Below are 72,089 nucleotides of genomic sequence, written 5' to 3' on the forward strand. Positions count from 1 at the left end.
GGATGGCGCAAGGTAATGCAGGTACAGTAACATTTTGGTAATATTCATAAATACGTGAGTCATGCAAAAAAATTATAATTGCATATTACCTTGTTTATTAATTTACGTAAGAAAATATTGAAACCTCTCTGAGGCGGACACCTCTCTATAGCGGACATTTTTTGATTCCCCACGGCTGTCCGCTTTAGGGAGGTTTCACTGTATTAATTTCAGAACCGCAATTTAGAACCGCAAGAACCCTATGTTTGTTTTCTGAATACAACATGAAAAAATTGTTTCCATGATAATTCTTTTATTTACTTTTTAATATCAGTTCTACAAGGGGTACAACCTTCGACTATGACACTTTCTCGCAAGTTAACTTATAAGCATTTAAACAATACAATGAACATTAAAAATCAAAGGGAGAAAAAGAGGTGCAAAGGTGCACGTGCACCCCCTTCCTTGTAAATATACACTACCTAAAGTGAGAAGCTAGGAGTTAAAATAGCAACACTTTCCGAAATTTTCCTCTGTCATGTTTCGATTTGGGCTTAAATCAAAGGGAAGTTTTGCAAAATCGATAGTTTAAGTCAATTTTCTAAAAGTTCAACAAAAGGATTCACCGAGAACAGATACTTAGGATATCCAGGGCATTTCCTCATTCACACCACAGGTGCCTAACGGCATTTAAAAAAATCCAATTCAATTCAAATGTAGGCCTACTGGTAGTTATTGGTGCACCCCTCAGAAGATCCTTTCTACCAAATCTTGTGTGTTGGTCCTCCTTGATGAGTTTCTCGCTACGCCACTGATGTCTGATATGTATTTGATTTATAAACTAAATTGCTTGCAAGCAAATGAAATGTCCTTCCTGCTTCCCTGGGGGCCAGTATATGTGTAACTTTGGTGAATGTAGCTCCGGGTTCGATCCTTGTTGGGAAGTGAGCTCGAGCTTCAACCACATTGGTCAGTGCAAGACTGTTGTAAAATAAACATATATGGTGACTACCGGCAGTGAACTCCTTCATGCCTAAACGCTTAGCGTACGCGCCTTTCGCCTGGAAGACCCGGGTTCGATTCCCGGCGTGAGCACATGTGGTTTCGATTCCATGTTAATCAGTAGGTCCCGTCTCATAAAGCCTCGCTGCCGAAAAGGACGTTAAACTCCAAATCAACTCAACTATCGGCAGTGTCATCACAAGAAGTAAAAATCTTATCAATAAGCTTACATTAAAAACTTCACTCTTTGATTATTTCTCTTTTTCCTCTTTTTAAATACAGAGCAATCAAAGTAATGCTATTCTCAAAGGACATGTACCTGAGGGCTTAAGGCAACGTTTCCCAACCTTTTTCAACTTGCGACACACTACAGGTGTAACTTGAATTCTCGCGGCACACCCATATATATATATATATATATATAATTACCGTGGTATTTTAATGTGATTACTAATTTCCTTCTTACAGAGAAGAAAGCTCGATCACTGATTTTCCCCCGTGCTAAATCATTATACTTATTTTTCATTCTAATTTTAAAATAGAAAACAATAGCAATGAAATATAGGACTCGGGTTTTTAAAAATCCACTTTCTCTTTCGAAAACTGTATCTAACCTCTAACTAAAAGGGAAGATCACTAAATAACGAACAAATAAACGAATCTCCTATACTTTTAAAACACAAATGTAGGTAATTTGTATGCATGCTTGCTTTGTTGAATTTATTGAATGATATGTTAAAATTTCAAGTTACGAAATAGTCTGCAACAATAAAGAAGTAATAATGGTCATGACAATGATAAATACGTTTTTCAACATTAAAAATGTACAGAAAAGTAACACAGTATGAAATTTAAAATTGTAGATTTATAGTAGAGGTTCATAGTAATGTGAAATATAAATATACATTTTCCCCTGTCTTGCAATTTGGTTCGTATAGAATTAATAATTTGTTTCGATTTTCTCGCGGCACACCAGCGGCCCATTCGCGGCACACCAGTGTGCCGCGGCACACCGGTTGGGAAACGCTGGCCTAAGGTGTTTACTGAATCTTAAGTATGAGGAAAAAGAAAACAGACTGAAAAACGTGGAATTTATTTACTAGTATAATGGAGATTCTTTTAAAGCCAACCTTAGACACCCTGTCGCCAAGGATGTTTAAACGTTACTCAAGCGTAACTCCAAGACCATCAGAATTGAAGAAGATGAAATACAGGTACAAAAGGTAACCGATAAAGAAAAGAGAAACATAGAAATGGTACTCATCATAACAAAAATATGTCTACTTACACAAAAATGTTCTGCAGAATTTCAATACGTTTCATATCGCTAAAATCAAGGAACAAAACCCTTTGGGTTCGAGAGAGAACTGGTATTCAGTGGAACCAGTTTTATCTTAACAATCTCAAGCAGGTACGACATACGTGGGTATTTCGAGTAACGCTAATCCCTTGGTGACCGTAACTACAATACCAAAATGCAGAATGTTCCATTGAGTAGCGTTACTCAGCGTAACATAATTCAGAGCGTACCATTTTAAAAGTTACACTGACCAATAACGTTATTAAGTAGGTGCAGAAATGGGTTACAAAATAGTAACCGTAACAGATAACAAATTGTAAATATTGCACATTTCGTTAAGTTATCCACCCTTGGTCAAGAGGTCAGCCACCTTCCACCCCAAAAGAGAAGACGCCTTCCTCCCCCTCTTCACCTCGTTGAGAAAGGACACCTCCTCAGTAGGTAATAGTTTGTGACGTCACTAAGCATTTATTCCGGGGTTGAAAACAATTTCTTTGTGTCTGACTAGGCCAGAAAAGGAGCTTTCTGTCACTATTTGTTGAGTGCTGTATATTGAGCAAAGCCTTAGCTAAAACTTTTACTGGAGTGAGGCTGTTTTTATTTGCGTAAAAACCAGCCGAACACTTGTTTCTCCATATCAATGAAATGTTTATACCTATATTATTATTGACTTGTCTCTAATGGACCTCACATGGATTCATTGCTATTAAAAGAATTAGGAAAGAAACGAAAACTAGTCCGAAACTGGTATGCAATAAAAGTCATATAATTCTTAACTTTGCAACTTACAGCAGCATGGCGAATATATTTGGTATTATGGTTCCATATTACAGCTCTAATGAGCACAGAGAAAGAAATTATGGTTCTTGTTACATATATACTGTACCATAGTATGGTGGGAACAATAATAATTCTTATAATATACCAGTATGCTATTACAAGAATTTTCGCACTAGAAGATGATAGTACCGTATATTTGTAGCACGAATCATAATTTCTTTCTTCGTAAAAGGACACCTCCTATTTCGCAATATTCGTACATTTAAACTTTTCCGATATCTCTTCTCGTTCTCGCTATATTCCACATAATCTCATTTTGACCCTATTTTATGCCCCTATTTGACACTTTCAATGTGCTTGTTGGCCGATATATATATATATATATATATATATATATATATATATATATATATATATATATATATATATATATATATATATATATATATATATATATATATATATAAAAATACGTGTCGCTTCTTTTTCAATGTTCTTTATGTCTGTGCAATCTTATCACAACCGGTGTGTTACACCTGGGTACTAGGGATGCGCACGAGACAAGATGTGATGCTGCCTCGTCTCGAAAATGTGCTGTAAAAGTGATGTCTCGACTCGAAAAATGTATTCTTCTCTATTGGAAGAGCTGTGTCTCGACTCGAATTTTGTCAGGAAAATGCTGTCTCGACTCGTCTCGTGCGCATCCCTACTGGGTACCCTGCCTTGTAAGTTAACGGTAGAACAACTTACCACTCCAGAAGCTGCATTATGTCCATGACCATAACTCCTTTTACTCCAGCCACCATCAACGTACACTGTTATATATGGAACACCATCGGGGTCAACATGTCCCTTCTCGATTGCGATTTGTCTTTCTTTTTTTCCATTTTGTTTCATTTGAGACCAAAGACTATCAGCCCAAACCTGCAGACAATTAGAAATAGAAAAATAAGGATGACTTCCTAGCACAAACTTAGTCGAAAGGTTTGTGACATAAATCCAAAATGTGTTGAAGCAATTTTGGTGTCTTTACTGAAAATGTAAAGTCAAATATATATAAATAAATACAAATAAATAAATAAATAAATAGAACAATAGTTTAAACTTTGGAACTACAATTCCAGTTTACCATTATAAGTTAAGAAATGTAAGTAATACAGATCTAAAAAGACAATTGCAAACGTAGTAATTATAATAAACTTTGAATGTTCAAATTTACAATGTTGTAGGCCCAAAGTAAAGTTTAAGGAAGTATTCTAGTTTTCTCCAGAATGAGCAGTGGCGTATTTAGGGGGAGGGCTCCCGGGCTTAAGCCCCCCCGAAATCTTACTTACTATAGTAAAGTATATGAAATATCTTGCAGAATTGTCACATTTTCAGGCAAAGGCCCCCCCCGAAAGTTAGCAAAGCCCACTCCGAAACAAAATCGTAAATACGCCACTGAGAATGAGTTATTGTTAGAGGGAAATTGTAAGCCTATTCTTATTGCATATCAAACAAATGTATTACTTACCGGTTCTAGGTGCTGTTCAGTTTTACTAAACAGATCATTACTCATACAAGGAATGTTCATTACACTGAGTAGCTCCTGAAGATGGGAATAACCAGTTCCAATTGTTAAAGTACCCCAAACTGCACTTTCATTTATTGTCATAACTTTTGACCTGGGAGTTTCTTCAGTTGAGTGGACTATTTCTCTGTTGCATACCCTGCACTTGAAATGGATAAAGCTACGGAGACCAACACGTCTTTCTTTGTGATACTGCAATTTCCCTAAAGTGCAGACTTCACGGTGTTTGTCTTGTAATGTCATCGACCACCGAAGGACGTGTCCCAAATCAACAATTCTGCGGCCACTTAATTCAGATTTCTTGGTGACTTCCGTTTCAGGCTCGATAACATAGAATGGTTCGGTTTCGGTACTGTGGGGAAAAAAGAACTCAATATGAGAATAAGAAACTTTTACAATTTTATCATAAAGACACAAAGTGAAATGTCTATAAGTTAATAATAACAATCCGAAATTTAAATTTTAAAATTATTTATTTTGATTACTTAATCTGCTCTTATACCTCCCCTCTATGGGCGCCCTAAGGGGGGACAGTCTTCCCCTGACTCACGAAAATGTATAATGTATAGATCCAGCATTGGGACCCGGGATTGCATTTTCCCCATTTCACCAGCTTCAACTATACCCCCCCCCCCAGAAAATTTTCTTCTGGAGTCGTTGCTCCCCTCCCCTTGTAACAAAAAATAATCATATCGCAGACCCGCCCTCTCCCCTAACCTGACTACGTAATAACTCCTTTGTACGTACAAAACTATTCTGTGACAGTCCTTGTTCTTATACAAAGTTATTTTCTTGACAGGATATAGTTCTCAAACAGATATCCGAGTCCGGTGTGAACACCCCACTGTCTGCATATGATATGTAAAACGCAGTGTTGTAAATTTATTACATAGCTGTTCTCAGTAATATAATAAGCATATAATAATAATAATAATAATAATAATAATAATAATAATAATAATAATAATAATAATAATAATAATAATTATTATTATTATTATTATTATTATTATTATTATTATTATTATTATTATTATTATTATTATTATTAATTTTAATTATTATTATTATTATTAGTTTCTGAAAGAAACAATTCTACTCTGCTTTTTTGTGTAGAAGATATATAAACTATTAAGTAAACATTCTTACCTCATATTAAAACTATCTTCCTGTTGAAAACTTCTAGAAGAGCTCGTAGGTTCTTCACCGATGTCTTGGTCAGTCCGAAGGCTATTGTCTCCCTGTAGTGGAGTATCTTCCAAATTCTCTGTAACGGCATTTACCGGTACATTATCGGTTGTACCGGTAAGTTTTCGTTGTTTCCACGCTAGACGACGTGCTTTAGATTGCTTATTTCTTTTTCTTGTCTTTGACAGTGGTCGTTTCTTACTAGCCATTATGACGGATAGAAAATCACGCACCACCTTCACAATAGAAAAGAGCAGCAAGTGGTTAGTAACACTGATGCTTTCTACGCTTATGGATGAAGTATGGCTACAGTTCACATGGCGGCGCCACCGTACAACGGGAAATTCAAAATTATCGAATGTTGTAATAAATTCCTACTTTTCTCGAAATACGTACAAGTTTAAAAGTAAATAATTATTGCAAAAGAAAGGACAACAATCAGGCTATAGAACTATATATATTAATTCATAAACATGTTCACTATCTTAGTGTAACGGAAAGTGAAAATAGATGTTACTTTGCAGCGCGTTGTTTTGCCGAGAATTGTTGTAATTGAATTGCACACTTCTTCAAAGAAAGTCACATAAAAGTTAAGTAAACAATAACAAAACTTTGTAAAGTTACTAGATCTCTTAGAGAAAATGTAGGGAGTAATATGTTTTAGTTTCACTGTTCTTGCTTTATTAATTTGGTGGAAAAGTAGGAATAGCTTATCGTTAATTAATTGTTAATTATGTCATAATTAATTAATTAATCTTCGGAAAAAATATTTAGGAACGATATAAATATCATCATTGTCAGTCTTCCAATAAAAATCAGAAATATTTTCCCATTATTTTACGAAAAGCTTGAACGTCGTGTATGCCCTTAAGGTTCGAGTGGAAAGTTTCTCAATGAGAAGGTCGACATTAGTATGGATCATAAAGTGGCGACCTTCTTGAGCCCCAATTACCGACATCTGCGAGCAATGTCTGTAGATGAGAGATAATCTGTCTACACAGAAGTACGTCGCCTTATTTCGTCAGAGTCATCTACTGCAGTTGGCTTCTTTGATTCCCGTGCTATGGATAATAACTCAAGCAGACAAGATTTGGAGTCACCTACCAAGAAGAATAAACTAATGGATTGGGAAGATAGACATTCAGTCTCTGGTGAATTTGATGATGAAGTAGACATCTACCTCTACATGTCATCATGTGTAAAAGAACTAGATATACTGCAATGGTGGAAGCAACAAGAGCAAACATTACCAAAATTGTGTAAATTATCTCGTCATCTCTGCTTCTAGTGCGTCTACTGAAAGAGCTTTTAGTACTGCAGGCTATATAGTTCAGGAATGGAATGTGCCCGGCTCGGTTCTGCCCGGCTCGACCCGGAATGTGCCCGGCCCGGTTAGAGCCCAGCTCGAAATTCGGGCCGGGCCGGGTCGAGCCGGGCACAGAATTCAGATCCACCCGGGCCGGGCCTGGGTTTGCAGGGCTCTACTTTAGACTCCTTAATATTAAAAGTATTCACTTTTGGCAATTTTCGTGTGGGTTTGTCCCGAAAACTTACAATCATGTTAAATTTAAACATTGTAACCCTACAGGAAGTGCTCAATAATTTCTGGGTGTAAAAGGTGTCCCATATAAATAACATGGAAAAGATTTTTCAGTTCCCTATAAAACCACTTTAAGGTTGGAGCTTTTTTGAGTTAGTTTACTAAAAACAACAAAGAAACACACTTATTTTCTTCCGTATCTTTATTCAATCTGTGCCGTTCTATAATACGTCTATCTATCTCAATGATACTCCACAATTACACTCATCTTGTTACACATCAATCTCATAATCTATCTATGTCTTCATAAACAATATATCATAATCACTACAATTATAATCTGACTTCTATTATAATCTGACTCCTATCATATTCTAACTTCCCATCATAATCTTTCTTTTCACATGCTATATCACTTAACTATCGTAACAGCCTGTGTTTTATTTTTAAACACTTTGTGTCCTGTTCCCATATCCTACACTTCTCCCCCCTTTACATAAATCAAAACCTACACTAACCAAACCCAAAACGTAACAACGAATATCCTACTCCGATCTAGGATCCAAATTCGATTCATTTTCTTGCAATCTCTCTAATTTTTTTCTTTTCTTTTCGCTTAAAAGGCTTGGCCCTCATAAAATCCATCTGTGCCTGGTTTTCCATGAGTCGTGCTATAATTTGTTCTTGCTCCAACACATGATCTGTCAATACTGTAGTTTTTTCCACTGAAGGATATCTGTTTTCCTCGGACTGTTGCAGAGTCGTATCACTCAGTATTCCTTCTTCTTTCTCTTCTTCTGCTGTTAGCAACCCACTTAGCGACTACTTGTTTCAATTTCTTCGTTGAGGGTACTGTAGAAGTTTCCGTGTCTACCAGGTAGGGGTAGCAAGCTTGGTTTGCTTCTATGCAATCCGGCGTAATTACGTGAGTTGATTCTGAGTCATTTGTCTCCTCCTTGCACCTGCTCTCTTTCTTGTTTACCTGAAGGATAGTGTCTGTCTCATCCTGATTTTCAATTAGCATGCGTTGATTAGTCAGCTGATCGTGCGATGCCTTTGGCACATGCGTGTCAGTGTTCTTGATATCGCGTTTCAATTTGAACTTGGGATTTAATCGTTTTGCAAAACATGCCTTAGCAATGTGTCCTAAAAACAGGCATCGATAACATCTCTTGGTTTTAGCAGAGCAAATCTTACCATTGTGAAATCGCAGACATCTTTTACAAACCTTGGAAGGTCCACCTATGCTTGCTGGCGTTGTTGATTGCCAATTATTTTTCAGTGGCACCGAAGATTCAGAATGCTTGTATTGAAGTTCCCGTTTTAAAAAAGAAATTTCTTCCTTTAACTGAGCCAGCTGTTGATCTCTCTGGTTTAATTCATATGCAATCCATCTTTTAACATCTATGTGTAGGCAATTCTTGAGTTTTTCCCATGAGAATGATAGTGTAAACTCCTTTAAATTAAACTCTGCCATTGTAGGAACGTAGCTTTCTTCTAATTCGACTGCGCCAATGTTAGTTTACTAAAATCCAGATGAAGAACCGAGTCCTTGTTTGGAAGAATCAATTGGGAAAACCAAAGAAGTTGAAATCATAAAACAAACTGGAATCTAAGAATTTGATCCTGAGGAACAAATCATTGTTTGAAATTGATTGAAACGAATCAATTCTGGAAGAAAGAACCAAACTATCCATCAGTAAAGTTCATTAAAGCAATATTTCATTCATTCCCTGTTTTCACTTTTTCTATATCCGAAATGCTACAATTTCTTCTCAAATAATCTTTTCTTCTTCCTTTTTTATATTTTTTCTGCTCTTCTTAATAGAATAAAATAAGACGAAACTAAATATAATATATTTTCATGAGCGAACAAAACTGTATAAGGTGTTGAAGTGAAGTTCTTATTCCACTTTCATCAAGAAGGGTAATTCAAAAGTTGTTAGCCACATAAAAATGTAAAAAAAAATGTAGGCAGTGATACTGACAATATAAAGGAAAACACTGACTCTTTAAACACGTTAATATTGGCAGTTAGAATAACTTTCATTGTTTTCTTTTCCAACGGAAGTTAAGAACTGGAAACGGCCAAATTGTTGGTTGGTTGTTCAAGTTCATTGTTCCTCTTCAACACCGAAGCTACGTGGGTCCACAATTTAAGGAGAAATCGTAATGTGTTCGAATTTCAATGTTCTTACACTTGAAATCAAAACCGCCTGTATTAAAGATACCCGCGCCAGCCACAAGACCAGTTAGGAGAGCGACTGATAGACATATGTTAAGGTGATCTCTACCCTTTAATACATACTTTAAGTCCCATTTTTAAAAGATTAAAGTGGCATCAAATTCGACCCGATATTCATAGAGAAAAATAAAAATTAACATACATATTTGAACATGTTTCAGGAAGTATCCTAGTAGCTTCATATTTAAATGAAAAAAAAATTAAGCCTTTAAGAACTCATACAGTACTACCCAAACACATCTGCACATACAAGAACTTGGAATGTTGAACAATTAAGCAGCCATCGAAATCTACAAATGAAACTCCTTAACTGTATTACTTAGCTCAATCTCTTCAATTAAAGTTATTTCCCAAAAACTTATGCAAAATGAAAAATAAACAGATAACAGGAGTTTTCTCGTTGTTAAATAGTCCGCGGTTTAACTTTTACTATGAGTACCTTGAGTTTCATCCCCAGTGGGGCTAAGTCTAGTTGTTCAGATCCTAGGAAAACTGTAGATGTTAAATCACCTCGGTGTTGAGGGGAATTTAAACTACAAACAACAAAATCAAAAGACAAAATATTGCTTTATTTGAGAACCTGTTGAAAGGAATTATAACAGGTCTCCCGAATAAGTCTTACAGATGTTTAATAAACGTCTATACTATACAGTGAAGTATCATTCCATGTTGTAGATTTTGGTATACCCAATTAACAAGGCTCTTTAGTATAATATGTGTGGTACAATCCATTAATTTATAATTTTCATACACAAAACTCACACAGCAGTATGCAGAAATATTTTCTATTATTATTAGCGTCATATTATGAGTTTGACAACGCGCGACTCTAACTTCTGTATGTAGAAAGATGTTGGTTATATTATTCTTCTATCCACGATTTATATCGAAAAAGGCTGGCCACAACTTTTCTGCATGGTTGTGATAAAATACATTAGGATAACCAATCAATAAATATAAATCTAAAAATTAATATTTCAATTGAACTTTAGTAAATAAATGGGAAGAAGACTTTGATTGATTTCCACACAAACACTAATTCCTATCGCTATATATAATTAATATCTTATCTGACCTTGTTTGCTCCTAATATGTTCGGACAATCCGTGGAAAAGTAGTGGCCTTTCTCGATATAAATCGTGGCTCACACAGCTTATATGTTTTTAAATAGGGAACTTAGAATCATGTGTTAGTAAAACTCTTAGCACTACGCTAATCACATTTTAAAATGTCTCTGAATGTGGCTGATAAATTATAAATTGGGGGTCTTCCATTCTCCATAACTACTTTTTTCTTCGATGCTATATTAAGCCTTTTGTTCACGAATTTTATTGAGAATGTTCCATACAACCTTGTGTTCATTAGTGCTAAAATGGAAAGCCGTAATTTGCGCTTGGTCTCGGATTCGAACCCCATCAGGTAGTAGGGGATTGTTGTTTGAATGAAACTTTAAGCAGTATTCGCAGGTAAAATGTCACATAGTTTCTCTGTTGAAAATGGCCATTTAAAACTAATCGATCAATTCAAACTACCTAAAAAATATTATTACTGTATTTAAAAAGTCTGGATCTAAATTACTTATTGATCACCCTATTTAGAAGTACATTTTTGTTACTACGAGGCAATAGTCTAGATAAAGAACTTTCCAATGATGTACTATTACATATTCCTCTTCAGATAGAATTTACGTTATAAAGACATTTCCATGCATAACGTTGAATATTTCTTCATAATAAATATGTAATTAATATTTTCTTTCTTTTTTGTTTTGATTGCACGTGTAGTTCCGTGTATTACTGCCAATATATTCATGAAAACAAGTTATGTTTATTATGGAACTGAATATTTAGAAAGAAAGTTATTACTCTCATGGAGTATATAAAGACTTGAAAATCGAAACCTATTAACATCACAGGTAGCAACAACAACCACTAGAAGCTCCAACATGAACACTTTTGCAGTATGTATAGCAACGAAATGAATTTTAATCTTTTTTTAAATTAAAATTTTAGTTTAATATAATATAGGAGGTATACAGTAAAGTCTTGACTACACTACAATAAGCCTTGACTAGAAAGTAAAGTTTTAGGAAAGTAAAAACTAAATGAAATTATAATGCTATGTTAGATTAATTTTGATGTAATGTATGTAACCTTTTCAGTTTAAAATTTCTGTTTTCAGGTTTCCTTTGTCTTAGCTGCCGCCGTGGCAGTGACTGCTGGTGGTGCTGTTGGAGGTCTTGCAGGATATGCAGGTTTAGCAGCTCCTCTCGCTGGAATTGCACCTGCAGCTGCTGTTGCTCCTGTTGCCGCTTTAGCTGCACCTGCTGTAGACTATTACGTAATTATATTAGACATTAAACTCTTAAAAGTACTGTAAATTACCAGTTCAAAAAAAAAACCTTTGACAGAAACGAAATATTGACGAAAACGGTCCTTTCAAAGTTTTATGAACATTTTTAATTATTGTTTCACTACAATAATTGAATGTCCTTGGATGCTCAATACCTTAAAATTATTGACAGCCGTATATTAGAAAACTCTATTTACTTCCATAGCTTGGATAAGGATTTTAATAAGTAATAATTCAGAAGTTGGTAATAATATTTTGGAATTCTTCAGTACAAAGGGGATTCTATCTTGTTGATTTTTAACGTAATATATCACAGGACAAAAATTTAATCAAAGCAAGTATATTATTAGATAAAGCCATTTAAATTAAAGTAACAAGTACTCTAACAGAAAAGTTTGTGTTTTACCTTATTGATTTGACTGCTAACGTATTTCAACATTGCAGAAACGCATTTTGAAAAATAAATTTGTAATTGTTAAAGTGCATCGCATTTTAACGGAATTTAAAAACCTTTATAACTGATGTTTCATGTATTCACATTAAAACTCAAAAAAGTAACCTATTTAAAAAAAATTTAAAAACTTACCAAGTAGTGGGTCACTGGAAGTAGACAAATTCATGATTCTTGAGTAATATATGTCCGAAGGATAGTGGGAACATAAAGAGAGAATTTTATTTGTCTTTTTGTTTAGAATAACACGCTTTATTTAGTTCCGAGGAAATGTGAGACGTTTATAAGAGTTTAATAAGATATCTGGTTCGCATGAGCTTATGCCGGAAATAAATCTCGGGTTTATCATACTAGCGTTTGAAACTTCTATCACTTAGTGCCCAGTTGATCCTAATCGTCATTATACAGTATATTTCCACATAATTCAAAAATCAAATAAATATGACTGCCACGAATAAAGAATATAATATAAATTATTTATTTGCTATTATATATATTCTCAAAGTAGTTCATTTTAAAACATTCATTTAGTCTCATTGCTTTAGGTGTGAAACAAAGTTTTGAAACCACATTAGTAACTTTCCCAAAACATATCCCAATGATTTATAAGATAAATATATTTCATGAGCAGCAAGCTTGTTAATTTGATGTAATGTAGAATTTAACTTTCACAGGCTTACCCAAGATATGCCTTCGGCTACGGAGTGAGTGATGCTTTGACTGGAGATAACAAAAACCAAGTAGAAGTCCGTGATGGACCTGTAACCAGAGGACAATACAGCCTTGCTGAACCTGATGGCACTATCCGAGTTGTGAACTACGCTGCTGATAGCATCAATGGATTTAATGCTGTTGTGAGTAGGATTGGAGCCAGCGCGCATCCAGCTCCTGCCATCAGAGCTGTGGCAGCTCCCGTTGCAGCTTTGGGAGTTCCTGTAGGAGCTTTGGCAGCTCCCGTTGCAGCTTTGCGAGCTCCTATAGCCACCAAAATTCTTGGGTAAATGTTTACGGGAAAATAATAGAAAAAGATTTCTTTTATTAAAAAATATCCAAAATTAAAGAAAAATTTAAACTCAATTACTTGTTTTTATTTCTTTTCTTAAAATATCATAAAATTTTGAATCATAGTTATTATACATGTGCCCAAAAGAACGAATCTTCCAGTGAAATCAATAGATCGCGTCTCTGAAAAGAACCGGGTTGACTTCGGCGAAATCAAAAGATCGATTGACTCAGAAGAACAAAAAGATGGATTCACTCAATATAGTTGACGGATTAAATCAGTGGATTCCGCTGATGGAATCTGATGACGGAACCAAACAATAGACGAGTCGCCTCAATTGATGGATTGACATGTATAAACGCAGAATCAAGCAATACTTCATTGGAACAGGGAAACATTGTATGACGAAGAAGTGCATAATAAACTTGCCGTACATGTCTGAAAAGGAAGTTTTATTGTGTCCCTTGTTTGTATATAACTAATAAGAGCAGGAAATCCCGAAGAAATGGAATTCTCTTTGCATTTCTTGAAACATGGCACGAATTATTCTTTCAAAACCAACTTTGCAATAGTTTATCCGTTGTTAAAAATTGTTTCACTAGTTTGACCGAAAGGATTACTATATGGGAACACGAAATCATTCAATTTATCAAGGCAACTGGATTCGATCTAGACGAAGAACTGAGTGCTTGTTTGGAGGAGGAAACAAAATTTTGTTGCAACACTTTGCGAATATTCCATATTAGTTCATTCTGCCCAATTGAAATTATTTCCCAAAAGATCATGCAAAATGAACATTGATGGATGACACCAGTTTTCTCGTTGTTAAATGATCAGTAATGTCCCCTTTAGAATGAGTAACTTAAGTTTCATCCCCAGTGGAGCTACTTCTAATAGAAGTCCGAGGAATAACTGTAGATGTCATATAAACTCGGTATTGAGAGGGGTTTACACTAGGAATAAACCAGGGGTTACATGCACAGGACCGACACGGCGTAGGATCGAAACGGCATAGGACCGAAACGGCGTACGAGCGAAACGGCTTAGGATCGACAAGGCACAGAACCGAATTGTCGGTCGTATGCCGTGTCGGTCCTATGCCGCATCTGCCAAACCAGATCAAAAGGTGGAACATTGCTTTATTTAAAGAACTCTTGAAATAAATTATGAAAGGTCTCCCAAAGAAGCTATATAAATCTTCAATAAACGTCTATACCATACAGTAAAGTATATCCCGTCTTGCAGACTTTGATTTACTCCAATTAACAAGGTTCTTTCGTATAACATGTGCAGTACAGTCCATTAGTTATTCTTTTCATACACAAAACAAATACAACCGTATTCAGAGACATTTAACATGATTAGTGTCGTACAACGGTTTTGACAACGTGCCACTCTAACTAACGAGTGGAGACATGTCTCGAATCTCGATTCGACTCGACTCGAATTCGAGTCGAGACACACTTTGTAAAATTCGAAACAAGTCGAGACGAATGTATTTCTCGACTCGAATTTCCGAGTCGAGACTTCTTGTAAAAATCTCGACTCGACTCTAATGTGCCGACAATCTTTCTATAATTTTTAATATTATTTTGAAGAAAGTATTCACTCAGAAACAGCCTTCAAACCAATTCCAGCATTTATTAATTTAGAAAGGTACAGAACGCATAAACTTAATAGTAAATTTTTCGAGACCAAGATTTAATTTTCAGCTCAATTCAGTTAATTAAAACTAATAAATTAATGTCGTGATATTTGATTGTACTTCAAATATAATAATAATAATAATAATAATAATAATAATAATAATAATAATAATAATAATAATAGATTATCTAGTTTGTATAAACTATTGATGGTAATAATAATAATAATAGATTATCTAGTTTGTATAAAACTATTGATGGAGTGGTGTGATGGAGTGGTTCGAGGAACACAGGAGCGAGTTCCAAGTGATGTACTGGCTCCCAACTCACCGGATCTGAACCAAATCGAATATATCTGGGATGTGATTGAACGTGACGTCAGAGCGCATCGCCCCCTCCCGGAAATTACGGGAATTAGGTGAACTGTGTGTGCACATGTGGCAGGGTTGATATGTTTGAAACAAAATGTTTAAAACAAGTGTTTAAAACATGTTTAAAACGAGGGCTGTTGTTTTATTCAGTTTGTTTTAAACGTTTTAAACAAATTGTTTTAAACGTATTTTTTTCGATGCTGGTTGGACCTGTTTAACAACTAAACTATAAGATTGAAGAAGCTAATTTAATTTTCTAACAAACAACCCATCCTCCGCAGGATTTGTGCATGGACTAAATTACAAGCAGAGTTATATTCTTATTATAACAGCAATTACTGAACGAAATTCTGCACATCAGTGTGCGTATAACTAAACTAACAGAAATTCAAGTGAAGTATTTGAACATTTCTTAATTTCCAACAATAACGGAGGTTAAACACACTATACAGATACTATTCTAAGATCCAAATTCACAAATTCAAAACTTGGGTATTTTTTGATCACTATCATTTCCATAATAATGAACAGTTCTCAGATCATAAGCTAGAAGAAATGCTCTGACAAATACAACTCATAGAAAAGAGCAGTGACTAGCCTACAAGGAGCAAATGACATATTTTAACTAAACAGTTTTCAAGATACATCTCTATCTGCAACGTGGGTAGCTAATAATGATTATTGTCTACGGCATAACAACACAATTAACTCTAGACACCCGCCAGGGATTTTAACAAAATGGTAGACTCTCACTTTTGGGGCTCTGGCGACCCCCTAATTATCACAGAGTAATGATTTATACACCATTGGAAAGCTTATAGACCACGAATTCCAACGAGATAACATTCGTGAAATTTCCGCCGTATTCATAGAAAAAGAACAGACATAAAAAATCATTAAAAATATGAAAATATTGACTTTGCGGGCCCTGGCAACCCTTGCAGTTACCCTACGCTGACAAAATGATGCTAATGTGTAGGCCACATACTTGTGACAATAATATAAGAAATGGTAGCCATTGCTACCATTGCGTAATAAATTCGTTTTATGTAGGAATAGGAAATATTTAAACAAAATATGCGCAGAAAAACATGCATTGAATTAGACATTCTCTCCCCTCCCCCACTATAGTACCACGTCCATATGCAAATCATTTTTGCTGCATACATTATGTATACGAACAAGAGTTATGCTTCTAGACCACTTCAGTGAAATATATCTTGTATTATATGGGACCGTCCCGAAAATAAATGTAAATTAACCAAATTTGACCCCCTTTTCCTCTATAAACAACAAGTACATATACAGGTTACTATCATGTAGCGGACTACTTCATTGCTTCACATACCAATTTTTATGGATGTACCACAAAGGGGGGAGGAATACCCTCCAAAACCTGATGAAAAATTTTTAAAAAAACAACTTCATCCTCCCTCTCTCGGCCCTACCATAAGTACCCTCTACATACATAAAATGCAACTGACGGAAAAGCTTCATCCCTCAAAAATACTTTGGTACCAAATCATCTTTCTAACTTAATTAAGGACTGAGCTATTGGTGTTTGTTGTAAAAATAAATGTAATTTAGGTCCAAAAACTTAAACTACAAAAATTGGCTAACTTTGCCCCCTCCCTGCTTCCCCATATAAGCAAGAAGTACAAATAGACGATATTACCATGTAGTGGTCTACTTCATTGCTTCACGTAACAATTTTTATGAATCTATCCCCCAAGAGGGGGAATGGCCCCCCAAAAAACTGTTGAAAAAACAAAAAAAAACACGAAATTTACCCCCCCTCCCAATACATAAAATGCACACCAGCAAAGCTGCCTCTTTCAGGAATAAATTGGTGCCAAAACCACCTTCCAGCCTTAATTTGAGATTTAAGACAGAGCCATTGAAGTTTAAAGCCCTGACATAGCAGTTGCGTCAATGGGCGTTTAAAGATTAAGAAAGAATACAGACGCCCAGTAGAAAGTAAAACAATGAAACTAAACTACATATTCTGTGAACGGAGATCGGGAAAATCCCTATTTCTTTCTCCGGAATTGACCATTTGGACGGATCGAGATTGGGGAAGTTCCCGAAATTTGATCTAACGGTTGAATATAGATGGCAAGTAATACCTAAGAGTGTAAGAATGTAATATATATGCCTATTTAGATTATTGTTTTAAACAAAAAAATGTTTTAAACATAAAAAATGTTCTTTTCTGTTTTTTTTAAACATGTGTTTTTTCAACCCTGACATGTGGTGGCAACTCTCTCCAGCGACCTACCAAAGGATCATTGCGTCCATGCCAAGACGTTTCGACGTTGTTATGCGTGCCAAAGGTAGACATATTGACAATTAGGTAGGTAGTCATAATGTTCTGACTGATATGTGGGAATATTTTAACTCGTATATTTTGTCTCGACTCGAATTTCGAAACGTCTCAGAAACATATTTTCGAGTCGAGACAACATTTTCTCGAGACGAGTCGAGACAGGCTTAAATCTCGAGTTGACTCGACTCCTGCGCATCCCTAACTCTAACTTCTGTGTTAAAATAGATTTTGGTTACATTATTCTGATATCCACGATTTATATCGAAAAAGGCCAGCCACAACTTTTCTGCAGGGCTGTCCAAGCACATTAGGAAAACCAATAAATAAACAAAATAAATAAATATAAGTCTCGAGATTATTATTTCAGTGGAAAATTTGTAAATAAATGAAGAAGAATTTGATTGATTCCAGTCACACACTAATGTATATTGCTATACATATTTAATATCTTCTCTTAGCTTGTTTCCTTCTAATGTACATGGACAATCCGGCGGAAAAATAATGGCCTTTCCCGATGTGACTAACATACCCTACCCACATGCTTTTAAATAAGGAGTTTAGAATCATGTGTTAGTTGAACTCTTAGCTCGACGCTAATCAATCTTTAAATTGGAAAATGAACAAAATGTAATTAGGGAATATCTGCATAACTACGTTACTCTTTAGTGTTAGATTTAGTGTCTTTCTCACGATTATTATTTTCACGTATTATCTCATACAACCTCTTGTTCATTAGTGGTAATATGGCTAGCCATAATTTGCGTGTGATCTTAAATTCGAACATAGTGAGGATTGTTACTAGAATGAAACTTTAAGCAGTAGGTCAAATATATAATCTCTGCGCTGAAAATGGTCATTTAAAACTAACGATTGATTTAAACTACCTACAAATAATATTATTGTATTTAAAGTTCTATATCATTAATATTGTTGTATTTATATTTTTATTATTATTATTGTATTGTATTATATAATATTACTGTACCTCTAACTAAATCACTTCTTGATCACCCTACTCGGAAGTACATTTTATTGCTACGAGGCAATATCCTTTTCAGATAGAATTCAAGTTACAAAGACACTTCCGTGTATAACGTTGAACATTTCTTGATAATAAATATGTAATTAATATTTTCATTTTTTGTTCCCACTGTATGTGTAGTTCCGTCTATTACTGCTAATATACTCATGAAAAGCATATATTTATTATGGAACTGAATATTCAGAAGGAAAGTTATTACTCTCATTGAGTATATAAAGACTTGAAAATCAAAAGCTTTTAACATCACAGGTAGCAACAGCAACTACTAGAAGCTCCAACATGAACACTTTTGCAGTATGTATAACAATGCAACGAATGTTAAGGTTGTTAAAATTATAAATTCAATTGAATATATCTAATATAGATGGTATACAATGCATAAGCCTTGACTAAGATTTTAAATTAGTGAAAACAAAGTAAATTTATAATGCTGTGGTAGATTAATGTTGATATAATATACGTAATTCTTCAGTTTAAAATTTCCATTTGCAGGTTTCCTTTGTCTTAGCTGCCGCTGTGGCAGTGACTGCTGGTGGTGCTGTTGGAGGTCTTGCAGGATATGCAGGTTTAGCAGCTCCTCTCGCTGGAATTGCGCCTGCAGCTGCTGTTGCTCCTGTTGCCGCTGTAGCTGCACCTGCAGTAGACTATTACGTAATTATATTAGACATTAAACTCTTAAAATTACTGCAAATTACCAGTATTTCAAAGATTTTTTTGTTAATGAAGACTAACTAAAAAACTAAATACTATGAAAAACGCTCTTTTCGACTTTTTTGAGCACTTTTAATAATTATTTCACTACAATAATTGAATGTTCTTAACTACATGCTCAATACCTTAAACATCTTGATACTAATATACTTAGATATTTAAAAGATATCCTATATCAAAGTACTCCTTATACTTAGATAGTTTGGAAAAGTGTTTTAATTAGCAATCATTCCGAAGTTTGTAATAGCGTTTTGGCATTCTTTACTACAAAAGCAATTTTGCCTTTTTTTAACATATTGAAGTATATTGCAGAACAAAATTTGATTAAAGCAATTATGCAGTTTGATAAAGTCATATAAATTAAAATAACCTAACAGAAAAAGTGATGTTTTACCTTGTTGATTTGACCGCTAACATATTTCATTATTACAGAAAAGTATTTTTTAAAAAATAAATTCTAATTCGTATTGTAAACATTTAAAACTGCATCACATTTTAAGGGAACTTAAAAAGTTTTTTTTTAATTGCTATTTCATGTATTCACATTAAAATTCAGAAACGTAAGTTTAAACACTTACAAAATAGTGAGGCACTGGAAGCAGACAAATTCATGATTCTTGATTATAGTATCCGAAGGAGAGTGGTAGCATAATGCGAGAATTTGATTTGTCTTCTTGTTTAGAGTTACACTCTTTCTTTAGTTCCGAGGAAAATGAGATGGGTACCTGAGTTTAACCCTTATCCGGGCAACCGGGGCCTCCCAGGCCCAGTAGCTTCATTTTTCTAAAATTTCTCAATAACCATACATATTTCGAAGACATAAAATACTGAATTCTTCTATCTTTCGTCGAAGTTAAAATCATGAACATATCGAGTTGGTAAAGCTTTTTTTTAATTTGAAAGTCTTTTCCTGACGTAACCGGGCAACCGGGTATAACTTTAGTGAAATTCCTGTCAAATATTAGATCAAATTGTCACATAATTATATATTGAACACGTGACTATTGTAACCTTTAGTCGGAACAGTATGCGGAAACAGACATTGAATTTTGAGTGTTCTGCACTTAAAATATATACTGGGCCTGACAGGCCCCGTTTGCCCGTTTACGTTACAAAAATGTCTAAACCAGATTTGATATTCTGCTTGGTCGGCTTACAAAAGCGTGACACGGAGTTTCGCTACTTGACAAAAATATATACCGGTACATTCTAGACTAGTCTGAACAGTAAGTGACAATAGGCATTGATTTTGTGTATTCTGCACTTAAAATATATACTGGGCCTCACAGGCCCCGGTTGCCCGTTTACGCTACAAAAATGTGTTGCCCGGATAAGGGTTAATAAGGTATCCGGATCGCATGAGCTCCTGCCAGAGACAAAGTTCGGGTTTATCGCACTAGGCGTATGAAATTGCTCTCACTTAGCAACGAGTCGACCCTGATCGTGATTATATAGTATATTTCTACAAAATTCAAAAATCAAATAGATATAATTGCTAGGAATAAAATATGCAATATAAATAACACGTTTTGTATTATATAAGTGTTCACTCTCAAAATATGTATGTTTTAAAACATACTATTCAGCTTCATATGTCTTAACAAGTCTGTAAGTGTGAACAGAGTTTTGAAATCATATTAAGAACGTTGCCAGAGTATGTACCAATGATTTGTAAGATATTTGATATATTTCATAAACAGTAAACTTTCTAATTTGAAATAATGTAGAATTTTACTTTCACAGGCCTATCCTAGATACGCTTTCGGCTACGGAGTGAGTGATGCTTTGACTGGAGATAACAAGAACCAAGTAGAAGTCCGTGATGGACCTGTAACCAGAGGACAATACAGCCTTGCTGAACCTGATGGCACTATCCGAGTTGTGAACTACGCTGCTGATAGCATCAATGGATTCAACGCTGTTGTGAGTAGGATTGGAGCCAGTGCACATCCAGCTCCTGCTATTAGAGCTGTGGCAGCTCCCGTAGCAGCTTTGGGAGCTCCTGTAGGTGCTTTGGCAGCTCCCATTGCAGCTTTGCGAGCTCCTCTAGCCACCAAAATTCTGGGATAAATGCTTATAAAAAAGTAATAGAAAACTAAATATTTCTTTTTAAAAAAATATCCAAAAATAAAGAAACATTGGAATACAATTGCTTGCTTTTATTTAGTTCTTTTTAAATACCCTAAATTTTTATTACAGTAATTATACATTGATATTATTATTGTTGAAGTTATTAAAATTAGTGAGTTTCCTTAAATTGAGAAACTAGGGGAACGTTCAAACTAGATAAATTCATTATTGAAAATGGAAGTAATTAAATCTCTTGCTTTCAGTTTTAATACAGGGATAAGTATGGATATGTAGCTGTTTCTTGGAACACTAAATTAGTATAGAAGAAAGAAACTATTTTTACTACTTTGCTCTATGGTGAACCAAAATTAAAACTGAAAATGATAGAGAAATTTAGTTTAAATGGAGAAAGAAAGACGCACATAGTACCTATTCTCGGAACGCTGAGTCCATATAAACAGCATTTCTGTCTGTCTGTTATCGTTTTTACACTCATATATCTTCCGGTAAACTGACAAACAGATAGTAGTCCTATAATTCTCCATGTAGTCGAAGTTGTTCATCCCAGGGACAGGACTATAAAGAGTCATGAAACCTACAGCCCTCCTGAATATTCTAGGCAATTCTTTCTTCCTTAGGGAAAAGTCTTTTTGTCCAAGAGTGATTTGAATCAGGGGCGTCATTTAGGGAGGGCAGGAGGGGGCAATTGCCCCCCCCCAAGAGTTTGAGGATTACATATACTTTAATCGAGTGTCTACTAACATACTAGTACAAAACGTGAAAGTCTTATGTCGGTGGTACTCTTGCCCCCCCCCAAGTGAAATCTGAAATGACGCCCCTGATTTGAATACCAAAAAAACATTGCAAATGGCAATGAAGCAAGAACATTTATGGTTCTCGTGCATAAAAGTAATTTTTCGTTTCGACATTTTGATCTCTTTTTCTTGCTGTATATAAATGTAGTGGCGAAAAACTAATGCAGTACATTTTTTTAAGAATTGAGTTTTGTTTATGAATAAAGCGATCGATGTTCCTTGGGACACGAAATTTTATCCTTATTGCATGCTCTTTCAGTGAATAATCTGATAAAACTGTTATATTATTTGTTTTATGCCCACACTGTGTTTCATGTTTCTAAAAGTTACTTTATGAAGCAAAAAATCCAGTTCTTCTGTCAAACAGGAAGTAGGCTATGGTTTCTGTATTGTATTTTTCATCGTTTGTTTTATAACAATTAAATTGGTTGCTGAAATCAATCAGATACCATTATATTTAATTTTGTCCCTAGGAACAACAACATCTGTCTCTTGGTACATTCAGTATGTTCCAAGGGACGAAACGAATTGTTCGGAAAATATTGCTCTGAAATTGTTCAAGTTGATGCAATATCCTTGTAAGTTTTACAGTATCAAGCCAAAATAACAAGTTAACAAGAACTTTTTTTTTCCTTTAGCCTAGCATAAATACATTCACTTCTGTAAAGAAAATATAAAAAGCATTCCTAGAGTGAGCAATTTCCCATACTTGTGCATTGCATACAGAATGGATGTATTACACTCGTATTTACATTGATCTATATTATGTACGTGTTGCTTATCGGACGCAATATAAACTTTAGTACTCTGTTTCTAAAATTTAAATTATATATAAAGCATAATATTTCATATATAATAACTGTGAAACAATGCCAAAAAATTAAAATTGCAACTTTCGTAGTAAAAAAAAAATGTTCTTGCTAAGATATCGATTGAAACATTTATGACTGAAAAATTATGTATCTCGGAAAAAGTCTCTCATTTCGAGTCCTAGCTCACTCTCTCGTAGAAAACATAAATCTTGCGAGACTGTAAATCAATATGTGCGAGATAATGTGGAAAACACAAGTATTGTGATTAATATAGTTGTATATCATGTAATTGAAGAAAGAGATTGTGATAGTGCCAAGGAAGAATCTAACTGCCCAAGTGGTATCAAGAACTTAATTCCTTTTATTATTAATAAACTAATCATAAAACTGTCAAAGAAAAATCTGAAACGGTATGCTCTTGGTGGAAAACTATCTAGAAGAAAGAAATTAGCTGCTCAATTTGGATACAGTTGGATCAGATTCCGCTTCAGTGGAGCCTTACCGTCAACTGGTGAAACGTGGTGTTATCCCTTGTTGGGGTCCCCTACACGCCACCCAAGAGAAGGAATCAGAGGTACTTGACTAACTTTTCGTTGAAGTGGCTCAAATCAAAAATATAAAGTCAGGTGAACAATTCGCCTACGGTTCCGAAATTTGTAAAGCTGGTTATTATCGACTCAAAATTCCTCCGTATATTCCTAGCCTTCTTCCCTGTTTTAAATCTTAGCATTTCAGGTACACCAGTAGATACTTTTCTCTCGGCACAACAACAATGTTTTTATGTGGCCTCTATTCAAAGTAACAAGTGTGTGGGTCATTTTCTGAAATATATTTGTCTGCCACTTTGGACAAATGGTTACATAAAGATGTAGCTGAACCAAAGTGATTAAATTTTAAGTGATGTTTCAACTCTCGTTGATATTAAACATGTTTGAGCTGTTTCCATCCTATTCCTCTGGCAACTTTCCTGAAGCTTTCCTTAACTATATAGACATCCGTATTTCTTATTTTAAACCTACCAGAAAATATAGAGCAGAACTTCAAACTTAATTTTAGGTAAGTTGTTAAAATTATCTTAAGTACTATTACGATTTTTTTTATTTTGAATAGATATTACATACAGACATCATAGTAAACAAAATTTTTACATGCAAAGACCTTTTAAATGATATTTTGCTAGAACTCATGCAATTTATAATTTTTTTAGATATCTATCCTCTCCGATGAAACAACTGATTGAAATTAGCTGAAAATGTTATTCCTCAAACTAATCGAATATGGATTTTGGAACTTTGCAGATAGGTCAGTTGTATATTATTGTATGGATTCAAATCGGATCATACATTCCAAGGGTTTTGAGGAAAAATATGATTACAAGTAGTATATGCATAAAGGAATAGAACCGTTAGGAAAACACAACTAACAATAGAAATAATCACTTTAGGTAATAATGTATTTTGTCATGTATATATATATATATATATATATATATATATATATATATATATATATATATACAGTACATAAATAACAGTTTCTTGCAGCAAAATAAGAATTATACATTATTATTCGCAAAAAACAACATACTTTCTTGCACTACAAAACTTCGTTTTTTGTTCGATTGTGTCACGATTTCGACATAACTTTAGTTGAACAAAAGAGAAAATGTAAGGGTAAATGATTATTTTTATCTATATCTCATTAGCCATACTATGTATGTGTAGTCTTGCTAGCGTCGTAATGAAGAGCTTAATGAAAGATATATTTCAGGATCAACTTCATTTTAATAAGAACTATGGTAATCGTACAGCATCAATTTTAATTTTACAAAGAAATTCGTTTTACATTTTCTGGAAAAGTGCAAGTGTTTTTGCACTTAGGCATATAATGTTCAGCTCAATAAGGTCTATTAATTGGTATGTGTCTTACCTGTGAACAATTTTTTCTACGTTAAGTGTAATAATATTGTAGATTTGTAGTTCATATCTTAAGGTAACAAAGAATAGTTCCTATAGAAAACTAAAAAGTAATGTTCACATTGACTTCTAAAAGTGGAAAATGTCGGATTCCTTTCTTATTTTCCGAATCGAGATTTCTGGCTGCGACCCTAACCAGAATACGTGTTGAGTTGTTCAGACATCTCAAGCTGAGTTTCATTTTTTTGTACTCACACTGTATTCGCCTTAGAAAATGAGAAGTTTTGTGAATATGCTGATATTTTGTAGAGCTGCCTGATTTTTTAAATGATCGTTTGAAAAAAATACCTAAGATGTAAATTCAAAGCTGTATAAAAAGTATTAAATTCTTATTTTATCATGCCCTCATGTCATGCAAAGAAAACAATTCAATATTTATTGATATTAAACGGATACTGATAGTTAGAGGATATAGTTCAGTATATTTGGGAGACTCCTTGCTGTTTAACATTGTAATTAGACATGTATGTAAGTACTGTATGTGTAAAATTACGAATAAATTATTGAGGATATGCTGAATTATAAGAAAGGAAGGAACAGTTTACCACTTTATTTTATGTAACTGTAGAATTTCTTATTTACACTATGCTAATGCAAATTCTTATAAGGTAAACAAATAGTTTGGTCAATTCCGACTTTCACTTAGTTCTCCAGTATATATAAAACAGTTTTTCCACTAGAGATTAACATCTTTAGGAAGCAACAGCAAAGCAAGAAGCTACAACATGTACACTTTTCCAGTAAGTTGAGTTTACAACTTGTAAAAATATATAATTATAGTTTGGAATGTTTTTAATGTTGACAAAATATTATTAAAAATCCATACATTAAGATAACTAAGGAAAAAAGTGAAAATTTGTTCTTCTATACCTTGATTATACTAGCAAGAATGATAGCCATTATATTAATCTAGCTTACTATAAATAAAAGCAACATTCACAACCATCAGCTAAGAACCAAATAACCCTTTTCTAAAAGTCAAAAGCATTTAATATTGCCTTAAGTCTAGTTCAAAAAATAGCAATCTAGATTCGTCAAACATTAAATACAAAGCAAATGACTGTTTTCTCGCTTTACGTTCCTCTGCAAAATTGAGGTTGAGATTATGAATGACGAGCACGAGAGTCCCTATTAACGTGGCCTTCGATCCAATCCACTGTTGCTGGTAGATGAACAAATCATCGTATAATACACTTTGAATAGAACAGACCTTTTCCTATACAGTATCTCGTCTCAAAAGGAAGTATGTAATATTAGCAAAATTGCATGTTCTTAGTAAAGACTGAATACTATGCAAAAATGCAGCACAGTAAAGTAGTTTGGGTCGTCTAACTTAAAGTTTTCTGGTATACTCTATAGTTTCTTAATCTTTAGAACATGTGATCCCCCAGTCCCATCTCGACTCGAAAAGCGAAAAAAGAAATCGCTTCGTGCGCGATTATACTTGTTTGCTTATATCTGTGTATGAAATTTGGTGACTGGAGGTGACTCTCTTCAATGCGAAAATCTGAGTACTGGAAGACACACATAAACATGTTCTTTTACGTATTAGTAAGGATTAGTAAAATGTAGAATGAAGTACTTATCTCAGTTGTTTTTTATGATTGTTGTTGTTTCTAGTGTTCCTAAGTACTAAGTGAAATTTACCTGCTTGTTACAAAAATCAAACGTAGACTTTTATTTCTCCGTTGGAATGTAGCGTTAGTGACGTATATATGTTAAGGGATTCGCAACATTTAAGAAACAAAAATTAAATCATTGTGAAAACAGCTGTGTTGGCTGCTAGCTGTCATTGAGTAGGCGAACAAAATAAGACGCCTAATGTTATATGACTTATTAACATCAATTCACAAATACAATCTTCTTCTAATAAATAAAAGATTGTAAATGACGTGTATTTCAATGTTATTGAGAATGCCGAGCTTACAACAGTAGCTTCAAGAGTAGAGTGAGAAAGAATAAAAAAATATTAAAGCAGAAGAGTAGAGCAATGGTAGATTAATGCTATTCCATTTCGTAAGACTCCATCTCATCTACGTTGCTTTCGGCTAAAAATAAAGATCCTTACCGATATTTGGCGAACTTTATTCTTAGATAGTGTTTCACAATATTTCTTCCAAGAACAACAATGCATTGTTCTGTAACCTTACTAAATATTAAAATCATGTAAAGGGACGTAATAGTTTTGGTCATAAGTATGACTATCTTCTTTCACTTATTTAAGTATTCTGCAGTGATTAATAATAATATGTTTGTACGGAAAAGAAGTGAATTTCTAATACATTTACATTTGCCACTTTCCTTTAAAGGTTTCCCTTGTCTTGGCTGCTGCCGTGGCAGTGACTGCTGGTGGTGCTGTTGGAGGTCTTGCAGGTTTAGCAGCTCCTCTCACTGGAATTGCACCTGCAGCTGCTGTTGCTCCTGTTGCCGCTTTAGCTGCACCTGCTATTGATTACTACGTAGGTATCCAATCAAACCTATAATGAAATTTTCATTCTTTTAAACATTTAAACTTACACAGAACAAATCGAAACTAGTAGCAAACCAAAGCACTGTATTGTTTAACACTTCTCTAATATCGTATTTCCAGCTGAGTTGAATTTCTCTGAATTTGTGTTATAGATTAGAACATCGCTACATTATTTCAACACTAGAACACTTAAATAACGTTATTTCTAAAAACCTTCAAATCCATACATTAAAAAAATACAAAATAAGTTCAAAAGTATTATTCTAATATTCAAGTAGAGTTATGATATTGATGTGTTACGCTAATTAAATGCAGGTCATGTTTCGTACTTATTTTCAGAATTCGTAGAATGGCTTACTTTTCATAATATAACTAGTTGCTAGACAGAAGTCGGTTAAGAATTAACACTCTAACATATTGTTGGAATAGAAAATTGTACAAAATGCTTACGAATTTGAAACTAACTGTTGTTAAGGAAAATGGGAGTCAGTAGGTGTAAGTAGAATGCAGGTAAGATACAGTTGGAAGAGAAATTGATTTTGTGATTTAAGATTACGTGGAAGATTATAAATGTTTAGAAGTACGATAAGGATTAGAAGATATGTATAAATAGTGAGTTTAAGAATGATATAGATTTAAGAGATTCTGAAAATAGTCAAGGCACAGATTAAGAATAAAGGATAATAGAAGATTTCAGTTGTGTGTATTTGCAATAGATTTTAACAGAATATCCTTTGAATCTTACAAATTCATGTACTACTATAATCTTCCTAATCTTTGTCCTTATAACATGTCTTCTAGATCTTCAATACATCTTGTTTATCTTACAAACCACAGACTATTTACTGTTAACTTAAGGCTACATCGCCATGTAAATTCTTTCGTGACCCTTCCTGTCAACACTCTCTCCCCTTTACATTTTTTGTTTTCTTTTCCAAAACATATCAAAATAAATTTAATTGTTATATTCCTTAAAATGTTTCCCTGTTTCCTTCAGGCTTATCCTAGATACGCTTTCGGCTACGGAGTGAGTGATGCTTTGACTGGAGATAACAAGAACCAAGTAGAAGTCCGAGATGGACCTGTAACCAGAGGACAATACAGCCTTGCTGAACCTGATGGTACCATCCGAGTTGTGAACTACGCTGCTGATAGCATCAACGGATTCAACGCTGTTGTGAGTAGAATTGGCGCCAGCGCCCATCCAGCTCCTAGCATTCCAGCGTTGGCAGCTGCTCCTGTAGCCACTAAAATTCTTGGGTAAACTCATAGATTCGCCCTTCAAAAAATAAAATAAAAAAAGCAAAATAAAGAAAAGTTAAGTATAAAGTCCTTTGTTATGCCTTTTTTTTCTAAACCACATCAATATTCATAATTAAATTTACTTTATAGAGTATTCTAATGTCAGTTCAATTATAAACATATTGATATTGATCTGCTCGTAACATCTCATACATCTTCCGTAGAAAAAAGCAAAAGTGTACCGTAAACTGGGTATACTTTGGCCCTTTAAAGGCAACTTTGGCCCAAAGGAAGAAAAAGATTTGATTTCTCTCTACATGGTTATTATGGTTTCTTACTGTAAGAACAGTTGTGGATCGAAGTATTACAACAGTGAGAACACATGAATATTGGCGCTAGGGATTTGTTTCCAGAACGTGGGAAGCAAAATGCTAGCAATTGTTAGCAAGTAAACGTTTATCATATTTCAAGTTCCACAACGGTTGTTCATTGCATTAAAGTGACATATCCGGAATGCACAAGTAACTAGAATATAAAAACATATTCATTAGCGAATATTAATAAGTTAACGCCTTAAATGTTTAAAAAAATCCCCCCAAATTTTCCCTTTGACATCACTTTTGCCTCTCCTGGTATATGGTATGGGCATGCAAGTGGTACCATTTGAAAGCCAGCTCCATTCTGAAGAGAATGAGGTATGAACCATGATCCTAGGATAAATAGTGACGATGCAGTAGCTGCTTGACTGAAAGTCTAAAAAATACCCCCAAAACCCAGGTACCCGAAAGGAAAAACTATGCACAAAGGTATAATGATTGGTCCGGGGCAGTAGTTCTTGGTTAAACAATACAAACTACCTGGAATATAATTTATGGAGAAAAAACAAAAAATAAATAAATAAAATAAATAAATTAATAATAATAATAATAATAGTAATAATAATAATAGTAATAATAATAATAATAATAATAATAATAGTAATAATAATAATAATAATAATAATAATAATAATAATAATAATAATAATAATAATAATAATAATAATAAGAAGAAGAAGAAGAAGAAGAAGAAGAAGCTAAAAACAGTGTTTTTAGTTTTCCGCAAGGAAACCAAAATTTTCCAGTTTTTCAGGCCTCAAAAACACTAGCTGCAACACTTATTATTATTATTATTATTATTATTATTATTATTATTATTATTATTATTATTATTATTATTATTATTATTATTATGGTTTTGTACATTGTAGCTGACCCCCCTTCAACAACAACGGGCCCCTCCTACTTAAACCTGTTGGCTACACCCCTGAAGTTCCAGTACATTACTATAATAAAAAATTGTTTCAAGTTCTTCCAAACATTTACTATTTTCCTCGAAGACCAATACTTTTAATGTCCTCGTTTCTTTCTCCAAAACAACTTCTTATTTAATAATTTGTCGACGAATTTCCATGTGTGTAATGAACGTAGTCACTGTAAACAATTTGTGATTTTTCGACTAATATCCCAGGTCAACTATTCTCAGACACGTTAAGAGAGATATATTCCAAAAACTTAAATTAGTTTTTTTATATTGATTTTCACATCACAACTAAAACTGAAATTAATGTCCGTTAAATTAAGTTGATATTCAAGATCCAAGTCAGGAAGAATATAGAAGTTAAGTAGATTTATAAATACTATAAAATAAGTGGCATTCTCTTAGTTCCCAGGAAAGATTATCATACAGAATATTATCTACAAAGTGTGCCGAAAGTCTTAATACTCACTACGTATGTGAGATATAAATGCGTTTCTTTGAATATAGTCATGTATTACAAAAGTTACCTGTCACTGTTAAATAAACCCTCTCGTGCATGATTTATTTGAAACTTAATATTTTTTGTGATTATTTTTCTACATACGCTATACCTCAAGTGAAATCGAAAAATTGGATTCTTGGCTTTTTTTCTTAATATCCTTAAAATATAAGTATTTTTCTGTCCACTTGAATGGACATCATACAATAAAGCGGTATTTGTGGTTTAATTAGAACTCGAAATCACTTTCTGAAATACAAGAAAACTATTGTGTTTTATATAAAATACATTCTACATGTATCCGTTATTTACCTGAGTTACTAGCAGATCTTGTATCTCATAAATTGCCACTTTTCGAAAAGTTTGTGTGAAAACAAGTGTATTACTTTACATGTGATTATATTTGAGACAATGAGCATTACTTTTCTTCCTTTCGTGGATGTTTTCGAAGCAGATACACAGAAACTTCACAATTCGTACAAATATAACTACATTCTATCTCCCTGAGATACCAGCAATTTTTGTTTCTCCTAAATTATGTCGCAATCCAGAAACTTAGTGTGAATACAAATCTATTACTAAACATGGGATTATGTTTGGAAAATTATGCATTACGTGCACAATGAAACTATATCCTTTCGTGAAAGTTCTCCATGCAACCGGGATAAGCAAACACTTCACACTTCTTACACATATACTTTGTTTTCTGCTTGCATGTTGATTCGAGACACCTGTTAGCATTTTTCAATTCTTTCACAAGTTTTGACCAATGTCTACCCACACTTACCTCACTTCTGGTGGTGTTTTGGAGATACCACTCTTCTTCACAATGGGAGATGATGCTGAAGTCGGCCGTCCTCGTTTTGTTGCTCTCATACCTTGTGACCCAACATTTATCATAGCTCGAGCGATACTAGCCTTGAATTACAGCAAATCCTTGTCAGTTTTGCCCAACAACCTGTATATAATCCACGAGTTCACAACAGTAACGTACAGAAAATGGAAGAATAGTATTATATAACAACTTTGGTTTCTTCTTCGGTGTGGATACAGTCCCACCAATTGATCCGTTTTATCCACTTCACCCATGTGAGAATTGTAAATCTTCATCGAGTATGGACGGGCGATAGTAATAACTTCTCCATCTTTTTTGCTCAACGTTCGGCAGTGTCTTCTGGCTGCTTCCCGTAACAAGTAGAAGCAATTTGTATATACAACTGACCTGGCCAACCACTTTGTGACAATTACATTGGCATCCGATGTAACTTCCTCTGATGCACCTCTTCCAATATTTTTTAGTTCTTTTTCGGTTGGGAGTACGACCGAAGCTCCTTGGAGACGATTTGTTCGATATGTAGCTGTACCATAAATACCTCTCTTTTGCAGCTCTTCGAGCAGGGGAATGCTGCAAAAGAGATTGTCAAAAACATAACTTATGGTTCATATTCTCCAAGCCCTTAAACAATCGTAACACCACATTTCCGTGTATTCCCACATCATTCATTTCGTTCTCATCTCCCGAAACACCTTGGTATATTTCGAAGTCATACATATGCCCACTCCTTCTAGACCTTACCCACACTTTAACCCCCCATGGCTTTGATTTCTTTGGTATGTACTGTTTTATTCGCAGACGACCCTTGAATGGTACTATCCGTTCATCAATGCTCTGATTCTCTTCTGGAGTAACAGCAGCCTTGAAAGTTTCTCGCAGTTTTTCTGGAACAGGACGTAATTTATATAGGCGATCATTTCCTTCGCGTGGCTTAGGACTGTCATAAGAGGGAGCCGCGGTGTCTCAGTGGTAGAGCGTTCACCTCTGGTGCTTGGGGTCCCGGGTTCGATCCCAGTCCCCGCCAAGTGAACTTTGTGGTGGACAAACACCGTATGCGTGGGTTTTCTCGGGGTTCTCCCGTTTCCTCCCATTTTCTTCATTCCACCATTTCATTTATTTCTCATAATCACCGTCTCCTTTAGTCTAACCGGCATAATCGTGGGACGTAAAACTTAAAGATTTCATTTCATTTTGTCATAAAAATGCAGATGTCGGAGTACGCACTCAAAACGATTGACAGCCATGTGATCAGTAATTATGTTGCACGGTAATCCCTCATCAGAAGACCAGTGCATCCTTCGACGAGAATAATGAATATATGACATCACCAAATTCATACCGATAAATATTTTCGATTCTCTGTTTGTAAGATTGAAATTGTCTTTTCCACACTACACAGCATATAGATTTGATTGATAAACAATCTCATCCAGCATCCGCAACAGTTTTAAGAACACATCAAAAGCTCGTCACCATGAATTTTGACCTCATGTTTTCCGCGGAAAGGGCGAGGAGTCCCTACGAAGCAGTACTTTTCTTTGTCCAATTTCGTGCTGCTCCAAGCGTTTTTCTTCTTTGAGTACTGGTCGAGGGTGCAGGTTCATCTTCACCCGACAGGGATGAATCATCTGAGGAGATAGTACTATGAGGTTCCCAATTACCATTATCATCATTGCTGTCCTCCGATTCACTCGGAAATGATTCGAAGATCTCAAACAAAAGTCGTTTGTCCTTTTGACCCTGTAACGAAAACGAAAAATATTTCAATAATTAGACGCTGGTAATTTACAACATTCGATGAAAAGATAAGCATTGTATTCTTTCATCCTTGTCAGGAAAAAAGACGTCCTATATCATTTGAGTTTTAAAGGAAAATATAATTTCCAAATGTTTTGTGTCAGTAATATTATTATTACTTTTCGAATTACCTTTCATTTTATTTTATTTATGCATGTATTGTGTTGACGTTTAGTTAGAAATTGTCAGATTCAATGCGAACATAGTGTACGAAATATATGTGATAATGAACTTCTTCCCGGGACATAAATTCCCGACTCCAAACCACATCCTGGAATCGTTACTATTTACATAAACGTCTCCTATACTATACTCAGATACAGAGCGCACTCTCTTTTTTTTGGGGGGGGGGAGGATCCAAGCTTAGATCTTACATCTAAATTTATGGAAATGTGTAATTATTGCCAAGCAAAAGCCGTATTTTTTCAGGATTCGGGAGATATAAGGGTACTGGTGACCCCCCATCCGAACCCGGTGGCCTCCCCTCACCTACACTGTGAGTGTGCGTTGTTAAGACGTATTTGTATGAAATTATAGTTTACATAACAAAACCCAGAAGCCTTCTTATGAGAACTTTCTCTAACAAAAGAATTGTTGTAAATAATATTTAAGAAAACGGTATAACATGAATACTATTTATGTTGTTTCTTAGAGTGGCGTATTTTATGAGCAACCGAGGCTACCGGCTACCTGCAACATTAATAAAGGAAGTTAATATAACACGTATAAATTAATTTAAAATAACCGTTTACAGTTTATTATCTTTTTTCTATGGTACTAGTTTCTCTATATTTTCGCAAACGTGAATACGTACTAAGGCAGCCGTTAACGCTTAGAACGCAATCCCTCTCGTAAACACTGATGATTTGACAACTTCTGAGAAACCGCAGTCGTCTGCCAACAGAGAAAAATGTGTAACTGCTTGCGCGTCCACGTAGGTTCCCCGTAGTGTAGTAGCGAGGCACGGGATGGCAACGAAGCAGGTAATCTCTCTACGGATCGGTTTCTGTAGGCGAAGCAAGTAAATTGAAGTTAAGAATAATGACATAGCAGCCATTTTGGGGCTAGCTGAGAATTTTGGAGATCATTTCGTAGCGCTTTGCGTCAAAGCAATGCAAAATTTGTGTTTTACTTTGCTATTCTTGTTATTGTAGTTATAATTGCTTATTGAGTTATTTGCATTGGGTTGAATCCGCTGATTTTGCGCCAACCATTACGAAATGAGGCCCGCAGACACTATTGCAGATTACAGAATGTGTTAACTTATATTACTCTGGTCAGCATTGTGAGTAATATCTAGCGGGAAAGTGAAGTACTACGAAGAAAATTAATTTTTATTTTTCTTACAAAGTTATAGAACGATTTTTTGTACGGTTAAAATCAATAGTCTAATGAATTTAAGACCAAATAGTAAAATAACTAGACATATTTCGTAATGCAAATTGATGAATAAAAAATATTGTATGGAATAACCGGGCTCATTCCGTAACCGTTTGCGTTAACACAACGCAAAATTTGCGATTTACGTAGCGAGAAAGGACATAATAATTATGACTGTCTGCACTTTTGCGTTACGTTGCTATACTCAGAATTTTTGCGAAGACTAATACGAAATGACAACCAACGTCACTAACAGAGGCGACTTCTGTGGAAACTGACATTGGTAAAAATTAACATTTTACGAATGTGTTCCACGAGAAGTTAACTGCGCAAATGAATGATGGAATTTCATTTATGGTGAAAACACATTAATGGTCTCAAAACAAAAGTTCAAACAAAACACACCAACCACTTTTTGTTCATTGTTATGCAATTATTTATATTATTATTATTATTATTGTTGTTATTATTATTATTATTATTATTATTATTATTATTATTATTATTATTATTATTATTATTATTATTATTATTATTATTATTATTATTATTATTATTTGTAAATATAAAATACAGTGGTATTTTTTCTCTGTGATTACTTATCTCCTCACAGAGAAGAAAGCTCGATCACTGGTTTTCCCCCGTGATAAATCATTATGCATATTTTCCATTCTAATTTAAACTTGACAACAATTGCAATGAAATATAGGACTCAGGTTTCTAAAAATACAATTCCTTTTTCGAAAATTGTATCCAACCTTTCACAAAGAAGGAAGATCACTAAATAATGAACGAAGAAACCAATTTCTTACTTTTAAAACACAAATGTAGGTAATTTGTATGCACGTTTGCTTTGTCGAAAGGATTGTATTTTAAAATTTCAAGTTACGAAATTGTCTGCAACAATAAAGAAGCAATAATGGTCATAACAATGATAACAAATTTTTTCAACAACAAATTTTTTCAACATTTTCAACATGAAACTTAAAATTGTAGATTCATAGTAGAGGTTCATAGTAATGTGAAATACAAATATACATTTTTCTCTATGTCTTGCAATTTGATTGCTATAGAATTAATAATTTTGTTTCAATTTCCTCGCGGCACACCGGTTAGAAAACGCTGATATACAAAGTCAGTGGTAGCCCATGCCTCCAAACCAGTATACCCCACTAGTTTCTTATCCATAATAGCCCCGACTATGTGAAAGTCTAGTTATACATAATTTTCCTACGGTTATTTTCTCAAAAATACTAGAGTAATAAATGGACTGACCTGATATTGGAAGAACTTCAGGCTTTCATTGGCATCCTTTTTTTGCGGGTACTGAGAGGAGTTGAGATGTTCCTATTCGCGAACTTTTTTCTCAGTAAATTCGCTAACCCTAAGCACTAAGACATCAGAAAGTTGCTTCGGTTCGATGACAAGCGTACTCGCGCTTTATGTCTGGAAACTTATTACATGGCTGCATTTCAATATATCTGGACACTTTTCATTGAAAACTGTCGAAAAGTCATGGATCCCGGCCTTCTCCTCTCGTTTCACGAACAGTTAGTGCCTTTCCGTGAGAGATGCAAGTTTATGCAATACATGCCAAGTAAACCAGGTAAATACGGCATTAAGATCTTCTAGTTGTGCGATGCTGAGAACTTTTAGACTCTCATGAGAAACTTTTAGATATACATGCTAAAGACGGTTTAGTGTATTTGGAACAACAGTCAGAGGAACCAGCTCAAATGAACCTCGCCTGCAACGTCGTGAAGACGTTGTGCTACACGCTGCGGAACTCCGGGAGAAATATCACAACTGATCAGTTTTAAACAAGTCATGATTTAGCTAAGGAACTCTTGGTACAGAAGGTAACTATTGTTGGCACAATAAAGAAAAACAGACTTGAAATTCCACCTGCTCTGATCAACATCAAGACAAGACAGCCTTGCAGATCACGATTCGCCTTTAAGATGTGACCCTAGTAAGCTACGTGCCGAAAAAAAACAAGAATGTCATTTTAATCAGCACCATGCACCATGACACAGGCGTTGACGAAGATGATTCCCAGAAGGAGCCAGAAATCATAAAATTTTACAACCAAATAAAGAGTGAAGTTGACACCATAGACAAATTGATTCAAACATACACCTGTAAGAGACACGTCGTTGGCCAATGACCCTCTTTTATAATGTAATTAATATAGGTGCTCTCGACCCTAAAATTCACAAAAGTTGACCTTAAAACTTGCAGTTTTTTAAACGTTTATTTCATTAAAACATTGACATTTTTTGAATATCTATTGGATTTTAATCACCATTTCTCACTCATTTTCAAACGTTTTGTTTCAGTTAGATGCAGTCCATTGATCATTTGTGTCTTTGGTTTAAAAAGCAATAATATTAAAACTAAACTTTGAATAATCTAGTAAATAGCTAAGCATTTCATATTTGATTTACAGATATATAGGTCTATATCCAGTTAAGCAACATATAAACATATTATAAGCTGTGATACAACAAACTAACTCAGGAACTTTCTAATCGTCAGAAAATTTACTTCATACCTTATTCAGCATTGCAGTAGATAACTGTAAACATTGTTACGATTTTATTGAATTAGCAGCCTTAATTATATACGGAGCAACATCTGTTACAAAAACAACATGGTCATGTTGGACACCTTCAGGCCAAAGTAGGGATATCGATTTATCGAAAAGTCTACATATTGTAAAATGGTTTACAGATTCCAACACTTCACTAGTTAGCAAAAATATTTTGCTAGGTTCGTCGGCTTTCACTGGCCAAACAATAATATTGACTATATAGTGTTCTTTCACATCACTAGTATGTCTATAGAAACCAAAATTATCTGAGTCCAAAGTTCCTCTCTTATTTTTCTTATTGTGTCCTAGTTACACTTTGGCATGTATTTTTTCCTAAGATTCGTTTCGTCTGGAATGGAACAACCTGTATGACGTTCCAGGAAATCCCGCAATTTCACATTGTTGAGTTTCCAAAGAGAAATATTTGAAGACACAACTTTTGAAAACTGAGGATTTGCCTTTACTATTCGAAGCACTCTCCACAAGTAACAACTGCGAACACTTGGTTTTATGTTTGTTTTCAACTGCGCGTAAATGTTTTTCGCTTCTGATATCCTTTGTACAGTGTCTCTTTTTTCTGCTGCCACTTTTACAACACATGCCTTAGAAAACAATATTGTACCATCAGTACTAAAAACATCCTCACCAAATTCAGAAACAATCTGCCTTAAATGAGAAGCTGTAGATAGTTTAGGGTCTCGGCATTCTACATACTGAAAGCATCAATTCACTCTCGAGTTGAAACTAGGAAGCACACTCAAAGACTAAAAGTTTCCAAGTGTAGATTGTATACACCAGAATAATAGATAAAAACCCTGTTTAAAACCTTTGAACGTCTTCTAATCTATTTTAGTTATTCACGTAGTCATGTCTTTTGTGATAAACAACCTACAACCATCTGCTTTGGCCACTTACGAACCCCCAGCCCTCGTCAACCAGCTACAGCTTAGTGTTCATTAACTTGTTAGGAATGCAGTTTTTTCTACCCCAATAATCAGGAAGCAGGAAAAAAGATAATTTAACTTCGTGTTTTTAAATCTGTAAACAGTTTTCATTTTAAGATTTCCTTATGTAGAAGAAAAAGAATAAGAAGACCATAAGTGACCTAAAAGTTACCTTACAATATTAAAAATTGACCTGAAACTTCAAAACAGCAAAAAGTGACCAAAGGTTGACCCTAAAAAAATTTTTTTAGAACCAAGAGTTGATGGATAATGTTTTTATTTGAACTTGCCTTGTCCTATGCGTAACAGAAAAAAGTTGACTTGTCAACAAGATCCGGGCCCTGCTTATCACAACATCCCGACTACTGTTCCGGCATCAGTCACAAACGCTGTGTCTTTCTGAGTTGGCGAACGAACTGATTCTTCCTCTCGTGCGGTTGAGGTGCCAAAGTTTGAACCTGAAGAAACCAATAAATGAGACAATGAAACTCTGCGGTGTCCAACAAAGGCACCGGTCCATACATCTTCGAACAAAGAGTAAGATCAGATCTGTACAAGAAAAGAGGACAGGAAGACATCACAACGTTGCAGCAGATGTGAGCAATGTGTGCAAAGTTCACAGCAGTGTGTTTGTGGTGTGCTCTGAATGTGAGTGAAGTGTATTGGTATGACAGAGCAAAGCCACTGGCATTTTTACATGTTTAGTGCTAATTTGCCTTGCGTTAAAAAGCCTTTTTTCTCAAGTAACCATTTTGTGATGACTTGCAGTTTGGATTAGTGAAAATGAACTGTAATTAAACATTAATATGAAGAACACTGAAATACTTTGACCTGTTTAGACAGAAGGGGAGGGAAAGCAATTGATATACCTAAAAGTATTTTGTCGTTGTTTTTCTTTTTTACCTTAGGCCTATTGATAAATAAAACTAGTTAAGCTAAACTGTATATCTGCCTAATATAACCTAATCTATACTAGCATAACCTACCTCCAAATTACCTAAATTAACATAATCTGACCTAACCTAACTAAAAACAACCGAAATTAACTTAAGTAGACTAACCCAACTTAAACAAACCGAAGTTAAATTTGCCTGTATACTAGGGTGGACCGAAAAAAAAAACTTTATTTTTTTTAAGTCGCTATAGCGCAGAAAAGTTGCCTTTGGTACTGATTAGAAAAATTAAGAAAAACATTTTGAAATAGGTTAACATCTTCCGTTCGCGCATCGCAGTTAAAGTTTACCAAAAATGAAGAAAATCTTGTGATTTTTAATTTTTTGTCTTATAAATAAATAATAATTAATCGATTCCATGATTTATTTTCTGTAATATGAATTGTATTAAACTGTAAAAAAAAATAGTTATTGTATTTCTTAAATTCACAACATAACTGAAAATTATTTTCCAAAAAATAACATTTTTCATTTGAATACATAGTTTGGATTATTTCAGTTAAATGACTGGTTTAGAAAGCAAAATGAACATTGTAAAACCAATCATCCAACTTTTTTTATTTTTTAAAATTGTACTTAAAATTTAAATAATTTCATCTGCAGCTCTTCACCCATTCGTAAACAGGAATGACCCAGAACTCACCACGAGGAGGTGGCTGCAGTTCGAGTTCCACACCCACACCCTTACCAACTAACCATCCAATGCAGGTGTGTTTTATATATTTTTAGTCAATCCTTGATTTTTGTAGATTTTTTCACTTGTTTTAGCAATGAGGATTCACTTTGAAATGAGATTTTTGGCTGAAGTGTGGCATAATAGCTCTGGACTGCAGAGTTGCTCTGCTATATCCATCTCTTGACTGAGCACCACATACTTTGCCAGCTGCTTCTGTTACCAGTTTTACATGTCTCTCGACAGCTAGTGTGTGGCAAGGGAATCCTCTTACAACTTCCCAATCGGGTACCATGCCACTCTGTATAAGGAATCTGATTTCGTCATCATTGATTCGACGCAACAATGGAGGAGAAGATACTTTGCAGGTCGACCAGTCAATCATTTCAGTATAATCTTTAGCTCCAAAATTGAGTTTGGGTGGTACGAAGTTCTTGATTTTCTTTCCTTTAGTTTTTGCCTGTCTTGCCTTTATTATCCGTCTACGAGCAAGTTCTCTAATATATTTCCTTTCGTCCGTTATCATAGCCAAGAGCAAGTTTTCTGGATGGGCAAAAAATGCGTTTCTCTCAATTACAGGCTCTACCACTTGCCGAAGATTTTCAGGGAAGTATCTTGTTGTAGCAATTGCTTCAAAAAAATGTTTCGAATCATCTGAAAAAGAAGGGCTTGTTTTTATTTTAAACCACAAAGACACGTACGAACGCAACATAAAAAGTACCAATTCTTTAAGACCTGAGGGATTTTCAGTACTGATGTACAACCTAAGAATTCTGCTTGCGGTTGTCAGCCATCTTTAATGCGACATAGGGCCAGGGTCCCGATAGAACAAATCTTTTGGACATTCCCCTGCATTTACTGATCTTGAAATATCCAAAAGGTACTGCTGGTCTTTGCTGAGAATTTGACGGTCAGGGATTATGCAGTCAACTCTTTCAAACTCAACTACAGGTAATCTTTCATAGCCATTAAGCAGTTGACCGATCGGCCCACTAAAGGTTTAAGGACCTGTTGTTTCCCCATCAACGTGTTGAAATAAGTGGCGGAAAGGCAACTCATTAAAATGGAGAAGACATACAGCCCACTGCAACGGTCTACCTATATGAAGTTCAATTTGCCGAATTACACCATTCCTCCATCCTGTATTGGTAACAGTACCATCACAGTCAACAACATCTAATTCATCCAAAGAAATGTCAACTTCAGTCAAGTAGGAAATTATGCTGGAAGCGATATCAGTAGAAGATCCCGAAGATGGAGAAATGTGGCTAATATAAGTCGACCCAGGTTCTTGAATGTTAGTGTAGTGCTCCTCTGTTAGAAGTCTACGAAATAACTTAGAATCACGATCTTCAACTACCAAGGTATCATCTTTGCACCCATCAAAATATAGACCACGAAGCGAAGTATCAGGTTTACACTGCAAAGATCTCCGGATATGACTTTTCTCTCTCCGTATTTTATTTTTATCGACCACGTGAGAATAGTCCGTGTCTGTCACCATTCCAATATCTTGTAGAAGGCTGGAAGCAATTGCAGCAATAGCACGGTCAGATACACCAAACCTATCACTATTTAGTGCCGTTGCCTTCAGTTTTATTCTCATTTGTCATTCTGACGGAGTTTTGGTGGGGATATATGGGGGCGAACTCATCATTTTCACTTTCACAGAACTCGGAGGAGCCCGAATCGTTTTGTTGAAGTCTTGAACTGAAACAATCTGTAGGGCTGTTTTCAAAAATGGTTGATGAACTCGAAGGCGTATCAATAAAAACACCTTTATGTTTGTAGTTCCTTCTTCTCAGTCTTGAAGTTAGCCTTTTCGTTTCTTGAAGATTTATATTGATCCAATTTTGCCCAAACCACACTTCCTTTGAAAATAGATGAATCGTAACTCAAGGATAGGTATCTTCCTAGACTTCTCACACTTGCACTTGATAGAAATTAAACATTCACACAAATCTTCTGTCTTATCACACGTACAGTTCAAAGCGATAGAACATTTGCATGCTGAAACATCAAATAACGACAATGATATTTGCTTGAAGTCTGCAATCTTCTTTGCAAATGTTGGCTTGTTCAAAACACGACCGTACGACTTTCTCAGTTTATAGTAACTGTCATGATACCCAACAACAAGCTGCACGATCCTGTACTCAGTAACAGTAGGAATGGACGCTCTATCATAAATGTTTTTTGATTTTTTTGCTACTATCGCAGCAACTTATGAGAAGCTCACTTTTGCATTGTTTGTTTGTGGTACAATTGTAGTCTTTCGCGAAAACAGCACCGAAGTACATCTTCATAAGTAGGCAGTTTAGTTAGTGGCAAATCTCTGGGATGACCAAAAAGAGGATACTCAAAGTTTTGTCTCATAATCATCTTCGAAGCTGCTATTGTAGCGCTACGAAAGATCACCGCACGGAATGCAACAAAAATACTAAGCACTATAATTCAAGATTATAAGGAACAACTAATACAAATGTAATAACACAGCTAACACTGAAGAAGACTTCTGCACAACGCCACACTTAATCACTAAGTGAAGAAATGACGAGCAGAGTTGCCAACAAGTTGATACAAAAAGTAGTTAAATGGGAGACGAAATGACTCCAATTTTGGGTGAAAAGTCGCTAAAAGAAATTATTCCTGAAATTCCGTCTTTCTTTCTTTCGTTCTCTCTCGTCAAGTGTGTGATCATATATATCAGATATGTGATGAATTCAAGGCATAATATATATGTGCTAGGAAAGCGTATATGTAAAAACGTAAAGCAATCATATATAACAAATAATAATTTCACTTTTAGGACAATATATATATTTTTAGTACAATATATATATATATATATATATATATATATATATATATATATATATATATATATATATATATATATATATATATATATATACACACACTTTATGGTCAATTTCACTTCAACGAAATCAAAAATTAGTTTAGAAAAATGGACAAAAATAAAAGTCTACACAGAAAAAAAAAACTTATTTCCTAGCCCCTTTTACTGAAGTATCTACAGGTAATCAGCTTGCTATCGGTAATGCATTATTTGTGCCTCTAAACGGAAGCTCTGCAAAATAAAAGACATTGAAGATTGGAGTTGGTTCCCGTTAGAGGGCAAGGGATACCAGCAATCAAAGCGAGAATAAGGAGATAAATGCTACGTTCTTTGCCAGGTTCTCAACACTTGCGCTGATTCAAATAGGCAAAAGGGAAATAAATATATATCTGAACTATTCGAACTAATAGTACTTGTCTACAGGACTAGTTTCGCAGCACGAAAGTGCTGCAGATAGATTTGTATCTAAGTCGCCAAATTGTCATTCAAAAATCACCAAAAAAGTCGCTAATCGGAAAAATTATTTTTTTTCGCTATCCTGGAAGTCGAATCCCCTAGATTTATCGACTTTTCCCCCAAATTGACAACACTGATGACGAGGACGTGACGGACACGGAATGCATGTCAAAACTTGCAGCGTTCAGCATTCAACAACAATGCTCGAACACTCTCAAAGTCAAGCTATCTTGCAGAAGGGGAGGGGAAGTGGGATTAAATCCAGTAAATTGTCGGACTGTGGTGAAATATTTCCCTGTCAATCTGCTTGTTTTTTAAACCAATCATTTAACTCATATGTGCAAAATTACCCCAGACATAAAGTATAAAAAAGTCTCTTTTTGTTTAAAAAAAAAGAGTTTTCAGTAAAGTTGTGCAATTGGAAAACATAAAACAAAACAACAAACTGTAACTATTTTTATACTTTACTACAATTTATATTAACGAAAATAAATCCTGGAATCGATTAAATATTATTTATTTATAAGACAAAAGAAATTAAAAATCACAAGATTTTCGTCATTTTTTGTAAACTTTAACTGCGATGCGCGAACGGAAGATTAACCGATTTCAATTTTTTTTAATCTTTTAAATCACTACCAAAGGAAACTTTTCCGCGCTATAGCGACTTAAAAAAAAAAAAGTTTTTTTCGGCCCACCCTACTGTATACTCTATCGTACTTATTTATGTAAAATTGCATGGAGTCAAATTGCCCCCACACATGTACAAGTATAGGATAAAATCGGCATGCATCCGAGAGTAAGTTTTTTAAAAATATATCTTTTAATGTGCCTAAGAGTAGTTGACTTTGCATATTACTCAAAAAAAAGTACAAATTGCTCACAGCGACACACAGAAATTCGTCGACAAATTATTTAAAAAAAAGGTTTCGGAGAAAGGAACGAGTTAATTACAAGTATTGGCCTTCGAGGGAAACATTGAATGTTTGGAAGAACTTAAAACAATATTTTATTGTAGTAATTTACTGAAACTTATTGGATATTGGAAGCTTTTATCAGTAGAAGGTACTGAAAAATTGAATATAATTTCATCCCTCATTTTAATGGATAAAAATTAGCCCGATGTTCCCGACTGTCCCTAAGTTCTTATATTAAGTCTGTAGTGGTTAATAACCATAATTACATTACAAAATAAAGAGGAATAATACACTACTTTACTGTACTTTTAAATCAAACACATAATTTAAATTAACATTGTAAAACATCCGGTACGTGGATTTACAGGTAAAAAAACTTTAAAATATAGACAACAATACAGTAAATTCAACATTTGTAGTTTAAGATTAGGATTCTCTAGCTGAACCGGCAGCTCTAAACTTTGTTCGATGTTTCCCATGTGTTAAAGTGAGGTTCATGAACATGAGGAATGAGTATATGTAAGTTAGAAGGAGAAGAAAAATACTTTCTCTCTAGTTCTTTCTCAATAACTAATTTTCTTGGAGTTTATACATTGTATATTTTTTTCAAGTTTCTTTACGTAATTTTTGTTTTTTCTGCGGTAGATGTATGAGATGTTACGAGTAGATCCATATCAATATGTTTATAATCGATCTGACATTAGGATATTCTATAAACTAAATTTAATTGTAAATATTGATGTAGTTTAGAAAAAAAGGCATAACAAAAAGACTTTATACTTGATTTTTCTTTATTTTACTTTATTTTTTGTTTTATAGTTTTAACAACGAATCTATGAGTTTACCCAAGAATTTTGGTGGCTACAGGAGCAGCTGCCAACGCTGGAATGCTAGGAGCTGGATGCGCGCTGGCGCCAATCCTACTCACAACAGCATTGAATCCGTTGATGCTATCAGCAGCGTAGTTCACAACTCGGATGGTGCCATCAGGTTCAGCAAGGCTGTATTGTCCTCTGGTTACAGGTCCATCACGGACTTCTACTTGGTTCTTATTATCTCCAGTCAAAGCATCACTCACTCCGTAGCCGAAAGCGTATCTAGGATAAGCCTGAACGAAACAGGAAAATGTTTTAAGGAATATAACAATTAAATTTATTTTGATATGTTATAGTGTTAATTCTTAACCGACTTCTGTCCAGCAACTGGTTAGTTTATGAAGACTAAGCTATTCTACAAATTCTAAAAATAAGTACTAAACATGACCTGCATTTAGTTAGTCTAAACCATCAATATGATAATTACTTGAATATTAGAACAATAGTTTTAAACATTATTTTGTATTTTTTTATGTATGAAAATGGTTTTTAGAAAGGATGTTATTTAAATATTCTAGCGTTTAGTTAGTGTAGTGATATATTAACCTATAAAACAAAATTCAGAGAAATTCAACTCAGTTGGAAACAGGATAGTAGAGATGTGTTAGACAATATAATACTCTAATACTAGTTTTGATTTGTTCTGTGTAAATTTTAATGTTTAAAACAATGAAAAATTCGTTATAGGTTTGATTGGATACCTACGTAGTAATCAATAGCAGGTGCAGCTAAAGCGGCAACAGGAGCAACAGCAGCTGCAGGTGCAATTCCAGCGGGAGCTGCTAAACCTGCGAGACCTCCAACAGCACCACCAGCAGTCACTGCTACGGCGGCAGCCAAGACAAAGAAAACCTTTAAAGAAAAGAGGCAAATGTAAATATATTAGAAATTCAGTTTTTTCTTACAAACATATTTATGCAGAATACGTAAAGAAATGAAAGAAGCTAGTCATACTTGTGACCAAAACTATTACGTGTCTTAATATGATATTAGTACTTAGTAATTTTACAGAACAATACATTATCGTTCTTTGAAGTGCAGTGAAACAATGTAATTTTAAAAAAATAGCTACCATATTCATAAATTTGGTGACCTCTAGAACAGTAATGGTTATGTGATAGAATGTTAGATTGGTTAAAAATAAAGTACGCTAAATATCTGGAAGGATATTTATTTTTTAGAATTTCACCAATTCAATGGAATAGTATTAATCTACCATTGCTTTACTCTTCTACTGTAATACTTTTTATTCTCTCTCACTCTACTTTTTTGAAACTGCTTTTGTAAACTAGGCAAAATTTATGAATTTATTAATAACATTGAAATACACTTCAATTACGACGTTTTGTTTACTACAAGAGGATTGTATTTTTTGAATTGTTTTTAATAAATTATATAACGTTAGCCGCCTTATTTTGCTAGTTCGTCTCATTTAACGACAGCTACACAGTCAAGACAGCTATTCTGATATAATTTCCTTCTTTTAACGTTCCAAATCACTTTTTAACATATATATACGTCACTAACGCAGTATTCCAACCAAGAAATACAAGTGTACGATTGGCTTTAGTAAGAAGCAAGTAAAGGGACTATCCAGTTTCAATGAAGTGAACAGACTTTGGGGAAGATGGCTGCAATTCAGCTTAAATATAGAAGAGACTATGCAGATTCTATATTCGAAAAGCAAATTGTCCTAAAATAAATGGAACATACTAAAAAAAAACAGCACGAAACATTAACATTAATGTCGATGGAAGAGCAATGAAAAGAAAATCATTCCTCCACTTATCTCAAAAACCAAAACAGAGACATGGTTGATATTAAGCTCAAATGTAGAAAACACTACGCAGATTCTATATTTCGAAAGAAAATTGTCCTAGAATGGACGGAACATACTCAAAAAGCATAAGACATTAACATTAAAGTCAATGGAAAATCAGTGAAAAACAAATAATTCCTCCACTTGTCTCAAAAACCAAAAAGGGAGATGTATACAACTCAGCTTAAATGAAGAAGAAGCTAAGTCGATTATATATATATATATATATATATATATATATATATATATATATATATATATATATATATATATATATATATATATATATATATATATATATATATAAAGCAAATTGTCCTAAAATGGATGGAACATAGTTAAAAAGCACGAAACATTAACATTAATGTCAATGAAAAATCAACGAAAAATTATTGTTAAACCTATCTCAAAAACCTAAAGAGGGAAATGGCTGAAAATTAGACTACAGTAGAACCCCTCTCTTTAGTCCTCAGCTGGTCAACCACTCCGGTTGATCCGGCCGTGCTGCTCGAGCCTAACTTGTGCCGACTCGTCGGTGACCCACGAGGCCCACTGTCATTTACTGCCGTCGCGGCATTGTTGTTTACTTGCTCTTAATGCATTTCCGCTTTAGTGCTGCGTCATCTCTTGTGTCGTTTCTTTAGTTGTACGTGTTTTCTGTAGTGTACTGTGCAGTTTTTAGTGCTTACTGTTCGTTTGTTTTTACTGTGGAGAACAATACATCTTTTTTGAGCTCAGAGATTGTTTATTGGATCAAAAGATCCAATATATTTCAGGCAGAAATTTTCTTGTAGGCCTTATATCTGGAGAACTACATACAGTGTAGCCAAACCAAAACTACCACTTAACTTAGTAGATGTGCATATTTCGTAAAAAATACGAAAACTCGATTTAGGGGCCATCCAAAATTTTTGTGGCTCCTGATCCAAAAAATCCAATGTTTTTCATTCAATTACAAATTTTCTTGTACGCCTTATGTCTCGATAACTACATATACTGTAGCCAAAGCAAAACTACCACTTAACTCAGTATGGTGTGCTTATTCCCTAAAATATATGAAATCTCGATTTAGGGTCCATTCAAAATTTTTGTGGTCCCTGATTTTAAAAAATCCATTATATTTCATTCAATCAAATATTTTCTTGTACGCATTATATCTGGAGAACTACACATAGTGCAGCCAAACCAAAACTACCACTTAACTCAGTATGATGTGCTTATTCCGTAAAAAAATACAAAATCTCGATTTAGGGGCCATTCAAAATTTTTGTGGCCCCTGATCCAAAAAAATCCAATATATTTCATTCAAAAAAACGTTTTCTTGTACGTCTTATATCTGGAGAACTGCACATAGTGTATCCAAACTAAAACTACCACTTAACTCGGTATGATGTGCTTATTCCGTAAAATATACGGAAACTCAATTTAGAGGCCATTAAAAAGATTGTGGCTCCTGACACAATATCTAATTATTGGCCAAGATCGCAATCTTTTGATCCATTTTTTGGATCATTTCTAAAATTCTTGTTTTACTGTAAATCCGTATCTTTTCTGCATTTTCTGATAATCCGACGTTTTTGCATTCCGACCATTCAAGATTAGAGGGGTTTTACTGTAAATATAGAACAGATTAAAGAAATTGTCCTAAACTGGGTGGAACATAGTCAAAAACATCACAAAACGTGGGAAAGTCAAGTTAATAGAAAATCAGTGAAAAAAATTAAGTCCACAAATGTCAAAAAACTGTAATAAGGAGATGGTTAATAGAAAGCTTATTGAAAGCTCATTAGTGGAGAGCTTAGAAATGATGTATAGCAAGTCACGTAGGTTAAATATGGATAGAACATTGTCAAAAGTGAAGTTGTTTGAGTAAAATCACTTCGAATTACCCAGGGCGTCCCACTCGGAGGTTACGTGATTGAAATATTCCACATTTTGATTTGGAAATACCTCACTTGATTTAGCAAGCAACGTGACTTTTGATCTAATCACATGACACAGTCTGGTGCTTATGACAAACCGGATAAGCCCGTTCACTTAGTACTCAGGAACACAAGGAACAACATCAATAAGAAGAACAACTGGAATAAGTACTTCACTACACTTTTGACTAATATTTACTAATATGTAAAAGAACATGTGCATGTATGTATGACTTTCTGTAATCAGAATTCCCCATAGAAAAAGTCAAATACTGTCACCAATTTCGTACACAGATAGATATTCAGCAAGTCTAATCGCACACATACCCTTTTTTCTGCTTTTCGACTTGAGAGGGGACTAGGATGAGGGATCACAAGTTCTAAAGGTTCAAAAACTATAGAGCAGGGTTTCCCAACCTGGAGGTCGCGAAGATAAGCAAAAGAGATAAATAGAATATAATACCGGGAAATATTTTTAAATATTATATTAAAGTTTCTTCTGATAGGCATATTTTTATTTTTATGCATACCGTTAAGAACAACAAAAAACAGATCTACTAAACATTTTCAACAAGTGCAGAGTTGTTTAAAAATCAATTTAAATGAAAGAGGTAGGCCTACGATATGAAACTAATGAGAATTGCATATTGAAATACCAGAAAAATACAAATGCAACGAAACCTGCATGTTGAAATACGATTACAATTTAAAGCTAATGAGACACCTGAGCATGGTGTGATTTCACTAGTGAGGCAACGTCCTCTTCAATCTTCGTGACTCACATTTAAAATACTCAATAACTTTTTTAAACAACTGTCAAAGTTTTTTCATCAAAATTAGAAATCATTTGTCTTTTATACTATATGACAAAAAATTAAAGGAGTTATGAAATTTTAAAATTTTCAAGTGGCTTCCATTTTGAAACAGTATGACGGATCGGATTCGATACTTGTAATATGAATGAATTGACCAAATTTGACCAAATTGACCAAATTGACCTAATTGACCAAATTTGAATTGTCCATCCATTTACTTTTAGGGAAGTTACTGTATTCACTATATATAAAAGATGGATTCTACTATTATAGAAATAGATAGAGCTCCGCAATAGGTATAGTAAAAATCCCACACAACCTTATTACAAACGAGAAGTTATAAGGGATTCGCTGGCAAGAGGATGTGATAAAATCAGGGTCGAAATAGGAATTAGGTTGAGAACCACTGCTATAGAGCATACCAGTAAACTTTTAGTTAAACAACTGAAAATGCTCTAGTGTGCCACTTTACATACTATTCAGTGTTTGTTAAGAACAAGCACTTTTGCTTGTATAACATACTTCCTTTTAGGACGAGATACTGTATAGAGAAAGGTCTGTTCTATGCAAGGTGTATTACATGATGATTCGTGCATCTAACAGTGGCTGAATAGCAATAGTGGATTGGTTCGGAGGGCACGTAAATACTATCGTGCTCGACCTTCATAACATCAACCTCAATTTTGCAGAGGAACGTAAAACGAAAAAACGATCATTCACTTTATATTTAATGTTAGACAAATCTAGGTTGCTATGTTTTCAACTAGACTTAAGGCTATATTAAGTGCTTTTGAGTTTGTTTTTTTTTTTTTTTTTTTTTAAGAATTCTTAGATCCTGGATTTCTGATTGTGAATACTAGCTTTATTTATATTAAGCTAGATTAATATAATAACTATCATGCTTTCTAGTATAATAAAGGTATAGAAAAACAAATTTTCATTTTTTTCTAGTTTTCTTAATATATATATATATATATATATATATATATATATATATATATATATATATATATATATATATATATTTAATAATATTTTGTCATCGCTTAAAACATTTCAAATTATAATGTACTCATACAAATCGTAAAATCAACTTACTGGAAAAGTGTACATGTTGTATCTTCTTGTTTTTCTGTTGCTTCCTGAAGATGTTAATCTCTAGTGGAAAAACTGTTTTATATATACTGGAGAACTAAGTGAAAGTGGGAATTTACCAATTACTTGCTGTTTATCTGTATAAGAATTTGCATTAGCATACCTGTAAATAAGGAATTCTACGTACAGTGACATAAAATGAAATTGCAACTCTTCCTTCCTATTTTAACACTCAGAATATCCTCAAAAATTTATTCGTAATTAAACACATACAGTATTTCCATACATATCTAATTACATTGTTAAATAACTGTATATCTCATTGTTAAATAACTGAGTCTCTCAAATGTACTGAACGTCCGTCCTTTAGCTATGAATACCCGTTTAATATGAATAATACCGAATTTGTTCTTTACGTGGCATAAGGGAGTGATAAAGTTTAATACCTCTTATACCGCATTGAATGTAGATCTCAGGTATTGTTTCAAGGGGTTATTTCAAAAATCAAGCAGCCCTACAAAATATCGTTATACAGAAAACTTTTTTTCTAAGGCGAATGCAGTGTGAGTACAAAAAGTAAAACTCTGCTTGAGATGTCTGAATTCCTGTTTATTAGGGCCGTAGTTACAAATGTGTGTGCATTCATGCTCGATTGTCATTGTCATGAAAGCGATAAGAATCAGCCGGCTCCTATTTACTACCTGAAATAAAACCACGATCTATATTCACGTAATCACTCGACAAAATGAAATGCCTTGAAACGTAAATGAAGACAGATGACAATGGAGAACTCTATTAAAGCACAATTCCGGAAACTACGGTATAACGATAACATTGTTGATATGGATAACTATATGTAATATATGATAGCAGTTTCTTCTACGGCCAGTCCTGAACATTTAACTTATCAAGTTTTGTGGTCAGACATGCATAAACATGTTTCTTTCTAGATAGTTCTGATATAATACGTAAAGAAGCTATTAATAGTGGCTGTATTCTCAATTATAAAGAAGTAATTTTGTGAAAAATGAAAAGATAAATGCAGAAAATCTTCGAAAAATACATCAGTTTAAATATATTTTTTCTTCGGTGTTAACATTGAACCTTTAATGAGTAAACTAAGTTTTAATTAGTTCAAGAAATTTTAATATAACGAACTTAGGGGTAATATATAAATGTTATAATGGTACAGGTAAAATGCCATATAGTAGTTTTCTATTCATTATATGATGGTTGTTTATTTTTCTCATTTTTCTTTCCTTACTTTGTAAGTTATTATCCGTGGTTTTGAGTTACCGTGGACATCTTTCCCTCTATTTTGGCCGCGGAGGCTCAGGTGGTCTAGTGGCTAGCACGTACGCCTTTGGTGTACGGGGTCCCGGGTTCGATTCCCGGTAGGAGAGCCTCTGAGATTTTAACTGCCTTAGATGTTTCTGTGTTTGTGTCCCTGTCGTTCAAGCTGATTGGAAAAGCCACTAAATGAGTAAAGGAAGTAAAATTAGTAATAAGTAGTTCAAGTAAGTTACTGGAATACGTTCCGTGAGTCAGTTAACTTTTATTTTAAAAAAAGTAGTAGAGCATTCACTCTGGTGCATGGGGTTCCGGGTTCAAACCCTGCTCCCGTCAATTGAATTTTGTGGTGGACAAACACTGCCTGCGTACGATTCTCCCATTTCCTCCCACTATCTTCATTCCACCAATTCATTCATTCCTCATCATCACCGTGTTTTTTAGCCTAGCTGGCATAGCCGTGGGACGTAAAACTGAAAAATTTCATTTCATCTTTCCCTCTATTACCACGGTAAGTCAGAAGTCGACTGTAATTTCAGTGTTTGTTCCAAACGAAGAAGTGAGATGTTCTGGTATGTCCCATGTCGTCGTCGTTAGTAATTGTAGTTTTGACTGTCTGAGTGGAAATTTTATTTTTATATGTGATTAAAATAAAGTTACACAATGTTCCATGCTTTCTATTGAAACTAAAGCAAACGATACTATATAATTTTGAAAACTTTCATCCTCTACAACGTTCGACCTCTTTATATGCCCAATTTGAAATTTGACATATGGATTAACCAAGTAAACAATCAATTAAAATCAAAACCAAACTCAAAAAAATGAAAAGGCTTTTTTTTTTCTTTTTTTTTCAGATCTTTGACTCTGTAACTTTTGACCTCTTAGTTTACGCAAGTTGATAAGTAGCGTATCGGCAAATCAAGGTAATATAGAATACAAGATCACATTCAAATTCAAAAAATTAAAAGGCTCAAAAGTACTATTATATTTTTAGCAAAATTTAACCCTCTTAACTTTTGACCCCTTAGTTTGCGAAAGTTGAAATTTGGAGTGTACACTAACAAGGGAATGGTCCCAACCTGACAAGTTCGAGCTTGACGAAATTTCGTATTATTATATAATAAATAAATTATAGCTTAATAGTGCATAAAGTTTTTTTATTAACATAAAACAAAATGGACAATTAAAATAATATTTTTAGTACAAGTATTTGGTACGCGGAAGATGAGAAAACGGTTAAAGCATCCAAAAGTAAAAATAACCTGAGCCAAGGTTGTGTAAACTAAAAAATAAACTTTCCCACAACATGCTATAACATAACATTTAGCTAACTTTAATATGTATATACAATAGATTTAGGGGTGTCTTGTCTCGAAAAGGTATAGTGAAAGTTGTTTCTTGGCTCGGGAGGGTAATTTTGCTTCTGTCAGACTCTTGTCTCGTTTCGTATCATATGATGAAAATTCTGTCTCGTCTCTTTCTCTCTCGGCAACATTACTGTAAAGCTTTGAAGATTTGAGCCAGAAGCTGCTAATAACTGTCAATTTTATAAAAGATTGACGTTTCCATTTTAATAATACGCCAGAATTATGTTAATCACGTAATTAGATAATTCTTATACAAACATTTAACTAATTTTTCTTGAATCCTTCGTGGTTGAATGGGTAACGTTCACACTCTTATGCTGGCAGCACGGCCCTGATTTGGTTGATTCATTGGAATTTAATGTCCCTTTTCGCCATTTATGAGACGAGATCTAATGCTTAAACTTGAATCCAAATTACTTTATAGATTTGTAGCCGAGGCAAACACTCGTACTGAGGATTGAATCAGAGACCATGTGCATAGAAAGCTAGCACGTTAACCACTTGCGAGAAAGGTCACTGGATTCCTACTGGCAGTTGATGTAGTTCGGACCTCATGTTATTCTGTGGATGCCTAGGCTTAGTTAACGTGTATTGCATGCTGAGTAAAGATATTAAAACACACACAAGTGTTATTTAACTAAACTATATAAAAATTCATTTTCGGTACGAAAGAATACGAGCCATTCAATAAAGCGTTTATTTTTACGTTGGAACACATGAATGAGAATCAGTGTGGCTACCCGTCCCCCATAATTAGACATGGTAATATACACCTATTTTTTTAAACATTTACAGTACTTAATATAACATCTGAATTAAATAAAATACTGCAGCTTCTACCAAACTAAATTATTGACGAACATTTGGGTAGAGCATAAGAATACTAAAATTAGTTTTTTAAAAAATATTTGTGTTCACCATGTCTGATTATGTATTACCTACTCGATGGTAGGGGTTTCACGCTTGCCAAAGGCGCTCTATGTAGCGGGCTTGTTTGGGAAGCGTTCATGCAAAATGATGGTTCCAGAAATTTCATCGCAGGACTTTCAACACGCGGGGAATGAAAGAAGCACTACAAATATACTAACGACCAAATTCAGGCATTATCGGAGCGAATTTGATAACATCCGGGATGAATTTTCCACCCTCTGAAATCGTCACTGCAATTTTGCATTTTGAAAGAATAGCGTTCAAACCTAGATACATAAAATGTATCTACTGTATCGTATTACTATAGCGTCATAATAAAGTAAACTTATCACATTGATTTTCTATTACTATAGTTAGAATTCTAACTTTAGACACGTAATACAATATTTAGTTAAGATTCTAAATTTCTCACTTCTGTAAACGAAATAATCGTTGAACAGAATAGAGCTTTCCACCTTCCCACCTTCCTGCACTTTTCTGCTACCTGCTTATAGTGAGATACATAAAGAAGTTTGCAATTTGTAGGTCTCTCTCTCTCTCTCTTGTCTACTATTAAAATAATCTTAAACATTTGCACGAAATGCGTGTATATCATCCTCTTGTAATAAATTATATATCATTCCATTCGTCATTGGACGAGATAATTCAACTGAGAGTTGTTCAGGTGAGGTGCATAGCTCAAGTCCTCTTTTCCATTCACGGAAAATACTAAATTTCAGAGCCTCACAGGAAGCAGAAATTCGTTTGTAGAGAATTTAACTTTTTGTAAATGTATGTGCATTATGCAATTATATGCTATAATAGTGGAAATCACAAACTGGAAGGTATAAAAATATAAAAGAATATCAATATCAGTAAAAGTAGTAATGTAATGTTTAGGAACTTAGCTTTAACTTTTAACGCTTTTTTTTTTTTTTTTTACTAATCTGTCTGGTAACTGATGTGTTCCTCGCTTTTCAATCATCCTGATATAAATTAGTATGGATGGGCCTATTGTCAAATATATGTTCCGGAATGGGTCAACCTGTAGTTAGGAACCTTACTGCAATTGCATTCCCACCAACATGGACACCAATGTCGCGAGAAAGATATCTCAGAATACTTCTTCGATCAAAAATGGAAATGTACTTGAATTGTTTCTGTATTTTACTATGATACTAGATCGTCCAGGTATACTTACGCTGCACCGACGGTAGGTCACTGGGAACTGTGGCTAAAGCCCTGGCTAACATGTCTGTATTCAGGATGCGTAGACAGTACGTCGCGGTTATGACTGCTACTCATTGCATTGACCTTCCAAGCTCTACACATTGAACAAATGTAGGGTCAATCCGATGTTTTCTTAATCTTTTAAGTTTTAATGTCCAACACTAGATGTATTGTATATATTATAATAAACTAGGGATCTTTGAATCTAAGTTCAATTGCAACAAAGCTACTAGATGTCAGCTCAGATTTGCAAACATATTCATAACTATTTTTATTACAAGTTGCATCTAAATTAAAGTAATTTGAGCTAACTATACCTCATCTAATACTTGGTTTTAAGTTTAAGCTATAAAGATGTAGGCGATAATTTATATTACAGAATCCAGATATTGATATAAAACGAACTCACATAAATGTGGAATCGTAATACATTAAGCAAGAAAGCTTTACATCAATTTGTAAATGTGTGTGTTCATGGTAAAAATTATTTCGTTTTGGAAGGCAGACAGGGTGATTTATGCCCTGCCTACATAGTGGAACATAAAATAAACTTTTTTTTAATGAGTTGACTCGCGTAAGTGGAATGGATAATACTACATACATTTGTTTACTTGGGAGGTATTTGTCTACTTGAAACACTCGAATAATTTCTCTCCCCTATTCCTTTCTTCCACACTCGGTCGCCTTCTGCCAATTCAATCATGGGACTTCCTTTTACAACTCTATTTACAGTTAAACAAGAACGGGACTTTAGGGTACAGCATAATGGGTGATCAATCCATGATATTGGCATTCCAATTTCAAATGAACAGACCATTGTTTGAAAAATGCTCACACTACGCCAATATCTTCTAACTTCTTTGTAAGTTGATGTCTCTTTTCGGTAGGCCTAAACATAAGTAGTACCAGCTCCAATAACGCATTTTAGAGAACACTTTTTTTCTTTCTTTTTTAGGAAAACGTATTTTGAACTCACCAATCTTACTTTCGGGAGGTTTATGTTCTAGTGAATATATATAGCCTATATTTAGTTTAACGTTCCATGGTTATGCAGCGAGGATATTGAAAACAGGAATGGTAAGGTGGATAGTAATGGCTTTATGAAGAAAGTAAGAGACGGGAGAATCCCAAGAAAAACCTATGCGCACGGTGTTTGTTCACCAAAATGCTGAATGTCAGCTAGTTAGTGTTAAGATCACTACAAGGCATACACAATGGAATTAACTTTCAATAACGAGTTCATAATTAAAATTCTATAATATGTGTACAATTGTTGTGAATAATACATAAAATATATTGCCGTTACGAGTCACTCTTGAGCAGGATACTTCATTAGAAAGTTGAGTCCCACTGCAGCCTTCTCACATACAAAATTTTATGAAGCCTCGTCATAATGTTGAATTTGACAATGGACCCATAGTATATAGTAATCTAAGATGAGAGTTGTACATCCTTCGTATAGAAAATACAGGTAGATTACATGAAATTCAAATAAATAACGATTGAGAAAGACGCAACGAATGAAACGGAAAAGATGTCTTATTAAAGAATGAGTCAGAAAAAACTTGGCCAGTAACTTTGACCAAAAAAGTTGGTAAAGAAATGAAAAGAAGAAAGGTCGTTTGCATATTTTAGTTGACTATAAAGTTTAAAAAAATAAACACACAAAATATATTATAAAGAACTAATTATGGAAAAATGCTCGTACATTACTCTTAATCCGCTTCATAAGAGTTCGCACATCTTCTTCTATTATTTGATTGGCAGCTGCAGTCCACTTGCGACGAAAAGTTTTCAAGTCAGCCGCCTTCCCTTTTGATGTTTTCAATGTTCTTTTAATGTGGGCCCAATATTTTTCAATTGGCCTAAGTTCAGGGCAATTTGGTGAATTTGCCTCTCTTCGAACTGCGACGATACCCTTTTCTTTATAACAATCAGTGGCTGCTTTAGAGTAGTGAGAGGTAGCAAGATCTGGCCAAAAGAAAACAGAGTTACTGTATGACATCACAAATGGATACAAGCGTTTTAGTAAACACTCCTTCGTATAAATTTCGCCGTTAATTGTCCCTGTTGTGATGAACGCTTTGCTTTTTTTACCGCATGAACAAATAGCTTGCCAAATCAAATATTGTTTGGGATATTTGGATGCCTTCCGTTGTTTAAATTTATCCTGCAAATCTCCCCTCTTCAGTGCCACGTACTACTCCTTTCCGGGAATTTGACTGAAATCAGCGACACAATAGGTTTCGTCGTCCATAATGCAACATCCATATTGAGTAAGGTACTGATCATAGAGTTTTCTTGCTCTGGATTTTGCCGTCACTTTTTGCTTTTCGTCTCGGTTAGGTACCTTTTGGACTTTGAAAGATCGTAAACTTTTCCTTGCTTAAATCTGTGCACTGTAGATTGGGACGCTTTGACCACACCAGCAACTGCTCTTTCCGATAAATAAGGATTTTGACGCAGCAATGCAGTAACCCTTTTCTCCAGCTTCGGTTGGCTAGTCCCCGGTTTTCTACCTGAGCCAGGTTTTCTTTCAACAGTTAAATCTTGTGCGTACTTTTTAATTACATTTTGCACAGTAGACCGAGGGTATTTTACGAGTTTGCTTAATTTATTTAAGGACATACCTGGATTTTCGAGGTATTTGTTCACAATTAGTTTTCGTTTTTCTAACTGACTCATCGTTCTTTACCACAGTATGCACACTTCACAACTGACAATCTATTCGTGAGTAAGATCGACAGTCTGCCCTTGCTTATGCACAGTGCTGCCAATGTTCATCTTATATACTAGAAAATATGGAGGGAGGAAAGTGGCCAGGTTTTTTCTGACTCATTCTTTAGTAAAATGACAATAATTCGCTTCCATAACTTTAAAAGAAATTAGCGAGAATATGTTTGTGAGACGACTAACATTTGAAATTCTTAAATCATAAGATGAGGTAAGCAAATATACCATCACTCCTTTTCTGGATATTCCAATGATACTTGAATGATATGGAGCTAAAGCTCCAGTTGTTCTTGAATCATTCTTGCCAACCAGAAGATAATTTATCGTAATATACACGATAATGTCCTTACGATCATTTTAGAATGCATACGTTTTTGCAGTTTTTGAGTGTACAAGTAAGTTGTAGTTGTGTATTAAATAACTATAAAACACACCCACACTGAAGCTTTTAACAGTTATTCCCGCTACAATAAATCAATAACGATTTGAGAATTAGTAAATAGTAACTTTGCATCCATTCTTTAAATTCAATTACGTTTACGAAAGTGGAAAAATATTGTTGTTCCAAGTAGTGTTAATAGGGATTTTTAAAAAATGGTGAGAACAGTGAGTTGGAGTTTGAAACTGAAGATTACTAGATACATTTATTGTATATTATTGCTATTATTACTAGTATTATACTTGATTCTACAATTATCACGTGCATAACGAATATACGATAATTTTAAAGACGAATAAAGATAATTTTGTTCTCTGAGGTTGGCAACTCCGTCTGCAACTGACACACACCCTAAAGTGATGTCAGCAGCACACTCTGGTGCCTTCTCCTCCCAGTTTCCCTAATATTCAATTAACAGCCAATAGGTGAACCTCTGACTGCAATGACGATAAAGCGATAAATAAACTTGTCCCCATAGCGAGTATTGAATCCCCGCCGTCCCATGGTAAAGTCCTCACCGACTACGTCGCAGCAACTCTTCAGGATTACTCAGTAAGCGATTACAATCCTCGAAAATTAAATAAATTCTTCCTTTCTCTATAGGCAGGTAATAAATCATTCCTTCATGCCTTCCAACATGAAAGGTTGAGAGCTAATTCAGCCATATAGTCTCTTTTATGAGAAGAAAAAACTGCGACAAGTGGAAATTCTAGTATTATTTAATGGTCTTTAATATATCAACAAAAAACTAACCACTTCAATAACACTTCTGGAAATGATAAAAATGTCAGAATGCACCAACGAAATAAAATTATCGTAGTTTCCGTCGCGAGTTGAGATTGTCACCTCACTCAACCTTTCATATAATATAGCACATTCTTGTGCTAATATTTTGATAAAAACTAGGTTAAATGCAGACAGGGTGTTTTTTATACCTATCGAAAAGTAAATCTAGATTTTTCTATTTTGATAGAAACTAGGCTAGAGGCAGACAGGGTGGTTTTATATCTATCAAAAAGTAACCCTAGATTATTTCTATGTATTACTACTTATTATTGCTAATATTTTGATAAAAACTAGGCTAGAGGCAGACAGTTTTTTTAATACCTATGAAAAAGGAAACCTAGATTATTTCTATGTATTGCTAGTTTCTAGATTATTGCTAGTTAAAAATATGCTGATGAAGACTAAATGAAAGGGACTCAGCTTATATTTTAAAATTAAATTTCCTGGCACAGAACTACGAAGGTCTCAAGCTGACCAATCCCCGACTTGAAGTTGTGAACTTATCACTGGCAACACCATCTGTTTTTTTTTTTTTTCCCTATGGTTTCCCGTTAAAGCAGTAGATGCACACCATAATGTTAAACGTTCTCATCTCACTAGATCAGGTTAATCAACGGCTTGAGTGTTGGTAAGAGTACATCTTCAACCTACAAATAAAAAATGAAATCTTTCAATTTTATGTCCCATGCTTTTGCTGGCTAGGCTAAAGGAGACGGTGAGGATGAGAAATGAATGAAATGGTGGAATGAAGAAAGTAGGAGGAATAGGAAGAACCCCAGAAATCCCACTCATACGGTGTTTGTCCTCCACAAAGTTCACTTGGCATGAGTGAACCAGGGACCCCCACGCACGCCAGAGGCAAACTCTCTATCACTGAGCCACCCCGGTCCCAACTTACAAGTAAATACACATGAAATATTAATATATCCGAGAAGGCTCCGAGGTAAATGTTTAGCCGTAAAAGTTGTTTGTACACCTTTAATTAGCGTAACCTTATTTTGGAAAATGATTAATTGTTTCAAGGCTTTCTTCAACTTTTAATTGACTAAGAATTTTCTTTTAAAAACAAACATTTGAACCTGTAATTGTTTACCGAAAGAATTACATATAAATAAGTATTTGAATAATTTAATCATTTACCAAAGCGTTTAATTTATTAACCGTTTCTAAATTGTAATTTAAAACTTAACACTAAATGAATAAAACTAAAAATGTTTCTAATGTTCAGCCTTCTCATATAAGTGTTACTAATGAATGGATTGTAAATTTGTGTACTTATTTGAAAATTGTGCATTCATTTCTCAATCACTATGATGTTAGTAAATACGTTTTGCTTGTTATTTCATGTTGATACATTTCTCATTTTCGTAAACATGAGGCTTTAAAATCCGGTGTAATTCCAGAAAAGCCTGTATTTGGTGTCGTGCTCTCCCGTACCATATTTGCTGTCTATGTACATATTTGAACCCAACTCATTTCGGATTACAACGTCTGGATCATGAACTACCGTGGCGTACGTAAATAAACATTCCCAGGGTAACACTATTTCGTGAATAGAGCGAATGAATGTGAACGTCGAAGGTAGTAATGTACGCGCTCCTTATACACTAACGTTAAGCAAGCTTTCCACTAGAAGAACGACGAGGGCCTGAACGATCTACGAATCTAAAGCCTGTGACAAACATCTTGGCATTTCAGCTAAACGAATAAAACGCAAGCCCTGACGCGACGTTGCCAAGTGGTAAAGGGGTGTGGCTATGGCTAAGGAGACGAACTACAGCGCGATCAGGTGAGAGGAAATAGACGTGGATGTGTACAAAATAAACGTGGCAGTACCGCTGGCCTGTCATTTGCTAGCAGCATTTAAAGGGAACTTGGAGCGCCGCCTTCAAATGCCAAGATGTTTGTCACGCCATTTAATGCTATCCATTGTAGTCGTGTCGCTGTATGTAGCACTACAATTTAAACCAGAATTTGTCTTGGCTGCTGATGAGTTCATGTCCTTGAGAACACTCAGCTGTTGCCACATTTAGTAAACAAAGAAATACGAATAATGTTTCCCCAGCTGTTCAACTGCATACCAGTACTCTTTTTTTAAGTATTAAGTTTTGTAGAATGATGAAAGGTAGCACGAGTATCTGAGTCTAAACAATAATAACAATACACTAAGACTAACAATGACAAAATTTCAATTTCATTCACGCATAAACAAAAGTCGTACAGCCGATGGATTAGGGAAGTTCAGAAAAGTGCGTCAAATCACAACATTAAGTTGAAGTGCTTCTAAATCAGAGCGGGTAAACAAGTGGGTCACGATCAAGGTCATATTGACAAGTTTTGCTACGGCGTTCCGAGGATAAACATCTCCCTGCCTTCTTTTTTGTTTAAAAAAATAATGGAATGCGTAAATTTCAATGCACAGGGTATCGTAAGTGCCGCGGCCCTGGAATAACAGCATGGCTAGATGAGCTTCTATAACAAATGAAGGAGGAACACGAAAGTTGGGTTCAAATTGTCGATAGCTGGTTGATTGACCCGTGACACATATAATGTTATGATTAGTGGTAGGTTGAAGCCAAGGGCACAGATCCTGGGAGGCTGGGTTCCCGGCATCCCCAAAGCTCATGTAGACCTCCATGTATTTTTATGAATATGTATTTTATTGTTATATGTACTTTTTATGAATATACAATATTTGGCATATAATTTGTCTTTAAATAATCATATATGCCTTCTTAGACCCTTGTCTGCAACCAAACACACATCTGAATGAGAATCCCCAAGTTACAGAGAAATTGGGGCCCTTGGTTGAAGCTGCTGTTGATGGTGAAAATATCAGCCATCAGAAGGCTGACCGAATTAGGCACTGCTTGACCTGAATTTGTATTCAAGTTGAGGGCAAATAATCTGTCCCACCGTCGAGAATATCGACCATTATTTCAATGCAGAGCATAAGTTTGACCATGCGGTTTTGTTCCTGTTTTAGTTGCGATATCCTCTTGCGTATTTTATCTATACGATGGAAGACAATTTAAGATATTGGAAAATAGCCATAAACTCTCTCAAGATTGTGGTGAGTTCCCCTTCTTGAGTGGGTGATGAGATGACTTCTGTGGTGATGGTGACCCCCGAAGGTATGTAGCGTAAGTTGAGGCGACCCTCCACAGTAGGAGCAGAGATGGTGTGTACAAGAGTTTTCTGATGCTGACGACGTTCCTTCTCCATTTCAAATATACGGCTTCCTTTGAAATTTTCCGGGTAACCCCCTTCACAATTTACGCAGTAATCTGGTATCTTGGCACTCTTTCACACAACACGGTGTTGTAGAACAGGTAGAGTAAGTGTGTTCCAGCCTCTGGCAGCAGGAACACTGAAGAAATTCACCTGAACGGCAAGATTAGACAGTTATACGATAATGTAGCAAGCTTGGAATGCTGTAGAAGGTGGAAGCATTAGTGGAAATCTCACCATAAACAAAGGAATAGGGATTTGTTTGGATGTTGTTATATAATTTGTTTGTTTATCCTTTTCATCTGGTGAATGGGGATGACAAGGAAATCCATCTCCTCAAGTGTCAACGGGCAATTTCTTTATCATCGCCTTGAGAGTGATAGAATTCTTCTTCATTTCATTTTGTTGTTTCAGAACGGCTTCAGTAGTTGTGTAATCCTATCGCGTTTAATTGTGTAGTCTGGAACCTTCTGGAGATAAGATCTGGTGGATCTTACAGATTCGGTCAGGGAGTAGCCCATTTCCTGATTGACGTCTTCTGTGAAGTACTCAGAGGTGGTTGAGTGGGGCTAGGCAACTATGTAGCAACTATATTGTTAGATGATTGCCGTAGAGTGACAGCAGAGTCGTACGTTACTTATTACATTCCAAGTGTCTTTGAAGCTTGGAGATCTGCCCACCGAAAAGTTTCTAGTGTCTCACTTTCTTTTTCAACCTAACAATGCACGGCCAGACACAGCAGCGAAAACTTTGGAGTTTCTACAGGAGAGCGGAGTCCGTATTGTACCGCACCCGGCTTATTCTTCAGATATATTTCCATGTGACTTTGTCTTTTTCCCAAAACCCAAGAAAAGGCTTCGAGGACGCCGCTTTCAAACAAATGATAGCAAAAGAATGAATTTTTAAAAATATTTGACTCATGTTTATTAAGAATGCAATAATGTATCGATGTTTGTGAGGATTATTTTGAGAAATTTTAAAATGTGCTATGTAAGCAAATTAATTTTTCGAAAAATATCTTAAAACTTTCCACATATATACAAAAATCACATAACTCCTCGTGACGAAATTCCGCGTACGCTACCGATAAAAATCATTAGTTACCTTAACAAAATTGCTCTCAGTTAATGCAGACACATTTAACGTTTCCTGAAAATCTGAAATCCTGGAATAACTACAATGAATTTATATAATTTTAATTATAAAATGACCATATATCACAATCAGATCAATCCATAGCAAAGAGACTTGTTATTACAAAATTCTCATTAGTGCTCACTCTAGTTTCAATATTGTATCTATGTGATAAATGTATAAGAAACCAAGCAACATCATTTGATAGGACATTTCCATTAATCCAAAAAAGAATTTTCTTTATACATAGGCAGTAAAACCTACAATTAACACATACGAACATCATTTCAAAACATAATATGATTTTTTTTTCAAAGAGAATCCTGCCCAACTATTTATTTTTTAAATTATATATATATATATATATATATATATATATATATATATATATATATATATATATATATATATATATATATATATATATATATATATATATTGTATATATACTCGTTTATTGTCCTTCGATTTACCACCAATGCCGAAGGAGACGGTATGGACGATAATGAACGAAATAATGGGATGAAAATAGTGTAAAGAAACGAAAAAACGAGAAAACTTACAAACAGGATGTTTGTCCATAACAAAGCCTAATGACAGCCTAGAATTGAATCAGGACCCCCCACGCACCAGAGGTGAGCCGCTCTACCACTGAGTCATCGCTGATTCGGTCATCTTTTTCTATGAAGCCTTCTAATTTTGTCCATGACACAAATTTAAATTGAAATACGTAAATGATGATTTATTTGCCTATTTACTATATTTCAATCGCAAACATTGATTTGTAACTCGAATATTTGCAAGAATATAATCTCTGAAAGAAAGATGGCTACCCAGATGTTTCGAACACGACTAAACACTACAGAGCCTTAGCTATTAAGTTATAAGTAGGCTATCAGGAACTAATATTATTGAAAATTTAAAATATCAAACAAAAGTACTACATATATAAGCTAAATTTATAAATTAAAAAAGAATAATACCTGATAATACAGTTTCCTAATGTCAGTTAAAAAATTGTATTCTTAAAACGTGTGTGTTTTTCAACAATTCACATTTCTGGTTGTCTAACAACAACATTATTTTAAATCTCAAACAATATACTAAACAGATAATGGAATATTATTCCTATTGTTAAAGTCTAACTTCTTTCTATATTTATTTCACAGATAGTATCTTGTAAATATTTCAAATGTGTAATTTTGAATCCATGATTAACTATTTTTTTTCGATCTGAGTTGCATTGAGAAGTCGAGCAGGAAAGTGAGATCAAATGTAGAAAGCTGTATCTTAAGGAGCCCATAGACGATCCACGGTTTGTGCAAACAGTGTGTTTGCGCAAACGCTCGGCCATATACGGTTCAACTGTTTGCACAAACTTCAGTTTAATTTTGAGTTTGGTCGCGTAAACATGTCCACTGAAGCAGCGTGTCTAGCAATAGATATTGCTTGTGCTTTGGAAGCGGGAAGACTTGCGAAACTAAAAAGGAAAAAAGAGTCTGTGAATGAAAGAGTGGTTCAAGAACCGGTCTAAGTTTAGTCATCAAACTTTAATAGCCAACATTGAGATAAGTTCGACTGTGAACTTAAAAAAAATATTTACGAACGTATTCAACTACATTTGATGAAATACTGGAAAATTGATATGATTTTCAGATTCCTGTTTTTATAATCTTAACTCTTTACCTTCCACAGTTCAGGTAAATTTCGATAAAATTCAATAAATTCTCGCCAGAATTCTTAATTCCTATTCATTGACGCCATAGCGCAAGAAATAAGCGCCTGTACACTAGGCCCCCTACTCGGAAATAGACCTCGTGTTTGCACAAACATGCCCATACACGGTCCACGTGATTGCACAAACATCATGTTCGTGTAAACAATTTTCGAACGAGTTCGATGTGGAAAATGTTTGTACAAACGTTTACGCAAACAGTTCATATAGCGCTACACACAGTCAAACTGTTTGCACAAACAGCCTTGTTTGCAGAAACCGTGGACTGTGTATGGGCCCTATTACATTATCTTTTTTGCTTCTTTTTCTTTGTTTATTTGTGTGATGTGTGTGTGTGTGTGTGTGTGTGTGTGTGTTATTTCATTATTTCATTTGCAAATATGGCCCCCGCAAACTCAGAACTCTGGCTACGTCCCTGGTTTGGTTTAATAATTTTTTAAGAGTTCGAGACTCTTACTTCTGAAAATCCTATTGTACTTCTATTGGACTTCACAGTTCACGTATCGAGAGCTTGGAACTAGTCAATCTTTGCAAAAAAAAAAAAAGGAAGAAGAAGAAGAAGAAGAAGAAGAAGAAGAATGACTTGCAAAGAAAGAAATGGATTGTTCTCTGTTGCCACGGCACATAATTCATTGATTACAACATCTGGATGACAGTTTCATGGCACCTCTATGGAGCTACTATTCTCAAGAAGGAAGGAGATGGTTGATAAATCATCCTGGCCGGATAGTAATCAGTTATCGACTGTATAAAATCTAGAATGCAGCATTTTCAAAAGCAACTTCGGTGCAAACTACAATAAATGGCTTAAACATAAATATATTTTCTAATCACTTATTCGGTCCATCTGAGACGACCGAAATATCAAGTGGATGGACAACAACTGCTAAGCTATCTCAACCCTCAATATCTGTGCCCACTTGTGTTCAGGCACCAACTGCTGACCCATCTCAACACTCAACCTTCAACATCTAGGACTAATTGTGATCCGGCAGAGAGCTTTCCATTCGCCAAAATTGCTGATGGCTCGACCTAAACAGCTGAAAAGGATTAAGAAAAATCGAAATGATAAAAGGAGGAGTAAACCAACTGTTCTCACTTTGTTACAATACAAAGCTGAATTCGGACAGAAGAAAAACGACAGGAAAATATAAAAGGAAATCCACGAAAATGTTGTTTAATAGGGTTACCCTGGAGAGATAAATACTAAATGATCTACTACAAAAGGACGAAAATGAGCAAAACTATCGGAAAGAAAAAATCTCGTCTTGCATACTCGAAGGTTGCATAGAGCTCCTCCGTGGCTATGTGGTTAGCGTACGCGCTCTTGACGCGGGAGACCCGGGTTCGATTCCCGGCGGGAGCTCATGTGGTTCGGATTCCACGTTAATCAGTAGGTCCACGTCTCACATAGCCTCGCTGCTGAAAGGGACGCTAAACTGAAATTCAACTCAACTCAAAGGTTGCATACTTGGAGATCCAAATCCGAAGAAAATTAAAATCAAAATGGAGACAATAGTATCCTCATCGTCGGAAGATGAAGAGAATTCTGGTGTGGCTTCCAGTTTTCGCAGCGAACTCTATAGTCATTCGAAAGCAAAAGAAGGGCGGATTATCTGTTCTGGCTTTAATAAGTACGCACACGATGCTTGCTCTAACGCGTTCGAAGAAGACTTTTTTTAGCACATAAAGTTTAAAGTGTTGCTTTATAATTAGAGCATTTTATTTCTAATTAGTTTCAATTATTCACTACGAAAAACAGATTTTTATTTCCTTTTTATATAATTATAAGCGAGATATTTGTATCAAGTTATAAACAAGTTGTTAAGATATAAACAAGATATTTGTAAGTTTAGTAAGGTTTTGAAGGAAACTCCGTTTTATCCGACTAGTAGTATAAAACAGGGACTTTTTTTTTATCTTTTTCCAGTTTATCTTATTTTTTATTAAAATAAATTTTCTTGTTTCACAAAAAGGTATGTTTCATGGTAACCAACTTTCCACTGAAGATTTTGATTTACACCTAGCGATTTTGTCGTCAATAGATTTGGTTTACGTACTAAAATATAAAAAGGTCCCCAGTGTGTACAATTTTTCCCTACACAAATGTGAAAAGATAGACCTAAAAGAGTCAAAACTTATAGCTTTTAATTTTTGAAACAGTCTTTATTAATAACTGTTTTTCCTTAGCAAATTTGCATTTTTATGAAGGTGTTACAAGTCAAGTAGACCGTTGATATAAAATATACCTTATTTTATTACGGAGTTTGTTTGAACTATGTCATAGTCGAAACTCTACTGTTCTTTTGAGGTACTATGCAAGGATCTTATAAAATATAGGATCTGCCCTTACAACAAAATCTTGAAGCTATAAGTCACAGTTTCGCCACCCCTACTCTGCCCACTCCGCCCAATAGGATCGCAATGTTTTGAGCCAACAATCATGGCAGAAACGAAAATAGCCAATCAGACGATGGCAGAAACGAAAGTAGCCAACCAGACGTGCCGATGCTCGGTTGTTTTTTGGCTTCATCGATTTAATATGATGAAGATACATACGGGCAGACCCTCTATTTATAACATCCTTGGTACTATGAGAGAGAATTGTCATTTCCCTTATCTCATAATTCTATTCCGTTGTCTTTCTTTTTCTTTTAAAACAATTTTCAATCCTTTTTTTCATCACATCAACTGAGGATTGTATATATTTAGATGAGGACCTACGTCCCAGTTATCTATATCATTGAGTGGATAATGATGAAAGATGATGCATGAGATCTTTCTACTTTTTTATTATTCTTATTTTTGACTAAACGAGACTAAAGTTGCTCAACTAAAGTTGGCGCGGTGGTAGAACTCGACAAGCAGGGGCGGACCAATGCAAAATTTTCACCCAAACAAAGTACTTTTTGACGCCCCCCCCCCTAGTCTAGCCTATGTTTTACATTTTATTACAGTGATATTAATATTTTTAACCCATCTTTCAAAAAGAAAAATTAATACTCCAATTCATTATATAGGTACATTTAGTACTTAAAAATATACATATGGTATCAATTACATTGTATTTTTTATTATCATTATTATTTATGTACTGATATGTTTAGACAGAAACAATATCGAACAGCATTTATTGAATACTACTAATGATGGCATGATTAGTGCTATATTGTAAATTGTTTTGTTATATCAATAACATCAGGAGTAATTCTACCATATATTAGACTATATAACAATCTATTCTAATAACGTGAAATACCAATAAATACATTTCACATATGTTGAATGTTTTTTACACACAGCAATATAAACAACCCTTTTTATGTAGGTCCTAGTAGTTGAAGTCCATGGTATTCATAAAACGTATCTCATGAATTTGTACAAATGCTGAACACTCTTCAAGAGTAAACCTTAATAACAGATTTTATCACGTATTAGAAATCCTCTGACGTTCCTAAGTTTGATAAGTAAGTAAACCATATCAAAATCAATTTCGGGAACTTTATGATAAAACATCCATATATCTTTCTTCCTTAAAAACAATACCTTAAAATCTAAAGCTGCTGAAAGGGGCGTTTAACCCAAAATCAACTCAACAGATTGTTTTCCTAATTTTGCAACCTTTGACCTCAGGATTGATAATTAATAGCCTAACAAAACTTAAGAAAAACTAAATAAAAAGTTAAATTTCACTACTACTGAAAATTAGCAATATATTAAACATTGAATCCTTGTCTTCATTTTTGATCCTGTATAAAAACCCAAATAGGTCATAATGGTGGTTTAGTTGAAAAGACCATACCTCTAGTGAGCTTATGGCTTGATCTAAAGCATGAAAATAAAAGCTACTTTTGAAAGAAATTTTGGGATCCAGAATGTGCTTATTAGAGGCCTGAAATTCATATTCATTAGAGGCGTTTTGGTTTTCCTTGATCGTAATTATAACTCACTTGGAAATAGGGGGGTCGATTTCAAGAGTCTCCGAATTTCTCTTGCATCCACTAGTAGCTCTTCAAACCCTCTATCGGTTTGTATTGCTTCCAAATGACTTTTGGGAAAAGTTCACAAAAAACAAGGCCCTGTATAAACAATGCCAATTCCCCCCCCACACACACACACTTTCCTCTCATGCCATGTTTCCATTTGTCAATACAGACCCTCTACTACTATGAAAGTCTCTTCCTCCATGGTGGAATAGAAAAAGATGGTGTAATTAACCCTACGTTACAAGAATATTAACCAAAAAGTCAGTAGAAGAGACAAAAAACCGTTATAATATTTACTTTTTAAGGCTCGTTTTGGAGCCACCTTGACTGTGGTGCCCCGGGGAGTTGCCGGGTTGCCCAGCCCTTGGTCCGCCCCTGTCGACAAGATTAGTACATGTATGAAATATAGATCTTTATCAATTTAATGGAAACACTTTATCAATTTAATTGAAGACGACCAAACTATGCTTCAACGTAGCCTCGTTTGGGTAAAACTGATATTAATGGAGATAGCTATCGATCACAGCTGCTGTGACGTCGCGGTTTTTATTAAGTGAACAAAGATGCCAAATTCGTTATCATAAATCTTAGACGACCTTCTGTATTCCTCCGATTATTCAAATGGTGCATGTTTATTGAAGTGGAATGATGCATTATCTACCATCGACTCTAAATAGCATTTGGATAATTTGAACATAATACATTTTTGTTTTGATGACCCATAAATTTTACATTTTTCTTAAAAGTAACTCTAGCTTGCCTTGAACTCTCTTGTGGCTAAGCGGTTAGCGTACGCGCCTTTGGTACAGGAGACCCTGGTTTGGTTCCCGGTCGACGTTCACGTAGTTCGGATTCCATGTTAAACCGTAGGTCCACGTCTCATATAGCCTCACTGCTGAAAGAAAACCCAAAATCAAGTCAAATCCAGCTTGCCTTGAAGCTTAATAAATTCCGAAATACGCTGACACCCCATCGAACCTGAACAACGTGTATCCAATATGTGAAAGATCGGTATAGCTACATGCGACTCATAGTGCACTGTAAGTTGCTACTATATTCTGAAACTAAAGTAAATCATAATGTTAAAAGTTTCACTTTAAGAATTGTAATGTCAAAATTTTGACAGCTGAGAAATACAAGCTCACTCAAATATAAAACAAATTTGAATGGGCACACATCTCACAGATATAGGAATGAAAATAAAACTATTATGTTTGAAAAAGTTTAACCGTTCAAAAGTTGAAAAAGTAAGAACTACGTTCATGTGCGTATTTGTTTTGAACGGAACAAATGATTCTACAACGACGTAATTTGCAAGAATGAATTCCGATGTTTCACAAAGCAACCAATTTGAAATGCTAGTAGTCAAGTTTATCTCATAAAATTAAAGGTAAACTAACGATAACGTTAAAATAATTCACTAGCAATTAAAGAAACTGCCTTAGCGTTACTTTGCAGAGGGTTAGTTCATTTCAGTAGACAAAAAAATCTAGTGTTGGTCCTCATAGTAAACTCTGATTGTTTTTACTGGCTTGTGGAATATCAAAAGTACAAAAATCAGTAATAACAATTCTATTTTTTCTTCTTTCTAAGTATTATATCTTGTATATTTTTTCAGAGAGTAAGAACTTAGTAACAACTTTACCAAATCTAATATGCAAGGCATACCCAGTGAGAGCATAGATAAATAAGAATACTATTATCATTAAATTGATGTTAGTATATGCTACAACGTTATTTTAAAAGTATATTTTTGATGACTTTAGAAAAGGAAAGAAAGAACGAGGATAGTAGAACTTGTTTTTTATATTCCTTTATTTTGCTATATTTTTGTATTTTTTTAAAGAAAAAATTTATCTATGCTTTTAACCAAGGATTTTGGTGGCTACAGGAACTCCCAAAGCTGCAACGGGAGCTCTCAAAGCTGCGATGGCAGGAGCTGGATGCCTGCTGGCTCCAATTCTACTCACAACAGCATTGAATCCATTGATACTATCAGCAGCGCAGTTCACAACTCGGATGGTGCCATCAGGTTCAGCAAGGCTGTATTGTCCTCTGGTTACAGGTCCATCACGGACTTCTACTTGGTTCTTGTTATCTCCAGTCAAAGCATCACTCACTCCGTAGCCGAAAGCATATCTTGGGTAGGCCTATTTAAATGTTCATAATATTAAATTTATATCTTTCGCCATTTTCATGAAAATCTTTATACAATAAATAGATAACAAAGCATTTGATGTAGCATCCACGTTGTATTTTATTTGAACTGACGTTTCGAAGACAACTTACCGCTTTTTTGATAGAATTGTAATAAATTACGGAATTGTAGAACAATAGCCGTGATATAATTTTAATTGTTTCATTTTGACACTTGTATTTTTCAACATGTAATAACCAAAATTTGTTACAACGTAAAGTTTAATTCAAATTTAAGTATTAACTATTAACATGCGTAACTACGTATTTTTATCATCATAAAATATTCCCAATCTCACTTAATTTCAAACCTGCTTTTCTACTCAAGTAATATCACTCAATTTTATTTGTATTGCTTTTCTTTTTTCTTGTAGTACGTGTTGTGATAATTATCAGAGTTGTGGAGATTAAAATATAGGGTCAACCA

The 72,089-nt window shown here is 34.6% G+C and overlaps 2 protein-coding genes and 1 pseudogene across 2 annotated transcripts; all 3 read left to right on the top strand.

The window, feature by feature from the left end:
• Window positions 1-6,029: 6,029 nt before the first annotated feature.
• Window positions 6,030-13,408, top strand: LOC145669913 (uncharacterized). The gene is made up of 3 exons (XM_081738256.1): window positions 6,030-6,119; window positions 11,786-11,944; window positions 13,082-13,408. Exons 1-3 carry the CDS (start codon window positions 6,030-6,032, stop codon window positions 13,406-13,408), a joined length of 576 nt encoding a protein of 191 aa, XP_081594382.1.
• A 305-nt stretch (window positions 13,409-13,713) lies between these two features.
• Window positions 13,714-21,576, top strand: LOC145669914 (uncharacterized). The gene is made up of 3 exons (XM_081738258.1): window positions 13,714-13,809; window positions 19,288-19,446; window positions 21,250-21,576. Exons 1-3 carry the CDS (start codon window positions 13,714-13,716, stop codon window positions 21,574-21,576), a joined length of 582 nt encoding a protein of 193 aa, XP_081594384.1.
• A 234-nt stretch (window positions 21,577-21,810) lies between these two features.
• Window positions 21,811-28,913, top strand: LOC145669915 (cuticle protein 19 pseudogene; annotated as a pseudogene).
• Window positions 28,914-72,089: the final 43,176 nt, after the last annotated feature.

The sequence above is a fragment of the Thermobia domestica genome, chromosome 14 (genome assembly GCF_964235325.1).
Source record: "Thermobia domestica chromosome 14, izTheDome1.hap1.1, whole genome shotgun sequence".
Classification (NCBI taxonomy): Eukaryota; Metazoa; Arthropoda; class Insecta; order Zygentoma; family Lepismatidae; genus Thermobia; species Thermobia domestica.

Excerpts from the sequence above, each read along its gene's own strand:
- LOC145669914 (XM_081738258.1), top strand. The coding sequence starts at position 13,714 with ATGACGGAACCAAACAATAGACGAGTCGCCTCAATTGATGGATTGACA. Across the intron at positions 13,810-19,287 it reads CATTGGAACAGGGAAACATT|GTTTCCTTTGTCTTAGCTGC; the intron begins GTATGACGAAGA and ends TTCCATTTGCAG. Across the intron at positions 19,447-21,249 it reads CACCTGCAGTAGACTATTAC|GCCTATCCTAGATACGCTTT; the intron begins GTAATTATATTA and ends TTACTTTCACAG.
- LOC145669913 (XM_081738256.1), top strand. The coding sequence starts at position 6,030 with ATGACGGATAGAAAATCACGCACCACCTTCACAATAGAAAAGAGCAGC. Across the intron at positions 6,120-11,785 it reads TTTCTACGCTTATGGATGAA|GTTTCCTTTGTCTTAGCTGC; the intron begins GTATGGCTACAG and ends TTCTGTTTTCAG. Across the intron at positions 11,945-13,081 it reads CACCTGCTGTAGACTATTAC|GCTTACCCAAGATATGCCTT; the intron begins GTAATTATATTA and ends TAACTTTCACAG.